Source organism: Momordica charantia (assembly GCF_013281855.1).
Source record: "Momordica charantia cultivar OHB3-1 chromosome 11 unlocalized genomic scaffold, Mcharantia_2.0 BLBB01000011.1, whole genome shotgun sequence".
NCBI lineage: Eukaryota > Viridiplantae > Streptophyta > Magnoliopsida > Cucurbitales > Cucurbitaceae > Momordica > Momordica charantia.
Genome location: NW_028275159.1, coordinates 6,282,092 through 6,333,284, shown reverse-complemented (window position 1 = coordinate 6,333,284; position 51,193 = coordinate 6,282,092). Strand labels below are relative to the sequence as shown.

The following is a 51,193-nucleotide window of genomic DNA, read 5'->3' as shown; positions in this document are numbered from 1 at the left end:
TCTAATATTTAATTTTTAGAAAATAAAAAACGATAAATAATTACCAAACATATTTCTACTCTTTTTAATAAGAAAATAATAATTGACAATTAACCTATTTATTACCAAAAAAGAGTAAACAAAGAACCATACAAATAAACGAAAAATAAAAAATGAAAAAATATTACGAAATTAGCCATTGAATTTTTAGCCCAAAACCAATCATCAAGCCTCCAAAAGGAAATAAAGAAAGAAAAAAAAAACCAACATGTAGGACATGATCGAACTTACAACTTTTTTATTTGAGATATATGTCAATTATCGTTGCTTTACGGCCAAAAAGACCCAAATTTGAATGGTCAAAATATAATTTAAAGTGGAATAAAAAATGACATATGCCTTAACATCTCATCAAGCTATCTGAATATATTTTAAAATTATATTAAATGACATAAAATAAATATGAATTTATAAAAATATCATTATTTTGTATTTAAAAAATTTCAACAAAAATAACTTTGGGTGGATTATATAAATTTTTAATTTACATCATTTTTCTAAAATTTTAAATCTAATATTATATATAAATACATATTTTTTTGCTATTTTTTGTAATTCTCTCTTTAATATCTATTTCAGAACTTATACAAACTAATTGCATGTATTTCGCATGGATGGATCCAACCACGCGATGATGTGTCACAATTAGGTTAAAATGTAATTTTAGTTCATAAATTTGATGTTTATGTCCATTTAGTCGTTAAACTTTGATAAATTTTAATGACATATTTGCATTTTGAGGTGTGATTCTATATACATTGTCACTAATACTGTTAACTAAACAATAATATATCGTCTCTATTAAATAAATGTATCATCGTTTAACATTATATGACAAATAAATGAAAGAATGTAGTAGACAACTAAACAAAATAAGACAATACATATATTACTTTAAAATTAGGATATTACTTTTTCAGTTGGACGAGGACGACTTGCCCTAAACGGAGGGCAATGAAAATCGTTTTGGCTCTTCGCATGGCGGGGTGGAAGACATATTGTCCCTTATCCTCAAAATTTTTCTTTCCTCCCTCTCGGCTCTTATTCTCACACCTGTCTCTTGCTCTCAAACTATGACTTTCCAATAAATTTAACAATTTTCCTTTTCAAACGAAGATTCTTCTCGAGGGATTCTTTGGGATAATTTAAGGATTGGGAATGGCTCGCAAAAAATTAGTCGTTATCCAAAAGTCTATGAAAATTGGATGACTTAAAAAGAAGATATATATATATATATATATATATATATATATATATATATTTTATATTGTGTCGTGCCCTTTACATAATTTTCAAAACAATTATTTAATTTTTTTAGTACCATTGGAGCATAACTCAACACAATAATGGGATCTCGATGTTTTTAATAAATAAAGTGTGATTATGTCACACCTTTTTTTTTTTCAAATGACCCAAGTAAGACAGTATTTGATATGTCGTGTAACTGAATCAGATTAAATTTAGTTAAATACTTCAAGTTATTTTCTTCTATTAATTTGAATATACAAATGAAAATGGGCATGGTTTATTTTATTTTATTTTTTGTGCCCTTTTAATTGTATGTATCCGAATATTATATTAAAAAACACAAAATACACCGAGAACGTGGAAGTAAACAGGCGAATAATAGAAACAACTTATAAAAATATTTACTCTAAACGGCACACAACTAAAGTTGACCGACATTTTCCAAAAATGATTCAATTTCGATGTTATTCTAAAAAAAACAAAATCAATCTTATTCTAACATTATTGGTATTTCAATAAGTTATTTTTAGAAAATATTTAAAAATCCAACAATCACAAAAATAACTAAGGATGTATTGGCGTAGTAGTAGCAATTAATTATTAATTAGTATAATAATTATTATTATTATTATTTTGTACCATAGGTGAGGTGGTGTGGAAATTCAAAATGACCTTATGATCGAGAATATATACTTTTAATTGTTGAAGTAAGTATAAATTAATAATATTATTAATTATTTATGTGCATCAATACCAATTTAAAATCCTTTTAGGAAAATTTTACTTCAATTGATTGGGGTGAATTTTAATTTTAAACTTTAAATGTGATCACAATTATAATAAATGGTAAAATTGTTTTTTTTTTGTTTAAATAGATGTGGAGTTAATTATGGACATGTTTGCCCTTAATAAAATTTTCTCCCTAAGATGAAACTATTTATTTATTTTAAAAAAACAGGATGAGGCTATCATTTAGTTTAAATAGTAAAAAAAAAACGACTATTTGATCATCATATATTGGGATATGCTCATGTTTACTTGATTTAAAATTAAAAGACTTAAACATGATTTTTGTTTAGTCTAATAAGTGGGAGTTGTGATTCAAACTCACATCCTTTTGGTCGGCGTAAATTTTCCACAAAGATCTATGGACCAAATTGGAACAATATTTGATATTCGACCAAGAACAACCACTTAAACTCAAAGATGAGCTTCATTTTTATTTAATTGGAAAAAAATATGAAGCAGTAGTTATAGAACTTCGAGATCCTATAAAAAACTATTAACATAGAAGACCAGAGGAAAATCACTCTACGACAAAATAGATATAAAATCTAACCAATAGAACTATGCATCTAAAAATATTTGATGCTAAATTAAAATTTGAAAAAACGATCAGATTAGCTTAAGAATAATTGTGATATGTAATATGTCATTTACCTTTTTGTTGAACTGAAAAAAGGAAAAAGAAATTGCAAAATTAGTAAAATGCCAACATGAATGTTACAAAATTTCCCCTCGAAATTGTTTTAATATTCCTCCTCCAATCCAACCAAATGTCTGTCCTTCAAAAACTTTAGCAGATGGCTCTTTTGCCGCCCGAATCAGTACCTAACAAGATTTTGTCCATAATCATCATCAATTTCTTTCTTTATCGAAAACTATTTACAGTTTCAGTTCTAGCTTCAAATTTCTGTCCGCTCCTCTTTGTCGCTTCGTGTTCGTCCTTCTCCCTCGCTCTCGCTATCTCATTCTGTAATTTAATCTGAATATTCTGTATATATGATCATGAAGGCTCGATCGTTTGACTGCGAGAGCCCATTTCGCTCGTATTGTTCAAAATTTGATCCGTTTTGTCACTGTGTTGCTCTTGATCGAGGCGGCTGTAGCAGAGATGAAGAGGTGCAGGAACGGCGAGCTCTGGGATTTTGAGCACGAGATTCTTGGCGGAGATGATGTTATACTTGGAATTGACGGCGGCACCACCTCCACTGTTTGTGTCTCTATCGCTCTCTCTGGTCCTCGAGCTGTTTCTCCTTCAATGTCTTGTCCTATACTCGCTCGTGTCGTTGGTGGCTGCTCAAACCATAACAGTGTTGGCGGTACGTTACTATATTTTTCGGACCAAGAATTGACTTTACTTTTCCGAAATGATCGTCCCCAGTGTCACAAAGAAGTAAAATTTCAAGACGATGGAAGAGTTTATTAGAATTTTGTACTGGGTTTTGTTATTTGTTCGGGCATTGTTGTTTGTTTTTTTTTTTTTTTTTTCCTTTTTCCTAGGGTATATGCAAAAATATTGACGATTCTCTGCAAGGTTTTGTATTTTTCCCCATCAAATTTCAGATTCTATTCTATTACATTTTTTATATGTTTGTTTGTTTGCACATGTTCTCCCATCTCCTTCTGAATTTCCATCTTTAAGTGTTGGTTGCATTTCCTCATTATTTCTTTTCATGTAGTATAAATTCGGTAGAAAAATGGTCACTTCATGGAAATATTAAACTTAGCTGTCTAGTGTATGTTTTGGACTTTATTGTAAGCATGCCTAATTCCTACACCATGGATTTGTATGTTAAAAATATGATACCTTCTGTCATCTTTAGAAACCGCAGCGAGGGAAACATTGGAGCAAGTTATGGCAGAGGCACTTTCAAAGTCTGGTTCAATTCGATCCTCAGTTCGAGCTGTCTGCCTTGCTGTTTCTGGAGTCAACCATCCCACGGATCAACAAAGAATTTTGAATTGGCTTAGGTATTTATTCCTCTGTTGTCTATGTAATTTTGTAGAAGTTTTAGAATGCCTTTTTCTTTCCTTTTGTCTTTGGTCTGCACTTTTCTCTTTATACCTCATGCAAATAGTTCTTCCCTGAGGATGTGATCATGACTTGGGTGCATTTATACTAATGAGTTGCCTGGCTGCACTGAAGTTTTGTGTTCGTAAAGAGTGTTTAGAAACACACAAGAGTGCTAGTTGCATATTCCCGTATCTAACTTAGGTAATTTTTTCTGAACCGATTTATGATGATAGGGATATTTTCCCCTGCCATGTATACCTATATGTTCAAAATGATGCTGTGGCGGCTCTTGCAAGTGGCACTATGGGAAAGCTTCATGGATGCGTTTTAATTGCTGGAACTGGAACCATTGCTTATGGATTCACAGAGGATGGTCGAGAAGCTCGAGCTGCTGGTGCAGGACCAACCTTAGGTGATTGGGGAAGGTGGATTTTTGCTTTTCTCATGTATTAATTTTCACACGCAAACGAAAGTAAGAAATCTGTTGAAATTCTAGGAAAGGTTGGTGTAAACAAATTTTAAATTTAGGCATTATTATTGAGTGTGATATAGGAGACCCTTCTGCGTTTTCAAGATTTTATGATAATCCTTTGGTAGTAAGAGTCTTAGAAGAAGTTTAAACGTGATCCTTTCCTCTAGCATCTGGATACTCTGAAACAATTTATTTCGGCAGAATATTAGTGGTCGGATGAACAGTCCCAATATATTTTAATTCTTGAACTGTCACACTTCTGTTTGGCAGTTATGTTTAAACTGATGATTTTGTTCTTTCAGTGGATATGGGATAGCTGCACAGGCATTAACTGCAATAATAAGGGCTCATGATGGACGTGGTCCTCTTACAAAGCTCACGTATAGCATTTTAAAGACACTTGGACTTTCTTCACCAGATGAACTCATAGGGTATGTATTTAGAATATTAAGATTACAGTTGTTGTATGAAGTCTCAAGTTTTTGTGGTCACTGTTTTACACGGTGTGAAACTGAATGAACTTGGTTAATATTCCTGTTAAGATGCAAGTAGGCACATTTTTGTTTCCACGCCCACTTGGGGGGTGGGGGACTTTGAATGAGATTTTACTACAATGAATTTTCCTTTATATGTAGTGGTCCCTGTAAGGTTTCTAATTCAGCAGGAAACAAGTTATTAAATATATATAACTGTCTGCAAATAGTTCTTCTCTCATTGCACCCATTTCGCTATGTGAGCAAATGAAAGAAGAAAACTCGCTTCATGAAAATAGATTATATATTTTTCATCTTTATGGGAACAAGATGTAAGCTTTCAGTCTATCTTTCCTTGTATTTAATTAAAATATATATATACATTCAAAATATTCTAAGCAGTTGGGTATGAGGTTGTGCCTTACAGCTGTAACTATGGAGCTTTCTTGTAAAGGAATAAGTATTTGAGGATTAGCTTCAGTTTGCATCTCTTGGGTCATATTGGCTTGAGTTAGATTTGAAGTTCGAATCTTTGGGTGAGTTTAATATAAAAATCTTTGACCCCTCAGACATAAGGGACAAAGGTCCGAGTCCCAGGTTATCAAAAAAAGAAGAAAGTATTTGAGGATTTGGTCAGTTTTTATGTCACGGTCATGGCACTGTAATATGATTTTGCAGATAAAAGTAATTAACAATATTAATATTAGGTGGACATATGCGGATCCATCCTGGTCTCGAATTGCTGCTCTTGTTCCAGTTGTTGTAGCATGTGCTGAGACAGGTGATGAGGTTGCTAACAACATCCTCCTTGAATCAGTTGAAGAGTTGGCTTTGAGTGTGAAAGCTGTTATCCAAAGACTTGGCCTGGCTGGTGAAGGTATGGAATTGAAAAATGCTTTAAGTACTTGGAGAGGGTGTATGATGTGTAGTAATTGTATTTACCCATTGGATGCAAATCCTGAAATCCATGTAAAGTTTATTTCTCTTCAGAATCTTGAAGATGCTGCATCAAAGTTATGTAGTGGCAGGCATGCATAATTATCAGTACTTAGTTTTTTCATTGAAGTGTCTGGAAATTTTTGCTTTGAATAGTTGCACTTCTTTTGCGGTCTGCTTCATCTGTTTGAATCACAATCATATTTGCAGATGGACAAGAGGCTTTTCCGCTTGTTATGGTTGGTGGTGTACTTGAAGCAAAAAAGAGGTGGGATATAGCAAAAAAAGTCATAAATTCCATATCCAAAGAATATCCTGGGGTACTTCCTGTTTGGCCTAAGGTGCCTATTTTACACTCTTCACTGTGTCTTACTGCTAATTCGGTCTGCTTCTTGTTACTTTTCCCAGTCATGGTGAATTCATTTACTAATTAATAGAGACTACTAGTGATATCAGAATAAGAGAATGAGAACAATCTTCTTTATGCCCCTTGTTTACTTGAGCTCACAATTGAATAGATGCAACATATGCTAAATTCAAGTTTAGTTATGATTCAGGGAAGGCGATATAATTATCCTTCATCAGTTACCTAAAACGATAATCAGAAAGTGAAAGTGATCTCTATGTTTCTTACCATTCGAAGTCCTCATTTTTATCAACAGGTGGAACCCGCCCTCGGTGCAGCTTTGCTAGCCTGGAACTTTTTGAGCAAAGATTATCAGCAGGAAGGACTATATAGGTGCCCACTAAGCTGAAAGCTGATGAAATGTACAGTTTCGATGTCAGACCAAACTTAGTTAGCAATGTTGGAAAGCTAAAAGGCAGACTTGAAGCAGTCTAGTCTTACGTTAACGTCTTAACGACCCTCGTCGATTTTCATCATTAGTGTAGCTCTTCATGTGTTAAGGTAATATATTTTTTTTGTTTGTAGCAATATGGAGCATGCATTGTGCTTTTATTACCATGTAATTCTATTTAAGTTATGGTCAAGCTCTGTGGAGTAGAGTGATTCTGTCTCATGGTTGTGTTGTAGTCTGGATATGGAGGGAAAGTCCAATTGAATCTGAATGCAATCATCTTGGATTCTCAAAGCATTGTGCTAGTCCAAAGTTAAAATGTTTTTTTTTAAATGCTTTTCTATAAACTTCACATTATGAATTAGACCTAATTCGATCTATTAGTAGTTCTTAATGCTTAGGAAGGACATGAATGCATCAAAGAAATATGGTGAAAAAAGTTATTTAGAAAATGTGGTTTGGAAATCTATTCCATGACATGTCAAAAATCACAAGACAACCTTGATCTAAATCCAGTGATTGAAAATTTGTAAGATGTTTGATATTGTAGATGGGTAATGATAATATTCATAATGAAATGAAAATTTAAACGAAGAAAATAAAATAAAAACTAGAGTAAGTGAGGTGAGAAATGAATGAGGGTGTGTTTGGGAGTGATTTTGTCATGGCTGTCAAAATCACTTCATTTTCCATTGATTAAGCAAATTAAAAAAAAATGATTTTAGGAAAGTTTAAGGGTGTATTGAGTGGTGGTAGAATGAGTGGTAATAGCTTAAAAATAAAATTTAAATGATTTTATGTTTTACTGAAATCAAATTTTTGACCAACATGATCAATGAAAATATAAGAGATTTTGACAATAACAAAAATGATTTTGCTAGATGATAATTTTAGAAAATCAATTATACTTAAATCTCTTTTTGCACTTATATTGAAGTAACAATTTAATCACTGTACTCTCAAATTTATAACAATTGAATCCCTGAACTTGGATATGATACGTAACCATTAAGGTTTCGAATTTGTAAGAATTTTGTCTCTATCATGAGAATGTTATTAAGATTTAATAAGATTTTTTTAATATGAAATCAACTTGACAAAATGTATTAATAAACTACAAAGATCAAGTCATTATATAATAAAAATTGATACATAATTTTGATAAAAAATTTTACGGCTAAGACTAAATCATTACAAATTTTAAACTATAGAACTAAATTGTTACCCATATGAAAATACAAGGACCAAATTAATACATACTACAATTCAACGACTAAAAGTGGCTTTTTACAGCGACTATATTACAACAAAAATGCACATCATAGTTCCATTTTGTGTACCAGCTAACATGTGATGAGAGGAAAGGAACTTGGTGCTTAGATTTCTCCAGCTAAGTGATTTTTGTATTACAATATACCAACATAGAAGGATAAACAAAATGAAAACTACAATAATATATAACATTAGCAGAACTTAGCACATAAACCCTCCAAGTTTTGTTGGTGAATATCATTTAAAATAATTTTCTCATCTCTTTGGTTAAGGTGAGGAATTACCTCATCTGCATAATCCAATTCTTCATCATCATCGTCTTCTTCCTCTTCCTCAACAACAGACCTGGAAAACTTAGTAGCTCTTTCAGGATTGCTACTTTGATTCATATATCCTACAAGTTGATTAGCTTCATCGAGCTCTTCTGCTGTTTTCGCCAAAGATAACAAGATATTTTTTGCTTTCTGATCAGGTAGGAGGCCACAAGATTCAATTTCCTTGAACCAAATAACAGCACTGCCAAAATCCTTGTTCTTTCCATACGCGTCCATGATCGTCGTCAAGATCGTCTGATTTGCTCTAATGCCATTGACCTTCATTTCTTCATATTTTGTAATCATCTTCTCAAGATTATTTATTTTAGCATACCCTTTGATTAGTGTACCATAAGTAACGACATTGGGTCTAAAACCGTCCTGTTTCAGTCGTCTGAAAAAATTTTCGGCTCCCTCCATGTCAGATGCATTAACATAAGCTGATAACATGGTTGTATAAGAGCAGATATCTGGGCTGCATCTGCATTCAACAAATGAAGATGGCAAACAATCGTCTTAAGCTCAAGAAATACATGTCAAAATAACTGAAGGCATAGCAATGAAAATGGAACTGAAAAAAGCTGTAAACTTCAAACAAAACTACAGTTCTACAGGACGTTGAAATTCGAAACACTGAACGCAACTATAAACTAGATGATAATACCTGTCCCTTCTCATGCTCTTGAGCACTATCTTAGCTTGTTCGACCATTCCAGAGATTGCAAATGCATCAAGCAAAATATTATAAGCTTTGTGAGTTGGTCTGAAAAATTCCAGGCAGCATAAGTTTATCAGTGCACGTGCATCGAGGAACGCTAAATTTTACTATTCATCACATGCCTGGTACTGAATCAAGAATAGAACCACCAAGCTACTACATGTGGGCGGGGGAATTTATATTTTATATTATGGGAGGATATAGATTTCATCCAGATATCGTGTACGTTGGCCGTTGGGTTAAAAGAAAGAAATGCAGAGGGCAAGTACCTGATACCAGCATCAAGCATCTCTTCAAAAACTGCTAGAGCTTCTTCTTCTCTTCTAGCTTTACCGTAAGCACTGATGAGTAAAGCATAGCTCACAACATCAGGTCGAATTCCAGCTCTTTGCATCTACAATTGGAGAGTTTGACTTCAGATTTGACGAATCTTGCTAAGCAAGAATAGGAGAGGAAGAAACAAAAAAAAAAAACTAGAATCTTAATTGGCCAAATGAAGCAAGAGCATGGCCTCCAAAAAAATTAACTACAACACGGACTCTAATATTCTTGTAATGCAATGGAATGAACAAATATTTGAGATTCCGCATCCTTAAAATCTATATTTTCTACATCATTCAATCTGTCTTCAATGAACACAACCCAGTAAATGCTACAGTTAACACGCTTGCCTATTGAATGTCACTTGGTTAATGTCTCAAAAGATTAAAATGAAAAAGAAGACCCCCAACAAGGCTTTGAGTAGCAATAACATTAAAATCCCATAAATTAGAATGAAATCCAGAATATGCTCCTAAAAGCAGTGGCCTAAAAACTGCTGCTCAACTGGAAACCTAAACAGCCCCATTCCTAAGAGAAATTTATTCAATGACTTGCCTAACAAACCTATAGGACAATTTGCCCATTCAATTTTCGTCTATCAGAAATACCTGAAACTTTTGCTCACGTGAAAACAAGATCAGCAAGTAACACAGCAATGTCCAACTCATACAGGTTTACCTGATCATAAATCTTTGAGACCTCCTTGTAGTTAGTTTCGAAAGACATCAAGCTATTATAAGTAACTGTAGTCTGTGGAACTCTTCGTGCTGCCATTTCAGCAAATACTTTACGAGCCTTCTCGTAATTCCCAGCCTTCTTGAACATATAAATCATCATGTGGAACATCTTTTGATCTGGCTTCAACACTGCCCTTTCATTGTTCAAGAGGGAGTCGAAAAGCTCTTCAGCTTCCTTGAACTTACATCCCTACAGTATTACCTCATCATTTTGTGAACCACGACAAACTAACCAAGAAAAGCACACATTTGAAGATCATTGAAAGGAGAAAACCAGTTTGTGAACGAAAGTTTGCAACGCGTTTGGTTCTTCATTTAGGACCTTATGAAAAAATAACTTTGTATTGCGATCTGCTTTGGGTTTGGGTTAACATCTTGATAGGGAGAGCTTGTATTTCAACTTAATTACTCAGCATTGAACATAACATACAAAAGCACATACAACCAGAAATGCCACAAATTAGACATAAACATTACTGATTTTCAAGAGGATCAAAACTGAAGGATTAGGCTGCTAAAAACATAACCAAATCAATATAATGGAAAGCTTTACATAAGATTAAGTTTGAACTTAATACCTCAACAAAAGTTTTTAGCATTATTTGATATGTCAATGCAGAAGGTTCAGGACCACCAGATTGCATCCTTCTAAATATTGCTTCGGCATTATTATACCTTCGACCTCTTCCATATGCTTCCATAAGAGCAGTATGAGATACCACATTTGGTGCATAACCCTTCTTATTCATCAAGTTCAGAACTTTTTCTGCACGATTGAAGTCCCCTAGCTTTCCATAAGCTGTAATAAGCATCAAGAAATCCATTTCACTAAAGCTCCACCAGCTCTGGGTCCGAAGCCATTCAAGAATCTATAAGACAGTTGGAAAGCATGAAATTGGACAATCAGCACATCTGAAGCTCGAAAGTTGTAAAACAAAGGTCTTAGGATTAAGGTAGAGGTTAAAGCCCTTCAATCCAGTTATAAGTTATAACCAAATTAAGTGGCTAGATAATTCTGGACACTATAATCGCCATGCAAGAACGACGTTCTGAAAATATTTGGTAATCATGTTGGAGTACTTCAAACACATTGTGATGAACAAGTCTCACACGAACATAGTGTTTAAGTAGACCTTCTGATCACAAGAAGAAATAAACAATTTAGAGATAGCGTCTGAATTGTTTCGCACACTTTAGAGGCAGATAAAAGATTAAACGGTGCACTGCATTTTCTTGCATAAGATTGCTCTTTTATACTCCTATTCTACTTTAAGACAATCAGCCCTTTGATTCTTTTCCCTCCCTCATATTTAGAAAAAAAATTGCTGAACAAAAGACACTATCATATCATACAAATGTCCATGCTTTGTACCTCACCAACGAGATTCCATTTCTTTAGCTGTTTAAATCTAACCAAGGTGCCCAACACCAAGTCCTTCGGAATAGCCTCATTTTTTATCCTTTCACTTCTCAGCACAGAAACAGCAGAGCCTGTCTCCTCTATTTCCTTCATCAGTCTCCTCCAATTCTTCTGTTCTGCCTCGTCGGCTGCATCCTTAAATACTTCCAACTTCTTCCTTTTCTGTAAGAACTTTCTCGGTGTTAACATTCCCATACATGTAACCTCCAATCTTCCTCGTACATTAACGTTCGTAGACGTCTGTACAGATGCACTAGTAGAATGTGTATGTATTTGCAATTTACTGAAATAAAAACAACAGATCACATTGTTACACCCAATAAAACATTAAAGTAGTTCAATTTCTGTATATACGTCTGTACAGATGCTCGTCTATATGCATATGTAAACAAAATTCTATTCTTATCCTTTTTTTTTCCTTCCTTTTGGTAAGGAATCAGAACTTTGCATAGATTTATAATTCCAATTAATACATGCTAGTGCTGATTGAACCCTAAAGAACGTTGAAAATCCACATTCCCCCACAGTACTAGTAACCCCTGAGAAATCAAGCAAATGTTCAACATTTCAAAAACACGCAACTTCCGAATTCCCTAAATCCAAACAGAACGATAACAACCAAGAGGAACCGTTCTCCAACAAGATAGTAGAGGACAACAAAACAGCAGGAGCAATAAAACGACCCAAGTAGACCTCGACAGTATTCAGATACCAAAAATGCCTGGAATTTTCATGTTAGCTGCTTGAATTTAGAGAGAACCCCATTAAACAGAGAGCATACTGCAGTGCAACACAAAACGAAAGTATAAAGTAATTGAAAACCAAAAGCTCGAACTCCATGGAATTGCAATTGCCTGCCGATAAAACAAATGGAAACAACTATGCAAATAAATGACGAGTGAACGGGTTTTCTTTGGGTTTAAGGGGAGAAGAAGAAATTAAGGAAAACCTCCAGTTGGTTAGAGGAGCTGAAACAACGGGCTTCAGAATTAGAGTTTGAGGCATCGGAGAAAGCTCTACTTTCGGCCAAAAATGGCTCTGGTACGGGCGAAGCTTTGTCGTCCCCCTGTCCTTCCGGCGTTCTGATTTTTTCAAGTCATGCAGAAACTCATTTAATATCTTATCCATTTATATTATTTCTGTTTTTCATTTTAACAAATGAGAATACATTTCCTAATAATAAAAATAAGAATAAAAATAAAATAATGAGAAAATAAACGATATGAACCTTCCTTTTTTGTTTAAATCACGATATGAACCTTCCGAGTTCCTAATCTAAAAGTAAAAATAAAATAATATTAATCTTAAAAATTTAATTACTGTGTTGGGTCTAAACCTTTTAGGCTTAGTTTTTTTTTGTTTATATTTCCGATAAAGTGAAAATGCTCATTTAGTTTTAAATATATATATTTTTTAAATGATAGTTTTAAATAACTTTATAACTAGTACCTAGAGGACAAAATAAAACTTGATTTTGATTAGTTTATTATCAACAAATACAATTTATTTATCTGTAAAGTTAAATTTCCATACCCACATTTGTTAACCAGTAAAATTGTGTTTATTTAGCCCTATAAACAAGTAATAATTTGGAATGTCGTTGATATCATAAGTAACAAAAAGAAAAAAGAATGTTGATAAGTAACAATTTGGCACGACATTATGATATAGGAGGTCAATTAAATAAAATAATACCGATTAATCAAAATTTTGATTTAAACTGTGTTCACCCTGAATGGTGCTCAGTTCTCCACCAAAACGGGTCTGTTTAAAATTGACAATTGGGCCAAAATTATGTAGGCCCCTTGATGGCCCAGTTACCAACTAAAACTATCCTTATGAACTTTACAATTGGGCTACAAATTATAAGGCCCATTAGATTCCGCGGTTCTCCAGCTAAGAGGCGCATTGGGTGTCCCAGTTTTCCAACTATAGCGAAATGGGCCAAGATAACGTAGGCTCAGTCTTCCAACTAAACCTGCATCTTTCTGAACTTGAAAACTGGGCCTAATTAGTCAGGCCCATTACGTGGCCCAGTTCACGTAACACGGGCTTTATAATTATAGAACACGCACCACGTGTTCAATGTCAACGTAAAATTCAAATTAAATGCCCTCTCTTAAAAAGAAGAAAAAAAAGGAAGGAAAAAAAAGGAAAAAAAGTTAATGGTGTCGACGCCAAAAATTAAATTGCAAAACAAAATATAGATCTCGTTTGCTCGCCCATGGTTCTCCCAGACAAACGCTGCGAGCCTCAATTTCCTCCAAGATGTTGTAATTGATCCGCCACCGTACTCGTCGGTTTCCGGCCAAATTGTCGACCTCGAATCCCAAGTTTTCAGCTTCTTCTCCGTCGCCAATGATCCCCTCCAAGCCAGCATCCGTTGATGTTACTTCAATTTCTGAGGTAAGATTCGCTTATTGTTCGTATTCGGCTGGTCCTGGAAATTCGAGCTAGAAAACGAAAGATTTGAGGCGGAATTTGGGCAGAAAAAAGTTGATGACAATTTACGATGCTTCTGCTATGATCCTTCCATTGAATCTCTTTCCTGTATTTTCCTGGCACCCAGATGAAAAAAATTAGCGTACATTACCATATCTTCTATTTCTTAATAGTTTTAGATCCGAGTATTTACGTGCGAAGCATATGATGCATTTGAATGCACTGTTTCATTGCTGAAAAGATATCAAAAAGGAAAAGAATCAGACGTATTTGTGCTTCTTATCCTAGTACAGAAAGTTGGAATCTTAGGCTTTGTAGTTTTATCTTCGGTTATGGGTTTTCCTTTCCCAGCCAAGGGGTGGGCAATAAAGAAAAGGGCTCGAATCAACTGTATTCCAGCGTAAAGATGACCTATTCACACTTTTTTTTTTCTTTTAGCAAAATTTATATTAGTCTCTGAATGTGTATCTTTCCTGTTATGGTGCTTTAGAAAAGTTTTGTGTTTTTATTTTTTGATTTATATGGTTTCTGAGATCTTTATCCCAAATTTTTATGGCGGATAGATGAAGTAAATTAATGAAGGAAATTGAAGAAAGCAGAACTTATGACGCAAGGTCTTGATGAAGATGATAGGGAGCCAGCCATGGAGTCTGGAGAATCTGATGAAGGAGGAGTGGGTGTCCGGGAAGTCTGGGCAAATGGGGTCTGCATAAAAACAACAGAAGTAGAAGCCAAGCTCGATGAGGGAAATATTCAAGAGGCAGAATCTTCATTGCGGGAAGGGTTGTCTCTCAATTTTGAGGTTTGTTTATTTACCACTATGACGATACTATCATTGAAATAAACTTGAATTTCTGGTGCTTTCTTCGGGCCAGTAGCAACTATAAACGGGGAGTAGTATACAATTGAAGCCTATTTCAAATCTGAAGGAAAAAGGAAAAAAAAATGGAGAATTATTCTTTCCTTGGACATCATCACATGTTCAAATTTGCAATAACACTGAATCGATCTGACTCTCAGCCATGGATGAACAAATTTGATTCTTATGTCTGTAATCATAGAGGTGAAATGTGTTGCAGAGAGAAATCTAGCACGATGCCAGTATTATTGTACTCGGTTTTCGTCAAATTTGATTTTCATGAATTTATTGCTTAAAAAAATGACTGCAGGAAGCCAGAGCCCTTCTTGGAAAGTTGGAGTATCAGAGAGGAAATGTCGAAGGTGCTCTACGTGTGTTTGATGGTATTGATCTCCAAGCCGCCATTCAACGTTTACAGCCTTTCGCCGAGAAAACGCCTCCAAAAAAAGGACGTGCACGCCCTGAATCTCAACATGCAGTTTCACAGCATGCTGCAAACCTGGTGCTTGAAGCCATATATTTAAAAGTGAAGTCTCTTCAGAAGCTAGGGAGAGTAACTGGTAAATACATGGACCAGTCTGGTGTTAATGGGATATAGATATGTTACTTCTCTTTTTCTTTTTAAATGTGCATCTCAAATTCTTATCATATGGGATTTTTCAGAGGCTGCTGATGAGTGTACAAGTGTACTTGATGCCGTAGAGAAGATATTCCAGCAAGGAATTCCCGATGCGCAAGTGGAAAGTAGGCTGCAAGAGACCGTTAGTCAGGCTGTAGAACTCCTCCCTGAGCTATGGAAGCAGGCTGGCTGTTTCCAGGATGCAATATCTGCCTATAGGCGTGCCCTCTTAAGCCAATGGAACCTCAGTAATGAATGCTGTGCTAGGATCCAGAAAGGATTTGCTGTGTTTTTGCTTTACAGTGGAGTAGTGGCTGGCCCTCCTAGTTTATTTCTTCAACTTGAAGGTTCATATTGTCCGAAAAATAATTTGGAAGAAGCAATTCTACTTTTGATGGTTCTTGTGAAGAAATGTTGCCTGGGTAAGATAAAATGGGATCCATCAGTGATGGAGCACCTAATATTTGCTCTATCTTTATGCAGCCAGACTTCTGTTTTAGCAAAACAACTTGAAGAGGTCATGCCTGGAGTGTATCACCGTGTAGATCGTTGGAAGTCTTTAGCTCTATGTTATTGTGCAGCAGGGCAGAATAAAGTTGCCTTGAATCTTCTGAGAAAGTGTCTTCACAAACACGAGCAGCCAGATGATGTGGCAGCCTTGTTACTGGCAGCCAAGATTTGTAGTGAGGATCCTTATCTTGCTGCTGAAGGTGTTGGATATGCCCAGTGGGCAATGAACAATTCAGTAGGAAATGAAGAGCATTTAAAGGGTGTGGGTCTTCGCTTGTTGGGTCTTTGTTTGGGAAAAGAAGCCAAAATGTCTTCCTCTGACTTCGAGAGGTCCCGTCTTCAATCAGAGGCATTGAAATCTCTTGAGGCAGCAAGTTCTCTGGAGAGCAATAACTTAGATTTGATTCTTGAGTTAGGAGTACAATATTCAGAGTATCGGAATTTGAATGCTGCTTTGCAATATGCAAAGAAGTACATTGATGAAACCGGTGGCTCTGTCTTAAAAGGCTGGCAGTTGCTTGCTCTTGTTTTGTCTGCCCAAAAGCGATTTTCAGAGGCTGAAGTAGTCACTGATGCTGCAATGGATGAGACCACAAAATGGGAACAAGCACCACTTCTCAGACTCAAGGCAAAGCTGAAGATCTCTCAATCACTACATATGGATGCTATTGAAACTTACCGTTATCTCCTTGCATTAGTTCAAGCACAAAAGAAATCCTTTGGGCCACTCAGAATTATACCTCAGGTTAGAACAACTTGCATACTCTCTAGAAAAGTAGCTTCTGTTTTAAGTATAAATCTCTCTAGTTCCTACCTTTTTTTACCAGAAGAAAATATTTAGTTCAAATATGTTGTAATTCTTAAAATAAAATTTCACTCACTTGTTGCTATAACTGTAGAATATGAGTCGCAAGCATGTTAACATCTGATTTTTTAAAATTTTTTTAATTTTAAAAAATCATCTACCTTACCATTCACGTGAAAACTTGTTATTGGGCATCGTGATCTGAACATGAATGCCCCACCGTAGTGTTATAAAAAAATGACCGATCAAATTCTACTGACTTATTTATAGAAGTTGTATCATAGAATAGCTAGAAGTCAGCAACATTAAAGGTGTCATTGGAACTCCTATTCACCAAATTGTATTTTTTGGTACCTCTTTCTCTGATTTTGCCATTTTTCTCAATCTAAATAGAATATAACTTAATGATAAATTATATTTTGTATACATATATGAGCCACTTTCTTCCTTGATGATAGGTTGAAGATGATAAAGTGAATGAGTTTGAAGTTTGGAACGGTCTGGCAAATTTATACTCCAGCCTTTCACATTGGAAAGATGCAGAGATATGTCTAGGAAAAGCTAAAGAGCTGAAAGAGTTCTCCCCAGAAGTACTACATACTGAAGGCAAGATGCTTTGTTTTAGACGTGAACTAATATTCATTTATTATTTTCTTAACCGTTCAAAATCAATTTAGTCTACCTTGACAACACTCTTACACTGATTTCCTGCTATTGAAATATAAGTTATGTCTTTAATTCTTTTTGATAAGAAAGTTACGTCTTTAATTGTTATCAAAGAAATGAAAGTTCATCAGGGAAGGATTTCTCTTTGATAAGTTGCCTTTCACTGCCCATCTTTATCCTTCAAGTTTGTCCATCAACCATTCTGTCTAGATCTTGCTCAGGAAAATCAGTAATTGCTACAAATATGCCTACTTTCTATGATCTCCCGTTTAGTTAAGGGTCTTACGAGAACTTACTGCAAAAAAATGGATACTTTTTTGTTGCTCTGCCGAACTCGTTCTCTCCTTTCAGGCTTCTTTGCTGCAAAGTAATATGAGTCATGGCTTTGTGCATGTTACTCCTCACAATACTTGCTAGGATTTTTATGATTTTTTGGAGTAATAACTTTATGTTAGCAAAAATTAGTTTTTGTAGATTTGTCCGTAAATGAATGTAAAATTTTCCCCTCCTCTCTCTTATAGAAGATTTACATCTATGGATAGTGTTCTCTGATGTCAAGTAGTATGTTAAGGATTTCAAGAAGACAAAAAAAGTCATCATACAAAAAGTGGTAGTGAAACTAGGAAAGAAAAACAGGAGTCAGGGAAGAATGTTACAAAGATTTAGCTCTCAATTAAGCAAGGAATAATTAATTTCTCATAAGTTCCAAGTACTGGCTGCATATTTATATTTGATAGTGTGTATCATATGCGTAAATGTCTCGTCTCTTCATATGATCTATGTGGGATAGATGAGTTCTTCACTGCAGAATGTTCATCACGTCTGTTGTTCCATCAGGTCTAATGTGTGAAGGACGTGAGAAGGTCCGAGAAGCTCTAGCTGCTTATATCAATGCCCTCCTACTCGAACCAAGTTATGTTCCTTGCAAGGTTTTGATCGGTGCTATTTGGTCGAAAGCAGGCCCGGATGCATTGCCTATAGCGAGAAGCTTACTTTCAGACGCGTTGAGATTAGATCATACCAACCGCAAGGCATGGTTTTACTTGGGGACGATTCATAGGGACGAAGGACGAATGGCTGATGCTATAGACTGCTTCCAGGCAGCTGCCATGCTTGAAGAATCAGATCCCATTGAAAGCTTCAGCAGTGTTCTCTAGTCATCCATCCATTCAAGGTTTCCATTTTCATCATTCTTTTTCCTCTGTAAACGAAGTTATTCTAGATTAGTCAAGTTCTACAACTTACTTTTTCTACATATCATGAAAGAATATATTGTTTTTCGTCAATACAGGAGGATCACTTCGAATTGGATCGGCAATGGGTTTTAGCATGCACTCAATAGATGCATATGTTTCACTTTCTCGAGGACCGTAAAGAAGGTATCGGTGAAGCGTGAAGAAGAACTATGTTGTAAGTTGTAACTGAAAGAACTTAATATATAAATTTAATAAGATAAAAAACTGTTTCAAAGCTATATAATTTGAAGTTAGGAAGTATGAATTGTAGAGAGATGAGGTGGTGGATACTTTTCAACAATTTGATTTTGTTTTTACCATTCTTGCTCACCAATGTATATTTATTCTTGTAACTGAGCAAATATTAGAGGAATTATACTTTTTTTTATGTTTATTTGTTGTGATGTATGAAATCCATTTACTTTCTTCCAATCCAACCCCTCTAAGACTCTTGGGAAACTCATATTTCTCTTAAAACTTGCAGTAATTTCGATGTAATTTTTCACCTGATTATATATATCCCTTGAATTAATTAACGATTCATTTTCAGGGATAGTAGGACGTTGTTCACTCATTTTTATTTTTATTTGTGATTTAAATAGATGAAAAAATAATTTGTGAATGTAATGTCTTATGGCTGAATGGATGAAAATGGAATAGTCTGAAGATCAAAATTTTCATTTTTCAAGGCCAGTCTTTTGTGCCTACAAAATTAAGTTGGGATTTAAATAAGTAAAATAGGCAAAGTGTAATTTCTTACTTATAATTTTTAATGTATTAATATATACAAATAATTTGAAATAAATAAATAATTTCAATGAACGTTAGACTTTTTTTAAAATAATCTCAATGAATATTAGACTTCTTTTTTAATATTCGGAGATCGATGTTCGTATTTCGATATTATGAAGATAGTAAATGAAACCTAAAATTATCCAGAAATTGAGATGATTGACATTCATTCCATGATTAATATTGTTTTGTGTTATCGAAGAATCTAGGTCATCATTGTAAAACTCTCAAGTCAATGAAACGTGTGCATATATATACTTACATATAAATCCCCTTTAAACATGTAAATGTTTATGCCAATTTTAGCGGTATACATCTAAAAGCCATAAAGGGGTACCGTTGATCTAATCTGTCGAAATACCATCCTTCGTCGCTTTTGTCACTAGAGTGTGAACCACACGATTTTGGTCTTTGCAAGTTATCATCGAACTACACGATTTTGGTCTTTCCTAATATGATTAAATGAAACAACTCCCTGTACAAGAACAAGAGGTTCCTTAGGACAAATGATTTCAATAAGGTTTTAATCTTGCCTCTTAGGAAGGTGTATTGATGGACGGACCATTTGAACGGGATAATGGAGCGATCAAATGATGTGGAGGTGTCCCAATATTTTGGGAAAGGAGGAACAAAATTTTGTTCAAAGGCGAAAAGAACAACTTTGTCATTCCATAGAAAAATATTTTCATGAAGCCAGGGATCCTGTCACGCAAAAATACCACAAGAAGACTCGCCCGAAGCAGAAGGCATACCATAGCAGTGGTCGATGATAGAGTCCAGGCCCGGCCTGGGTCCCCCTCCTACTAATTTCTGGAAGATCAACATGGACACGACTTGAAATGATGTTAGGAATATTAGTGGTTTGGGCTGGATCTTTAGAAATTGGAAAGACGGCTAAAGCATCTATTTCTAATACGTCGTGAGTTTGAATTTCAACTTCAATATTAAAAAAGAAATCTCAACGTTATATTAAAATTTATATGAAATAATATTTTTATAAAAAGTTCGGTCAACTTCTATAAACTATGCAAATTTTAATTAAAAATTATATATAAAATAAGAACAATCAAATTTTCAAATTTTTATGATTTATTGAGAAAAAAAATATATCGGTACACTAATTTATTCGGTACAATAAATTATTTTAATTTAAAATATATTATAAGTTGAATGCTAAGACGCTTTTCTATGATACTGAGAATAACCATTGGGACAACTATGGTAGCTTAGCTCTTCACACAACTAAAATGCTTTCTTTTATTACAGAGGAAAGATAGAAAGACTATAAGAGATTGTCTTTTAGTTTGAAAACAATAAGAAAATATAACATTGTTTCATGTAATTTAAAATCATAAGGCATCCAAATGAAATTAGAAAAGACATCGTAAATTTTTGTAAGAACAAGTTCATAGTGCTGTCTAGAAATTTTCTTTCAACTACCATAATTTTTGTAAGAACAAATTAATCCATCCGAATATAAACCAAGGAATTAGTCGGAGTTCTTTTCTATGTACATGTAGGAAGCCTCGTGAATCAAACATATGATCAGTTGTAGATGATGCAACTCAAGAAAATGAGTATCATCTTGTAGTTTTTGGACGTTTATTGAGGCACCAAATCCTATTGGAACCAACTAGAAATTTTACTTTAAAATTTTTCTAAACATGAGGGGTCGTAGTAGTAGGAGTAACAAGAAATTTAAGGAAACAGAAAGGAAAAGAATAGGCAGTCTCAATTTCTTGAAACATAGATGGAACAAAAAAAGGGGAAAAAGAAAGGAAGAAAGTGTACCATTGAAATAACTACGAAGAAAAAACCTTCGCCTAGTGCGTATGCGATTCTCTATCTTGTTTGCTCTGGGATCTACGCTTGTATTGGTTCTTGAAACACACGAAACTTGATCTCTTTGTGGTCTTCATCTTAATGTTCGATTAGGCTTTGGCCATTTTTCCCTTGAACGAGAGGATAAGTTGCATTGTCCAATCGGACGTGTTGTGTCCTCCTTTGAAAGCGTGTCCATGGCAGTATTGAATCACTGTCAGTATTGATCCCTGGGAGGGGAGGGTGTAATTCCGTAGTGATATTGATCATTTTTCATCTAATTTTTCAATAAGTATATACATGTATTGACCTTTTTATTTTGATAATTTTTTAATTGATCCTTACATGACCTTCTAATTTTGATAATTATTTTCTGAAAAAATCAATTTTTTTACTACATATTATATATAAAATGGTGATCTACTCAGAAGATATTTATGAGTGAAATCAAAATGAGTGAAATCAAAGGATAAGAAAAAAGTACCAGATAAACCTAAACCGTCTATTTTCAAGTATCCTGCTTAGAGAGAGGAAAACATCACGTCATCAATCACTAGGTTTTTACTTATTCTTGTTGAAATTAATTCCTTAAAATATGGTAACAATTTTGATAAATTATATAGAGTAGAATAAATGATCTAATTAGAGCCCATAAATAGTGGTGTGACCCGTTAGGCTGGTACTGGATTATTGATTTTAGAAGATTATGAAAAACGCTAAAATTACTTATAAATACATGGAGATCAATCCACTATGTTTTTGTCTCAATTCAAGAATTTTATAGGGCAAGCACGTGTTTGCCTTAGAATTTTTTTTTTCTAATTTTCTTGTAATTCTTTTTTTTTTCAATGTAAGTTTTTCTTTTCCTTGTGTTTCGGTTAGAAATTTTTCTTTCTTTTTTTTTAATCGAGATGAGGCTATGTTATTTTCTTGTAGTTGTTTTTTTCCCGTGAATCCATAAGAAACTTTGCTGTTTATTTTTATTTTTATTTATTTTCATCTAGGAGAGGTTCTATTTATTTTCTTGTAATTCTTGAATTTAGAAGAAATGAACTACGGATGATTTGTAATCACAGCACTCACTCAGCCAAGGAAAATCATTATCCGACAATTTCATGATCAATCCATTGAAATTCAGTAAGATTAAAGTCAATACTGAATTATAAAATTTGACGCCCAAATTTTCGTGAATAACAGTATTGCCGACTAAAATAATTTTGTCAAAACGAGTAAAAATTTAACAATTGACATATATTTCCTCCTCCCATCTAAAACTTTGAAATGAAATAGGTACACACTTACAAATAAATCCTTTTTAAATATGTCTTGAAATAAACCATTTTGTATACAATTTTGTTAACTTATTTTTTCTGAGTTCTCTCGTAGAAGCTACTTAAAATAAACGACAACCGAAAGATATAAAAATATCCAATTATAATATCTCACAGTTTCTATATCCTTGAGAAATAATTCACTAATTTCCTCGAATAAAATTTGAGTAATAATTTGGATATATATGACATAGTTGGGCAACTACAACTACTACCTTTACCCCATCCACGAAAAAAAGTTCCCCAAAGAATATAAGAGGAAAATTTCAGTCCTATTGTAGTAGGAATATTTTTTTCCCTTTTTCATATTACCTCCCCTCGTCGTTAGCCATAAAGCAACAATTAAGAATAGTGTGTCCATTAAATAAATATTATATATGACTTAGTGATGTGTCAAAATGTGAACCGAAATGAGTAGGTACTACAGTAGTAGTAGAAAATTTTTCGATATAGATACAGGTACTCCTCCCATTCAATACATGCAAGATCAACATCCTATTAAAAAATATAACTACCAAAGGAAAAGGATGACAGGCTTTTACTTAAGCAGCCCAGTCATATGGCAACAGCCAACCTGGACAACAGTTATTGTGACAGCCTTTTCCAAAACATATGTCACAGTCACACCACATGCTAAAACAGGACAATCAAAATGTAGATCAAGAGAGACCTCCAGTTTTTTCTTTCACATGTTGGAAGAATATTGCCAGCATTTTCTTCCACACATTACATGTTGGTAAAAACGGATACTTTCAATTGTTCCTATCAGATTATTACCTCATACCACATAATAGGAGAGAGACAAAAAAGTGCATGTCCATACACAAAAAACAGAGACAAAGGACAAATTTTATTGATATCTAGTAAGTAAATATTAGGCAGTTGAAATGTTATTTCATATCAAGGAGACAAGCTAGACCAGAGCAATATCCCTGACCACGACCGCCCGACTATCAAGCGTGCAACTTCTTAAGAAACCTTTCAACTTACATATGACCAAAGTACTTGATTTGAATGATCCATGCAAAAGCAGTGATTTTCTATACTACAGCCCAGCCAAACCCATCAACAGTGAACCAACATGTTTAAGAAACCTTTCAACTTACAGGCGGGAGATCAGTAGCGGTACTGATACCGGCTCCTCAGCTAGGACTGGCTGGAATATATCTAGTTCCCCATACCGCTCGAGGACGCGCATCCTACAGTCCTCAGCAGCCAATACACCGGTTGCAAACGCACCGTGCACAGACCCTGGGAAGCTGGTGCTTGTTGCCTCCCCGGCAAAGAATATGTTATCAATGGGGATTCTCAACTTCTCATACAGATCATGGGGCTTGCCAACAATGTCGTAACTGTATGATCCAAGTGTGTCGATATCTGTACCCCATCGAGAAACTAGGAAATTGATCTGCAAAATTGAAACTTGAGATGAGTTTTTAAATCCAAATCGTTTTTTTTTTCTAATTTGTTCACAATCGAAGTCCAACTGCAAGTGAATATTTGAAAAATGAAATCTTACCGGGTCAGAAGCATCCGGAAGAATTTTCTTGAGTTGTGTAAAAGCAAAATTAGCAGCTGCTTCATTGGACAATTTCTCAATGTCTTCGGCCAGCTGCCCAGCAGGCATGTAAACGAGAACGGCATGACCGGTGGCCTTGTGAAGATTGAGAAAGTAGCTGCATTCATATGTTGTTTCTGCAACCACTCCTAAAAACTCCACATTAGGCCAAAAAACGTGTTCAAAATGCAGTATAATTTTATTCTCTACCCCTACTCCAAGGTCAGATATGGCGGCTTCCTTCCAGTCTGGGAGCTTAGGCTCGAACTTTATGGTATTAGCTTTTAGCACCCCAAGAGGGACAGTAACAATAGCAGCATCAGCAACAAATGTTGTCCCATCTTCTACTGTGACCTTAATTTCGTGATATCGCCTCATGACTTTTGTAACCCTGAGGACCAATGGGTGAAGATTCCAAACCATAAGCGGAGGTCTGAGGCGAAACATAAATCATGAAAAAAAATGTAGAGAACATACCTGTGACCCAAACGGATGTCAAGACCCTTTGCAAGAGTGTTGATAACAGGAAGGTATCCCCTTACCATTAGTCCATGACCTCCAGGCAGCAACTCTTCCTGAAATTATCAGAATGACATTTTAAGAAACTAGAAAGAGATTATAGAAAATAGAGCATGAAAGAACAAACATTCTTAAGAGTACTAATCCTGAAGGTTTTAAGTTGTTGGAATTGATTTCATCTGTTAGATTATCCTCTCTGGCTCCTCTTCAGTTTGAGATTCTTGACCATTTTACTCCCAAGTTCCCAACAAGTCACTAATACTAGTACTTAGTGGAAAGGTGCAACATAGAAATTTGAATTCGATTGCTTACTGAAACTAAGCATCAAGCCCCAACAGCCGCTAAGCCCATAAAGACTATTGCAGCACAATAGAAACAGTAATAAATCTAACAAAAGGTGCAGCTCTTATCCATAATCACATGGGTTTACCCTCTCTCGTCTGATCTGTTTCCAGTCTAATCAAGTACTATCCATTCTGGTGTGATGCCCACAACCACAAGCCATAGAAAATAAAAGCATAACCATAATGCTACAAATTCAAGTAGTCAAAGGCTATTGAAACTGAATATGGTACAAGTTTTGAACCTGTTGTTGTCGATTTAGTATAACAATTTATAATATTTTAACTGCCTAACTCTGAACCAAGCATAGGTAGATATTTATTTCATTGTGATCAACAAGACATTCACAAGTAATGATTGCAGCTCTACGTCCATCTGTCCGTTGGGAGGAGGAGATTAATAACTAAAGAAGCAGTTCCAAGTTCCAACTCATACTTCATAAAAGGCCAAAAAGAAAATCTAATGCAATAGGCAAAAAACTTTCTTATCTTTTTTATATTTCATGAGATAGAATGACCTAATTGTATAATTTCCTGATTTACTTGAATCACTACATAGGGTGGCACTTGAGACATTTTTGTTAATTTTTATGATTGTATACAAAAATAGAGATCAAGCGACATTCAACCTATACTACTATGGCCAATATCATTTGAACATGTAAGAATAACAAAGTTAACTTTTAGTTTCCATAAGTTAATAACAATAGATAGCAGAATAAAATCTTCATTGCTACTGCCTACTATATAGTCCTGCAACATAGGAATGCAGAGAAACCATTGGACATTATTATAAAGACTCTTATCAATGAATACCTGATCCCAGCATTTCAGTGAGATAGTATTGGCATCTGCAGCAAACCATCCTTCCATCCTACAGATATACCATTGAAGAACCTTGTGGGCAAGCCCATCCATCCTGCGTTTAAGGATGTTTATCAATTAATGTTGAAAATGAAAGCAAAAGAAAGACGAGTTGGAAAACCCCGCATCGGGAAAGAACATACGTCAATTCTGGTCTCCTTTCAAAAACAATTGAGAATGCACGTGCTATAGTCATGTCCTCAGTATATTCATCTCTTATTTTATCAGCCTGTATAAAGCATAGGATACCAACTCAGAGAAGTTGACACAACCAAAAAGCATAAAGACTTAAAGTGAAATAAACTCAGAAGTTGACACAACCAAAAAGGAAAAAGACTTAAAGTGAAATAAACTCAAGTAAATCAGGAACTTCAGAATTCTAAAATGATTTCTAAAGATAACCTACCTCTTCTAAGATGGCCTCAAATACTTGTCCAACTTTTGTCACTAATTCTTGAGGGACTTGTTTCCCTTCCATATCAAAGAGTGCATAACTGAAAAACACATTAGATTTATAACTATCCACACAAAATAATAATAATATAATAAAAACAACAACAATGAAATGGATTCAATAAATCATATAAAAAGGAAGAAATTGACTCAATAAAAATTTTAAGGTACAAACAGAAAAGCCAGACCCACCAAAATTAAAGTCATGAATAAATGTTTCACAAATATAATATTAACCTTTCTAAGTCATGGTCATATAATACAGAGTTGTCCTCACTGGTACGGTACAGAGGTAATCCCAATTTTCCAATTAAGGGGGCCAACGGATTTTCTTTGCATACCCCATGTAACCTAAAAGTCAACAGTAAAGTAATATTAGTCACATCAATGTGTGCAATGAGTGTTGGTTTCTTAGGAAAAATGACATTAGAATAACAAACTTACCATGAAGCACCAAGGTCAATAGGAAAACCAAATGAATAATTAGTATATATGCGCCCACCAAGTCTCTCCCGTGCTTCTAACAAGATAACCTGATCAACAAAAATTAAAATTTTATCTACTTGAACTGTAAAACTTGAAAAAAAAAAATGCACAACATCATAAGCAAGTAATCTAATTCCTCCAGTTTCCAAAAAACCAGTCTAAATTGGTTTCCTATGCTTCTTCCTTCATCAAGCATGGTTGAGGGCATTAGCACAGACCTTCGATGTCCAGCTTTTGCCACCAGTTTACTATTTGTTTTCAAAGATATCGATGAAGCAAAATTATAATATTTGCAAACTTGTCTTTCCTGACTTCAGGGATATCCTATTTAGAAGTGGGAAAATGTCGCAGAGGTCTCCCAAATGACATCATGTTTCTATGTCACTTATTATTAAGGCTTTCCATATTCACTTTGACAGTTTGACATATGCTGGCAAAGATATATACCTTCCACAGATTATAGGTATTGGGGACAGCTGACGAGTTTCCTGGATAATCCTAAGCAATAGTAAAGGGATGCGGGGAGTTTTAGATTTTAGTTTCCTGGGTCCCCATTGATGTCATAAATGTTTTTGATATGTAACATGCGGGAGAAACAAAAAGCATATTTCATGAACGCAAAATTAGGATGTCAGATTTTCATCAGAGCTTGTAACGGATAATGATTTTTCTTTAGTTCTTTATAGTATATATACCTGAAAGGAGGCATCATGAAGAGCACGAGCAGCAGCTACTCCAGCAATGCCACCACCTATGACAATCACAGAAGGTGATCTCACCTGTCGTTTCTCAGAACTTGAATAGCAAACAGCTGCATCAACCAAAATGCTGGTATGAACATTCACACTTGTGTACATTTGCAGTCTACTTAACAGGAATAACAACATAGATCTTCATTCTGTAGATAATGGCACAGAAATATATAGGAACAATTCAAATTAGAATCTCGACCTGTTTCCAACGTGTGGGGACAATCTATACTCGCAAGCACTTCTAAACTTTGCATCCTATTTCAACTTCTTTTGAAAAATAACTACATTATATATCTATATATATTGCCGACGCTATTGCACAACGATGAACACCATTTTCCTTCAGAGATTTCTTAAATCCACATAACAGCATCTCGATAAAATTGTATCAATTATGTACCAGAAACAGAGTAGAAACCACTAATACTCACTAAATCGAGCACAATAACGAGCAAACAATTATGATATACCCCAAAAAACAATCGATCCAAACATAATTTTCCCATTTTTCAAATTGATTGATGATGATAACTTTGTTTCGTTCTGGTTCCTCAGGAACTAAATAAAGCCACATTTGGCCCTTTCAGCGGATCATACATTTTCGGAAGCTCTACAGCAAGAACTGCTCAACCAGACATAAACAAGAGCAATAACCAAATGTAAATGGGAAATAAGAATAGAGAAGAAAGGGGGAGGCACCGGACCTTTACGAAGTTGGGAATTACTCCTGGAACCAGACTCCATTCTTCGACGATGAGCAGCGATCAAATTTAAGTAGTCGGGTTATTATTAAGAAAACGATTGGAATTTGGATTCGAAATCAGTAATAAGGGATCTATGGATTTATTGTCCAAATTAAACAAAGAAGGAGTCAATTGAGGCGAATAATGGAGGAGAAAAAGTAAGAGACACGTAATGAAGTGATTAGAATTAGAACTCAAATTTAAACCCAGCTTTCCCAACCAGTTCATGCGCCTCGCTTTTCCAAAATCTCAAACCAAACTCGTCCTTCAGGCCACTCCAATCGATCAAACCCCAAGAAATCCACGATTACGATCAAACGTCCGCTCAAGTTTACACGATTCAGAAAGCGATCGCGATCCACCTCCGATTGCAAAAAGAAAAAAAAAAATCTCCCCCGATCCGTCAAAAGAACGGAACAGATCGAAACAAAATCAATCAAAATCCCCGACGAGAGAGAGAGAGAGAGAACGGAGGCAATCGAATTCTCGTGACAGCGAAACACTTTCCGTGCTACTGAGGGGATGCTACGTACCAATATTACGGAGCCTTCTTCGATTTATAGAGATAGAGAGAGAGAATCGGTTCTTCTGTTTGCAACACCTGCTATTCAAAAGCCCTACTCGCACGCTTTTGACGTAGAAATTTATGCTACATATTCTGCCACGTGTCAACATATGATTGGAACGAGAAGGTCGGCGGGACGAGTAATGTGAACCGCCACAAATTGGCGCGTCAGACTGTAGAAAAAGCCTTGGCTTCTTTCTTGGAAGGCGGGGCTGTAAATAGGGGTAATTAGGGATATTGCACGAATAAATTTATGCATTTTTTTTTTATTGACAGTGAAAAATGACATATTTCCGTTTTATATAATTTTAAATATATCTCTGAAGTTTTTTTTTTTTTTGGCAATATATATTCTAAAGTTTATACTTTATTTATTCTATAGCTTTTATTAAAATTAAAACAAAATTTATGTCGTAGAATAAAAATAAATTAAGTTAAATTGAAAATGTTAATAAACTTGAATGAAGAAAAAAGATTTTAAAAATCTATAATTTGTTTTTCAATTTGACTGGTATTTAAAAATTAACCGTAAAATTACTATTAGGTTAAATTTTAAATTATAAAAAACATTAACGTGAAAGTTTTCAAGTATGTTTTAATATATAAATATAATTTGAGATTATAAAATATAAAATATAAAATTTATTATATTTTATATTTAATTTAGATTATTTAAATATGAGTAGCTAACCATAAGTATTAACTAGTTAAAACATATATTATTTTGTGAGTTCGAATTATTGTCACACGTGTTATTTTTTCGTGTTGTTGTACTAAGAAAAATTAGCAATTAATAGTTTTATAATAACAAAACCTAATTAAAAGATATATATGTATATATAACATCATTTTTTTCAGAAATAATGTATAACATCCAGGGTAGATAGTTGGTACCAAAAAAATATAGATAATAATTTGAGATCATAAGTTCGAATTTTCAACCTCCACTTGTACCTGAAAAAATAAAAATATTCTTACAAATAAAGTAAATATGAGTTTTTTTTTTTCATTCTGGTATGGGTGTGTATATACATATGGAGTTTTACTTTTTAATAGGGAATCTCACGTTTAATATGGTAATCTTCTATAACAGGTTGGACTAATTCACATACCACGATTAAAATATCTAAATGAGATCATATTTAAATTTTAAATAAAATATTTTATGTGTTAAATAAATACTAATTAAAATAAATTTTTTCTAGACAAATAAACATATATATTTCACTTCAAACCTTTGAACTAATGAAAGTAAAATTTATTTACATAGTAAATATTTTATCTTTATTTACGGAAAGAAAAAAAAACTATTTTTCTCCTCCTTTTTTTCCGCCGGGTTCAAACGACGGGGTTTCAAATCTCCTTTATAGGCTGATATACTTAAAAAAAAAAATAATAATAATAAGCATATAATGTTCAAGAGGAACAATTAAAAATAAATAAGGGTAGAGGAATTTATCCTCGTAGCTTTTTTGTTGTCTCTCTCTCTTTCTTTACAGCTTACTAGCTGTTATATATAGAATAAATTTCTAAAATTTATATATATTTTTGGAATTAGATAATTTTATCTTAAAATCTATTGCATACGAGAGAAATTAAAAGGTGGGATTTTTTTTTTTTTTTTTACTTTCAAACCACTTTATGAATTTCCTTTTTATTCTTTTTGGAATTCATTAATGTTCCATTCCTTGTTTTATTTTTATTTTTTAGTTCAAGAAACACGTGGGCGAAAATTTGAATATCCACCATTTTAATCAATTACATGTATCATAAATTATTTGAACTACTTAAATTTTCACAAATATTGATATTACTATTGAAAGTAAGAAATCATTATTTATCGAAAATATATATATTAATCAGTTGAGCTATGGTTAGATTATTATATTTCAAATTTTTTATTTGGTTAAATATAAAATTGAATTAAAAAAATAACACCAATCCCAGAAATTTGGCCTAATCCAAATGCACATAAGGGACAAAAAGTGTTTTTTTTCTATAATATATTTTCCTAATAAATACTTTTGAGAAAATATATTTGGAGGATGTGATGTCTCTAATATTTGTGGAATCAAAATTGGATCTGGTTTCTTTTCATTCTTCATTTGACACGAGTCAACTAAAAGTGATATCACATTCAGCCATTGTTACGGAATCCCAGGGCTATTGATTTTTGTCCATTCAAAAGGTAGCCAACTTTGAATAACAGCTTAGTTCAAAATAATTATTAATTAATTTTTACCCTAGACAAAGATTATCAATTATTACCTGCTTTTAGTTTTATTAAACTTTGAAGGGACTAGGATTAATTAAGAAGAAATATGTTCAAACTCCGTGATAGTCACCTACTTAGGAATTAGTAATTTCTATGTGTTTTCTAGCATCAAATTATAGGGTTAGGTGGTTGTCCCGTGAGATTAGAGATGTGCGTAAACTGGCTCGGACACTCACGGATATGAAAAAAATAGTTTTATTAAACTTTTACTTTAAACATGAATAAATAATATTGCGATATTTATCTTAAATCTGAATAAGTGTTACAATTTTTATAATTAAAAGTTTATGGTAAAAATTAATACAACTTATCGAGTAAAAATTTTAAATTTTTCTTTCAGACTAAAATATTGAGAACATATGTAAAATATTAAAATTTTCATAGCTCTCGCTAGTTCAAACTATTGAACTTGAGAGCTTATCCCTGCAGTTATGCACGCTTCGAATAGGAATCCAGAAAATAAATAAAGGTAGAAATATAATCCTTCATTATGTTCGATATAAAGTCCATCCATATAATATACATACAAGGGAAATAAAAATACTTAATAAAAAAGTAAGAAACTATTAACAAATCACTGACTATTAGTGATCAGTCGGTGGATAAAACTGATCATAATTTATAATAGGATTTTTTTTAAATAATTATTTTTTAAAAACAAATGACAAATCTAGCGTAGGTTTGAAAGTAATTACAAAACTAGGGTAGATAAATCGCAGGGATAGGCTGGCTGCGATTTGCCCAAAATCGCAGGCGATGGCTGCGATTTCACTAAAGTCGCAACCAATGGCTGGGACTTTTCCCTGACGTGGCACAAATAGAGCCACGTCTTTGCTGAGCCATTTGTTCTTTTTTTATTTTCTTTTATTTTGAATTGGAAGTCGCAGCTTTGTTTTTTTTGTTAAATTTGGGAGTGGCAGCACGGGCCACTTCCCCCGCTTCCTCTTTCATTTTTTATTTTTTAACTTTTTTATTTTTATATTTTGAATTTAAAAGTTGTAGTTCTGCAACTTCCCACCAATATCTTTTTGTTTTTTTTAATTTTATTTAAAAAAAAAATACTCTCATCTTAATTTTCTCCATATTTGGAAAATAGTTCTTAATTACCTACAACATGATGACATATTCCTATAATGTAATAATTTAAAACAAAATAATTGTAAAACAAATAAAACCCTATGTTTGCAAGCCGAAATTGCAGTCCATGATCGCGATTTTGTGAAAGTTGCAGTCATTGACTGCGACTTTCGTGTGACACGGCTTTTAAGAATGCCACGTGTTGGAATGGAAATCGCATGCATTTGATGCGAGTTATATATGATATATATATTATTTTGCCAATTTTTTTAAATGATAATAATTGTGCAGCATTGGTCATAATGATCGTTATTAACCCTCCATGCTCCAACATTTTTATTCCAATTTCTCTTTTAACCTTTTTTTTATTTCATTTTCGCTATTAACTTCTTTTTATTTTCAATTTTTACTCCTCCAACGTTTTTTAACTTTTTTTTCTTCAATTTCTCTTTTAACCTTCTTTTAAAAATTTAATGTTCTCTTTTTATTTTTTATTTTTTTTTACTTTTTTAAATTTCATTTTCTCTTTTAACTTCTTGTTATTTTCAATTGTAAGTTGCCGTTACGTACATGTGATTCTTTTTATATAAATTATTGTAACGTTTAGTATGATCTAAGATTTATTGAAAAAATATGTTCTAGACGTATACTTTTACTTATAATAAAATAAATTGTATTTTATAGGTAAAATAAATAAAAACTATATAGAAAATAGAAAATAAATAAAATACTAATAAAATAAAATATTTTATTCGTAAAATAAATAAAAAAACTACATAAATAAATATATAAATATTTTAAATGAAAATCGCGTTCTGTACGCGACTTTCCATAAATAGAAATTGCGTACAATGTAGGCGACTTCTATAAATGGAAAGTCGCCTACAATGTACACGATTTCCTTGCTGACTCATTCTTCGGGTTCACCTCATCTATGTCATGTTGGCATCGCATGGATTGTATGCAATTTTTGACTTTGAGTAGCACCTAACCTATTTTTGTCAATAGTTTGAATGTATGACTTAATTTTGTAATTTTTTTATTTATACTACATTTATTTTGTTATTACTTTTAAATATACATTATTTTTGTAATTTATTTTTTAAATTACATTATTCTTAAACTTTCTCCTATTTCCAAGCATAGGTCGAAAATGGGAAATTGCGTTTAATAAAATAGGAAATTGTCAACATTGAGTTTCCAATTGCGACAATTTGGCAATGTGGTGGAATGGAATGGAATTATGATTGGACACGCAGCTAAGCCTTGGCCAGAGAGCAAGAGCAATGAAACTTATTCCAATTTTGAAAGTGGAAATGGCTCTCCAAGGATCCATAATTCTTTTACCAATTTTTATTGAATGCGTTTTCTTTTTCTGTTTGTTTTTTTTTAATTAGAACATATGAAGATTTAGATTTATAAACTATAGATTGAAGATATTTTAAACAGTTGAACTATGTTTAGATTGATAATATGTATTTTTATTTAATAATATTATATTTTCCTTCTAATAAAAGTGTGGAAGGATATAATCTTACACTTTAATATCAAGGCTAAAAAATATTTATTGGAGTTGAAACCAGACTAATCAAAAGAGCGAAAAAAAACTCGTGTAATCCTTGAATGATGTTTTTAAGATCATTAATTATTATGGGAATCATCAAACTTTCAAATTTTAATTTCCCCTGCTATGTCATCTTGGTCATTGTCTCTTTGCTTCAACAACAAAATATCATATTCAATTACATCACTAAATATATAATTTTTCTAGACCTAAGAGAAAATATTTTCATGAGTAAACATATCATTATAGATATAGTAAAAATGTATTTGTTTTTATATTTATATAAAGTTTTTATTTTATAGGAATTCAAAACATAAGCTATATTGACCAAAGCGAACCTGACTCAACGATAATTGATATATATCTCCAACCAACAGGTTAAAATTTCGCCACACTAAAAAATCACATGCTTACTTTTACCGAAAGCTAGTGTTTGCAAACATACATGCTTTAGTGGTAGGACCGGACCGGACTGGACTGGAGGATGGTGGGTTTCTTCTTGGTGACGGTGGGTGATGCCTCAGTTCAGCAGACCGGATGAATTTATATTACTGCAATTTTTCTTTTTTTCTTTCCTTTAGGAGATCTTTTCGAAAGAGGCGTTTTTTTTTGCCGTGCATCTTTTTTTATTTCAATTAAGTTCGTAGAAAAGCAATATCTATTTTTGTTTTTTATTTAAATTAAACAATGGTCTTCATTATTCAATACTCCTCCACACATTTTAAACATATTTAATTTGATAGAATCCATAGATCCAACTTTCTAACTAATTTCTTAATTCAAATAGAATCTTATATTGTATTGTAAATTGTTTTTTTTTTGTTTTTGTTTAAAATAAATGTGTTATTTATTAAAATTGATTTCTCTTATAAAATAAAATAATTACAAATTTTTTTTAATAAAAAACTATAAAATAAATTATCTATCTCTTAAATAAAATAATTACTATTAAAATTTATATTCTATTGATTTTAATAAGCAATATCTATGTTAATTTTGTTCGAATTGAACCTATTTTAATTATTTTAAAAGAAAAAAATTACAACATAGATATTTTATTAAAAGATAAGAGAGATTTTAATAAATTGTAATTTCTGTTAAAGAACATTTAAAAAAATATTGTAGTTATTTTAATAGTGATTCTTTTATTTTAGGAGAAAAAAGATTTTTTTTTAAGTAATACTCTTTTATATTTGTTTAAAAGAGAAAAATATTACAATATAACATAGGAATTGAACGTAGATAAAGCTGGAAAATTGAATCTATAACCATTATACCAAATTAAATATATTAGAGTTTTTTTTTAATATTGTTCAAATGAAATTATTTTTAAAAATATTACAACATTCAAACTAATTCATAAAATAATGTTGATTTTTTTTAGATTTGGGGCATTGTCCAGTCCAGCCACCGCAAACTCCCTCCTCCTACCCAAGAACCCATTCTCCTCTCCCTCCCAAGCTCTCTCTTTATTAACTAACCAAAATAGTTAAATCTAATAACCTTTCATAAATCTTTTAATATAAAATTACTTCCGATTAAAATATAATTCTAAGAAATTTAAATTTAACTTTATCTAATGTTGTGATAAGTATATCAACAATTTACTTGGTAGATCCTACTTTATGACATTTAAATATATATATAGATCAATTTGTAAAATAGTTTAGAATATGGTGGTATTTTTAGTTTGTCAAGCTTTCTTCTCTAAGCCGCTTACTGGTCCAACAAAGAAGTGGCCCAATTTCAGCAAAAGCCCATATATAGCATGATTGTTTAGGCTTTTGAAGAAGGAAAGTTAGGCCCATTGCCTTTAATATTGGGCCTTTGGTAGAAGTCCAATTGGGTTAGAGGTTGCTGCAAAAGTCAAATTTCGGGAAATTTTTTCCAAAATAAATAATTGTAAAAAACAAATAGAACTGTTTGTTGAATTATTTGTTATGTTTAAATGCTATTGTGGTAGTTGCACTATTCGTCTATTTTAGTTCCAAAAGTTTGTTTTGGTCGGTGTACTTTTGAAAAGTGATTATTTCGATCTTATATGCAACGTTTGATAAAAATTTTAAATTAAATAAAAATATTTAATATAAATTTATGATTACATTTTAAAAAAATTTAGTAAGTGAAGAAATATCATGTTAAAATTTTGATCCAAATAAATGACATCAAAATGTAAATGAATGAACCAAAATGATCACTTTTTAAAAGTTCAAGAATTAAAACAAACGATGAAAAAAATACAAAAACTAAAATGAATCAACGTTAAAAACATAGGAATAGACATTTTGAAACTAATGAATCAAAATGAGCTAAAACCAAAAGTGTAATGATGAAAATAGCATTTAAACGTGATTATAAGCTTGATTGATATAATTCTTTGTTTTCTATTTTTTTTAAAAAAGAATTATAAAATCTAGGCAAATTTTGCTTTCAACATTTGTTTTTCTCGGCATTCTCCTGACCTATTATAGCCTACAATTTCATTTTTTTATTTTTAAATAACTATAGCCTACATTTACTTGACCATAGTTGATTGATGAATTCTACCATGCCAAAATTTGTAGCCTTTTCCCCCTTTTTGTGTTGTCTTCTAGCTTATAGTATATTTTTCTTTTTTTACTTTATATAGTATAGATGGGGTATAATCAAACCTCAAATCCATTACATCACACACATATATTTTTTCAATTGTTTTTAATAAAAATATTCAATACATTATTTATGTGCCCGTATGTGAGATGTTGTCAATTTCTATTATCATAAAATAAAATCACACTTCCTCATTTGGTATGAAGACATGTTTTTATAAAATAGGTCAATCTAAATGTGGTTAAGCTATTTCTTTCCAACTAAAAGGTAGTAAGTTCAAATATCCCCACATATTAAAAAAAAAAGAATCCGGTAAATACACAACCATTTAGTCAATAGAAATCCGTTTTAGCTCATAAATTCGTGAAACATATGTCTTTGGGGTGTGTTAAAGAGCGAACATCAAGAATCTAAGTTTATGATGTAGATCGAGATAAACAAACTCATATGCCAACAACCCGAGGCTCAGCACGTACAAACTCGAGGCCATACAAGTGAAGTGAGAAGGAAGGAAGGGAATAAAATTCGGTGGGCATACTTTGAAATCTCACCAAGGAAGGAATTCAGCCACAAAAAATAAACATATATTAAAGGAAAGAAAAAGGGAAAATTGATGAGTTATCTATCTATATTCTATTGTTCTGTACGGAATGTCAGCAGAAAACCAGTGGCAGTGAGTCATGGTAAGTAATGATTGGGCTTTAGATTCATATTCAGCAACCTCTCTGCCTTTTGTATTCAATTATCAGCCACTGATGTCTATTCTCACTCTAGCAAACAACAACAACAACAACAATCTTTCTTTTTCTTCACTTTTTCCTACTGACAGTTGCAAATTTTCTCTCATTTTCTCTCCATCCAAACAGGGAAAAGAAAGAAGCAGCAGCAGCAGCAGCACTCAACTCATCATCTCCAGTGATCAATTAATGAGTGTTTAGATAAGCAAAGACAGAGATTTGGGTTGAGTTTAGTAAGTCAAATCCAAGAATAAGATGCAAAAGTAAAGGCAATGATTGAGAAATTAAAAGGAAGCTCAAAAGTAATGGAGTTTCACCAAATTGTGATTCCAAGTTGGTTGGTCATTTTCTTTTCTTGTCAAGTGGGGCATTGGAGAAAAAGACTAGCAATTTGGAGGGGGGGAAGTTAAGAACTTTGGGTGTGAGTGGGGACATGAATGGCCATGAAAGAAGAAGACATACCATCAAGCAAGTTGGCAAAAAATGGGACCAAATTTGTGGAAAAATCAATCTCTTTCCAATCTCTTTCAAACTCCCAACAATCAAGAAAAAGATAGGGATAAGATGTTAAAGCTACATAAATAGCAGCTGTCAATATGCTTAACCAACGGCCCTTGTTTGTTTATCTGCTCATATGACTAAATCTTCTTCAGGGTCCCATTTCATAATTCTCTCTCCCACCCACTCTCTCACTCTAGGCCATCCCAACCCTACATATATATTCAAAACAGGAGAATAGTTTTTTTCCTTTTCCCTTTTTTCCCCTCCTTTTTTACTTTTTCTTTTTCCCGGTTCCCGATGGATGTAGATTAACAAAAAAACTGTCAATCTGAGTAAAGCTTAGTAGATGAGGTACCTATTAGAGTCTAAAGTTGGAGATTTCATTCTTGTCCACAAACAAGGTCTTGAGAGGTAATATCAGTGTTAAGATAACAGCGTAACATCCAAATCTAACTTATTTTGAATTCATAAACAGTGTTAAGATAACAGATATTACATAAAAAGGAGCTTAAGCTGCTTCTCAACTCATCATTTTGGCAGAACAAACTAGCTGATCTTATTTTGTAACCTTCTTTTTTTTTTCTTTGACAAAAATTTTTTTGTTAAATACCTGGAATTGCAAGATCTAGAATCTTGAGTTTTTTAGCTGTCTCTACAGTATACAGATTAATGAAGCTTACATTGCTGCTTTGAACAATAATTTTTAATATGGTAATGGAGTCGGAAGGCATATAAGCTGTACTTGGAGGCAAGAATCTGTATCAGATATACACAGAGAGAACAACAATCATGCTTCCACCATATCTGGCAATGATGCTCTACAACAAACTGAGGAGGGACCGTTGCTAACAGATAAACATGCATAATCACTTTGTCAACCTGTTAACATCAGCAAAAGCAAAGACTGTCAACGAAAGCTACGTGACCGAGACACAGTTGCAGTATCGGATTCAGAAAGAGGAAGGGAAATTTTGCTTTAATTCCTTAGGTATTTGTCTTCCCATTTGGCCACCGTGCATTTACACTCTGGGACTACGACTCATAAGGAAAGACATTAGAATGACATATTGGCCGACAACTAGGTGAAGATTTTTGAAAGGGTAAGGATTTAGATAACTTGCTACCCTTTCTTTGTAGAGGGAAAAAAAGGTAGGTGTCTAGTGAGAAGATAAGGCATCATCATATGAACTCACTCAGTTGTTTCTTACAACCATTCATTATGTCCAAGACTGGTAGAATCCACAAAGTAAAGTTTCCAAACTTTCAACATGATTCATGCACTTGCTTTCTCTCTCTCTCTTTTCCCCAAAGAAGAAAACACAGGCTTTTCTTTTAAGATATTAGATTTAGACAATAAGTGAATTACTTTACTACCAACACATATAAACAACAGTGACAGAAAAGAAGTCGTATACAAGTCACATTAACACTAATCACTCGCTAATGATGCAGAAAGCATGATTGGAAGAAGACTTACCCAAATTGCAATCTACAATATCATTAGTTACAGATCCTCCAGCATTAGGTCCACTAACAGGGCCCGGTGCTGCTACTGTTTGACTCTGCAAGACTGCTGGGGGACAAAATCTGAAGACATTTATGGGCTGCAAAAGAAAGCCAGATATGATTAGTGTAAAATGTTATAATTTTTTAGCAAAACATCCAAAATACAGACTCTAAACACAATCCGATCGTGGAAAAATAAGATGTTGTTCGATAGGAGGAAGACGACAAACCTGTGAGGCAGGTTGCATATGGTGTAAGCCCATTAGACGAGCATACTGCTCTTGGAAAGCAGGATTCTGCATCTGATTTTGATAATTTATGGGGTTGAAAATTGGAGGCTGGCACATCATAGGCTGGTTTGGCGTTGGAGCCACTGAAACTGATTGATCAACCATTGGGACCCGAGGTAATTGCATGGAGTTGTGAATTGAAGGCATTGAAGGTTGGGCCATACCCATACCCATACCCATGGCCATTCGAGACATGTAATGTTGAATGCCCGGAAACATCATTGGTGCCATCCCACTTCCCATCCACATTACCTATTGAACATTACACCATTACAAAAAATTGTGCTTTGTGTTGTATGAAGCAAAATCAGATTGATTTTGTAGAAATCTTAGTTAAACTCATACCTGTAGTTGTAATTGAAGTGACTTCAAATATTCAATGGCTTCATCCAGCATCGAAGCTTTATCGGTCTGCAGCAGAAGGACTACTTAATAAAGAATACAAGATTCAGGCTGATAGAAAAAACTTAAAGTCAACCCTAGTTAAATTAATATATTTCAGTCATTGTTAGGTCCAGCATGAAGATAACATAAGCTTGTGTTTAACCAAAAAGAAAAGGAAAAAAGTTCTTGAATGTTTTTGTTTGCTGTTTCGTCAAATTATCAAACGGATCAGACAACTATTATGAAGGATAAACCAGCAAAGTTCTAGTTGGACTTTTCCATTATCACTAATAAAGTTGCAGGAAGCAGTCACTAAGATCACATAAAAGATAACCAGGATTGCAACAGAATATAACCATCAAGAAACGAGACAGAATCGAAAAGGGAGACTAGATGTTGTGTGCAAGTACCTTATTACAGTGTGGTATGAGCTCTTGCAGTGCTTTCATCTTTTCATTTATCCTCTCTCTTCTCCTCTGCATCACAATTAAGCTCTTCTCAAAAAAATCAAAATATAAGAAACTTTGATCAATGGGGAACTTTAGATGTCCTACCCTTTCTGAAAGGTTATGCACTTCCGCAGCACGAGTCCTGCGAGAAGATCCGGACCGTGGAGCTGCTTTGTTTCCCTCAGCAGATTCCAGTTCAGCAGTCTACAGAATGTTTAACAAACTGAAGTTCACACCAAGAAAGAAGAATTAAGGGGCTTTATGATAGAACAAAGGCAATAGGCATAATAGTTTTACCTCGCTCTGGCACTCGGATTCCTCTCCATCCCTGCCTTTTCGTTTGTTTCTATTACCTCCATTAGATTGTCCAATTGTCCTACTTCTATCCATACTACTTCCCGAACCGCCAGAGGATGAAGTGGAAGTTGGATCCATGGTCTCAGTTTTGCCCCTCTCACCTTGTGGAACCATCTTTCTATGATCTTCCTTGGAGAGACCAGCAGATAAACCAGCATTTCCAAAGCCACTGGTCGAAACCCGGCTTGCATCGGGATCATTCGAATTAGGAACTTGGTTGCTTCCACAGTGGCTCGAACCAACTGTCATTGCTGAACAATCTCTACCCTCTCCCTGTATCAAGTTTCCAGACTCTCTCCCTCCATTTGATGATCCCAAGTCACCCTTCAAGGGCACAGGAACTTGAGAAAAGTTTACTATTTTCCCCAAATCTCCAAAATCCTTGGTCTGCTGTGTCGAATTGGGAAGCTGAAATCTTGGAGGAGGCATTGTGTTTGTAGGAAACTCAGCAAGAGCTGCTGCAGGGTGCTTCGAACTCGGTCTTTGAGAATTCCCAAAACTTACATGAGTTGTATTGTCAAAGGCACCAAATCTAGTATGCTTCTCATCTTGGAAATGTTTGATAGGCTGCTTAACAATCTCAATAGGATCAGCATGCGGCAATTCAGAGAAGAAATTGGAACAAAATTCTTTTTCAAATGAGTCCTCAATCGGGTCTTGTATCCAGGAGACCGTCTCATCATCTTGAATCAAATTGCTTGAATTTCCACAAGACACATTGCTCCTATAAAGTAGCTGATTCTGTTTCTGAAATTGTCTTACATCACTAGGAACTAGACTTGGTTTTCTACCCTTTTGGCTATTTAACACCACCTGCCCATTTCTCCATAAAAGCTCCACAAGATCATCATGTTCAGGTCTGCAAAATCCCCATCCAAGCTTAAACACAAATTAACAAAATACCAACCTTGAGATTTTTCCCCCTCCTGAAACTTGAAACAACTAGAAAGGGAAAGAAAGTGAGAGAAAAGAGAGAAAGCCAACCCCATTGATTTCTTATGGTTGGCTGTAGGAAGGTCACCCTCAAAATTCCAATCAGGAAAACAATAACTCATGGCTGCTTACACACAGAAGCTCTGTCAAAAAGCAAATAAACAACAGGGTTTAAATTCAAAATTATAATAATATGCTGATTAGTGATCACAGCACCGAGCTCTATTCAGTACTATAACGCTTTAAAAGGCAGAAAACAAGAAATCCCCGCAAATTATTCCACTAAACCCACACAATCTAGTTCAGCAATTGACTAACAAAAAAGAAATAATTAATAAAAATCTCTTGTCCCCATTTATCAACACCACTCGGATTAAGCAAAAGACTGGGAAGAAAGTCCAACTAAAACAATATTTAATGGCACTTTAATTTAAATAATGTACACAATTGACCAAGCCAACAAGCAAATGATTAAAAAACACCATAATCATACCTTTAAAACAGAGAAGAGGAAAGAGAATCTTCAAGAATTCAGGAGAAGAAACAGAGGAGGGAAAAAAAAATAGGAGTATAAAATAACAAACAAAGAAAAGGCTGTATGTCTGTCTGTCTAAATTTGGTAAAATCAAATTCAGAAATTCTCTTCCCACGAACCGATTCGATTATTTTACATTATCAGGATAGCTTTAAAAGAAAATTATAAAAAGAAAAACACCCAAAAGGGGATTCATAAAAAAAAAAAAAAAACTCAACTACCCACGAAAAAAAACGAGGAGAATTAGAAGAAATTCGTCTAAAAGGGGGAAAAAGGGCAAACAGATAAGAGATTGAAAAAAATGAGAGGCACCCATAAGCAGAAAACGAAGAAGGGAAACAAAAACCTGAAGAAATCCGAATTTTCAGTAGACAAGCCTGGAAATGGAAGTGACCTTTCTTTCTCTCTCTGCTCTTTTCTTTGTTTCTCTCTCTAAGTTGAGAGCACACTCCACAGCAGAAATGGCGATGGACAAAAAAAAAAGGCATTTAAAACCAGTTGTGAGGGAAAAGGACGTCACACACAGAGGTCAGAGCAAAAGATTCGGTACTGTAACTATACAAATGAGCTCCTAGGGAGTCCACGTGGCGGACGACAAATGAGTCTGTGATTTTGGTGTGGGACCAGCGGGGGGAGGTTAGTTTTGTTCATCAAATTCCATGGAGGAAGAAGCTGATTTTATTATTATTTTTTTAAGGAAGAAATTTGCAGAGCAAAAAAATCTACATCTTCAACGCCATGGGAGGTGCAATCTGAAATTGGACAAAGGGCAGTGCCATGTGTGCAGTGGGAGAAAAAGCTGTTTTTTTTTGTGTTTTTTTAATTTTTTTTAATATTTATCAATGATGAGAGAGAGAGAGAGAGAGAGAGAGGATAGAGAGAGGGGACAGATCTGGTCAGAAGAATAGTGGTGACAACTCACCTACTGATTCAGCCTATTGGGTAAGTTATATTTTTTCTTATTGGATTTAATGGTGGAAAGGAAACTTATTCTTTTTATATATATATATATATATATATATTTATTGGTGTCCTATTTTCTCTTCATTTTTCTCATGTTTGATGGCAAATCTGATTTTTTTTTTCTTGATTCACATTTAAATAATGTTATATGGGGAGTTTCAAATCATGGCATTGATGTTAGTGAAAGAAAAGTCCAACCCTTTTTAGAAATATGTGAGTACAATATTTATATCATGTTTGTTTATTTGGTTTCAAAGGGGAGTAGATTAAAGATTTAAATATTGTTTCTATTCTTGTTAATTTTGGTTCATGCTTCTTTAAGATGTCAGTTTTGATTCATGTACTTTCAAAACTACTTTTAAAAAAGTAATTATTTCAATTCCTGTCAGTAAGATATTAACACAAATTTTATACATGTTGAAAATTCTTTAATATAAATTTACGGTTACATTTAAAAGGATTTTGTGAGTGAAGTGTTATGTTAAAATTTTGATTGAAATAAATGAGATAAACATGAAAATGAAGGATCAAAATGGCTACCGTTTAAAAGTATATGGATTAAAACGAACATTTCAAAAGTATATAAATTAAAAGAAACAAAAAAAATGAAATTCGAAAGATCAAAATGAACGTTTTGATTATTTTGAAAACATGAAGATTAAAATAAATTAAAACTAAAGTAGAAATTAAATTAATATATATTTTTTAGTATAACAACTAAATTAGTAGTCAAATCTAGATTAAAATATATGGTGTGATGTGACCATGTAGCAATTTGTGCTGTGGTAATAAATTTTGATTTGACTTTAGATTTGGGCTGCGGAATTCTTATGTCTATAGGTTGTATCTAGAGAGGAGGAATTGTCAAAAGTCATAAAAAGAGTAATGGAAAAAAATGAATTTTTGGGGCAACTATTGGAAATATAATAAGTTTAAATTATCAACTTTTGGGGGAAAAGGAGAAGAAAATCTTCATGGAAAGTGGAGAAAGCAAAATAAATATATGCCAACCATACAAAATTTCTCTTTTTCCTAACCATGGAATTTTGTGTGATCCTATTGGATTAAATAGTTGTTTAATACAAAACCTCCCACTGTTGGTCAATGTAATCATCTCAAAAATCATAGAGAAATAGAGAAGTATAGACTTCGGGTTTTTACAATAATGATATATTTTTTCTTATCGATAAATACTTATCAATACAGTTTAAGTGTGATGGTACAATCAATTGTTGTAACGGATGCAGTTACTACTTACCATTAAAGACAATTTGATTATGACTTTGCAAGTCGAAATTTCAAGGTTTCGTATCGAGATCGACTCCTGATGGATTTTCTCCTGCTGCAATCAAATAACAATGAGGGATCGGAAGTGAGTTTGATGTGCAAAGAGATTCAAGTTATGTCTAGTCGGATATGAGGAATTATCTTTGACTATTGTAAACGAGGGAGTAATGGAGCAGTCCATTTGACAGTGAAGATGGCAGTCGATACAGAGGTTGAAGGTGTTTGGCTAGAAGAGGCCACCGAAGGTCGCCTGCGTGGCTGTGAGGTGTGATTCTAAGGCTTCTGCAATGGAAGACATGCATGTTAATTTAATGTTCTTTTAACCGTTCCTGTTTCTTTGCTTCTTTGCTTAAAAAATAAATAAGTAATAAATATAAATTTTTATGTTAAAGAATATTATTTTCTTTTATGACGTTTTAATTTTTAGACATACTTTGTATGTAATTTAGAAGAAAACATATATAGAAGTTAACTTGAACTCAAACCAAACCAATAACTATGGACCACACGTTTTGATCAATAATGCTAAAAATGGTAAAACTACCATATTTTTCATTAGGATTTGATGTATACAAAACTAGACAAAACCTGTCCATCGAAACACTAACCAATTAGCTAAGACATCTATTTTCGACAAAAAAGTCGTGAGTTCAAATTCTCACATTCACATGTTAGATAAAAGAAAAAAAAGACTAGACAAGTGGACGTAACTATGTTTGGACTCGAATGTATGGATTTAAATACAAAGAGTTTGAGATTTATAACCAATCAATCAATTTATATACACTTGTTTCAATGTGAATCAAGACTTTTTTTTAAAAAAATTTATTTATTTACTTTTGAAGTGTAATTTAACAACAGAAGTCTCCAACCAAGAAGTTATGAATTCAAATCTCTCATTCCCTTATTGTGCTAAAAAAACAACAGAAAAAAATGGGACAGTTGCAAATATGACAAAATTTTTTAGTAAAATTTTCAAAATAGCAATCAAATTTAGTTTTTTCAAATATAGCACTTCAAAAGAAAAAAACAGAGGTCCAATTTTTAAAATGACAACTTTATCCAAATGATATATATGGAATGTATCTGACTACTGATATATATGTATATGTATGTAATATACATCTGATATACTACTGATATGAGTGTCTGATATACTTGCAATATGTATGTGATATACATCTGATATACTACTGATATGAATGTTTGTGCAATATGTATGTGATATACATCTAACATACTATTGATATGTGTCTGATATATTATTGATATAAGTATATGATATACTACTGATATAAGTGAAATTTTTTGTTATATTTGAAAATTTGACAAGTAACATATTTTGAAATACATTAAAGATTTTTATTACCATTTCTAAAAAAAATAAAATCCTTTTGAACCATTTGATCAGTGCCATTATTATGCAATTTTAATTTATTAATTTACTTCAAACACAGCAAGTAATTTGCTTGAAAGTTAACTGTGTTCATTTAATTAAAGTATTAGTAACCTGTACTTTTACATTTTTATATTAAATATATATATATATATATATATATATATATAATATTGATTAATAGAAACAATAATTCTAAAAAATTGTAAATTTCAATTATGATTACGCCCTTGATTTGAATGGTCACATTTTTGTGAGCGTCTGTTTGTCTTTGCTTCTGTGTTGTTCGCTTCTTCTTATTTTTTTAAATAAAGATAAAATTATATTTAGTGATAATTTTCTATTTGTCGTTGTATTATTTTTTATTAAGATAAAATAGAATTACATTCTATAATTATTTCATAAAAAATTTCTTTTATTTTCAAAATGAATGTTCACTAAAACTGTTCATATACTAAAATGATATAATAATTTTGAATATATCTTATTTTAAAAATACTTTCAGGTAAAACTTGCAGTTATTTAATTTAAACTTTTTGACAAGACACTATAAATAATTTTTTTCAAATAGATATTAGAAATAGTTACTAAATAATTTTTTTTTTTAATTTTTCCACTAAAAATAACAATAATAATAATAACGAATTACCAAATATATTTTATTTTTTCCTATTACAAGGTGTAGGTTTAAATCCCCACTCACTTAATTTGCAGTTTTACAAACAAATAATCAAGCTATAAAATTTTGTGTCAACATAAGCTCAACCGTTTAAGTATATTGTTCATTCCTTATAGATCGGAAAAAAAGCTATAAAATTTTATATTTGAGTTTCATTTACAATTTCAAGAATATTTATAAAAATGAGAAATGAGAAGCGTTAATAACCTGCATATTTTTCAAAAAAAACAAAAAACGATGAACGAAGAAAGAAAATCAATATTTGATATTACAGTTCCAAATCCAAAACTTTCTTATCTATTCAAATTTTCAAACATATTTTATTTCATAAACATGTGTTACATGAGAACAAGAACATCAAATTTTCTAATTAGAAAAATCTAGCCATGAAATATAGAAACATATAGTTTATCAATATAATGGCTTTGATATATGATATTAATAATACAACTCCTCGAAAGAAATTTCTCATCACAAAACTTATCTTTCTCGTCTGATTCCCATTTTTAAGATTTAGATGGAAAAACAATCACAATTCACAGGCAAGAAAAAGAAAAGAAAAAAAAAAAGACAAGTCATTAAATTGCAATATAAGATATTTTCTCCAATGAAAATGAAAGCTAGACAAACCATTCATAAGTGATCGATACTTATATTTTACTGACCATCTTTAATTTACCATACGAGAAAAGCGAAAAACAGATATTTTTTATTTTTTTAAAGTGGTCAACAGGAAGATGTGTAAAGTAAATATCCTGTATGAAAAGTGGGAAATTATATACTAGTACACATTTTTATATCAATGGATTAAGAATTTAGAGCTTCTCAACGGGGAAACCAATAACAGGTTTAATTTCTGAAGCCAAGGAGCGAAGTTCATCGACTTCTTCATCGGAGATTCTCCAACCCAATGCACCTGCAAATTCTATAGCCTGTTCTGCATTTTTCGCTCCCGGGATCGGCACGACGTTTTCCTGTGCTATTAACCAGTTCAGCACTACCTGAAGAGAAAGAACGTTCCGATTCTCACCAAAATTCAGCATTTGTTATGAAAAAGGCGAGACAAAGATGACAAATAAAGGAAGAAAATCACAAGAACACAAACTTTGCAAAAAGATCTATAGGTAGAGGAGGAGAAGGACATGTTTCGCTGTGAAGATCAATTTTTCGTTGATATGACCAAAAATCACTTTTGTCATTGTCAAGATCAATCCAATTAAAATATTAATGTTTTACAATATGTATAAGTGATTTTAGAAAATGAAAAAAGCCACTTGTACATTGTTGTAAGACATTACTATTTTGTGTCTGATAGGTTCGTCAACTTAAAATCACTTCTATCTAATAGTTTTGTGAATTAAAAAAAAAAAAAAGTTAAATAAGTCAGAGATTTATTAGACACGAAATTGAAAGTTAAAAGACCTATTAACCACAAAATTAAAAGTTCAGAAACCTATTAAATACAAAATTAAAAGTTTAGAAATCTATTAGACATTACCCTCTTGAAAATTCGGGAAGGGAACTTGTAATTTAACCTCAGTTTTGAATTGAAAAAGAAAGTGAAGAAACTAACCTGTGTGGGTGATTTATTGTAGTTCGCTCCTATTTCCCGAATCCGGTTCAACAGAGGTTGGAGCTGCATTTAAAACAAATACTTTAGAAATAAAGCAAAACACGTTAAGGACAGATTTTCTCAAACTTTTAAGAGTCTCTCAACCTCTGCTAGAAACTCCGGAGTATAGATTCGAGCTCGAGGGCCGGTCGGAGGATTTTCTGGAGTGTACTTTCCCGTCAGAACACCTGTTGCATAAATTTACATACAAAACACCCTCTTAACTGGTTTTGAAGTTTCAGTCCTTGCATTTGAAGAAGTCATAGGATATCCCAGAACACAAAAATTGCATAAAGGAAACTGTATGCAATATGGAAAATTGTTTCATTTCAGGCTGATATCTGAACTAACATGATAACTGAACCGACCTGGATCGACTTACCTTGAGCGATTGGCGAATAAGCAATTAAGGTGATTCCAAGTTCATCACAGGTAGCCTTCACGCCATTCTCTTCTGGTGTTCTGTATATGAGGCTATAATTCACCTGGTTTGAAGCTAGTGGAATGCCTCTTTTCTTAAGCTTCTTGTAAGCATCTCGAAGTCGTTTTTCTAGATTGAGAAACCATACAAAGTTTTCGATTTCAGCCATAAGGGAAAGCCACTGAGAAAGACAGAATTAGAACATACCACTGTAATTTGAAACACCAACAGCCTTCACAAGTCCCTGCTCAACAGCATCGCCAAGCCCATCAATATACCCTGAAAAAGGATTTCTTTAATGAACTAAGCTTCTTCTTAATCTGAATGATGGCATAAAAACATATGAGATGACCCCCACAATCTTTATGGAGTCAAATGTTGAGAAAATTCAAGCTTTTCTTTTCAGTTGTGGACAGAACAACCTTCATTTCCCCATATTCCAGGCCTGAAAAGTGAACAATAGGAAACAGTGGATTAGGAACTATCTAGTCAAAGTTTATAGTAAAGGAGTCTATAAGCACAGACCAATGAAGTTGATAAAGGTCGACCGATGCAAGACCGAGGCGACCGAGGGAGTCCTTAAGGGCTTTTATGACACTTTGACGGCCAAACCTCCATGGCAAAGCCGCAAATTTTGTAGCAACTGCAACCTCAACTCCAGGATCCTTCTCCTTCTTTTCTTTAATAAATCTGCAACAACGTAGATATGGATAAGTCTCTAATAGTCAAGATGTATGCAAAGACTAATAACTGTGTTTGGGGTGATTTTTGAAAAAAATGCTTCTTAAATAAAAACTTTTTCTATAAGCACTTTTGGAAGAATTACTAATTTAGAGTGTGTTTAGTATCGCTTCTAAGTGATTTTAGAGGACTAAAAAGTGTTTTTTTTTTAAATACCTTTAAACTTTTTTTAAAAAAAATTGAATTAGTTTCTTTTTTTAAGAGATGATTATCCAAAAAGTGACTTTAAAGTGATTGACACTCAAGTTAGTTTAAGCACGCGGGAGATGATTAGTAAAAGGAAAGTGCTTAAACTAAAAGGCATTGCCAAACTCACCCTAAGAGCGGAAAAAAGGTATGTCACATGGAAGTTAGTTAGAAGAGAGAATGCATATTTATATTCCTTTATAGAAAAGTAATCGGTAGAGACAGAGGTGACTTTTCAGGATGTGATTAGTGAGGAGAGCGAGGCCCCCTCGAATGGCCAAGGGCAAAGCGTTAACTTGGTAGCCTATTTCATTTAAATACAATTCTGTTTCTAATACATTAAATTAGTATTCAAATGTACCTTCCTAGAAGAGTTTCTGAACTTATGGCACCTAACGCATACTGCCAAAGAATAAGATTATTGCAATTCAATTAGCTAAGATCTTTCACGGATCACAACGATAACAAGTGAAGATAACAGCATATTATATCCCACCGAGGAGCCATAAACTTCAGCGGTATCGATGAAGGTAATGCCACGGTCAATGCTGGCATCAAAAGCAGCCTTAGCATCCTTCATCTTCCTATCTGAATCGCTCCAAAAAGAAAGAGAGATCTCAAACATGAAAACACACTCTACCACTATTGAAAACATCAATTCAATCGAAATATATTTCAGTCACCAATGTCCTAAATCAAAATCAGGACACAATAAACTTCTTATGAGCTTGTTCCATGGTGATCTGAAGAACTTAACAGAAAAGATTTACTACTCATTCTTACAAGAAGTTCCTATAGTTTCAACTTCTTCCATTAACATCAAATATCAATAGATACCAATAAATAAGTGTTTCCTCTCAAATTTAATGCTTCAGAAGTCAGACCAAAAGCACATTTCACCGTTCAAAAACCATACCAAACTCATTTCTAGTCTCATCCTACAAGTTTTAGTCAACAATCAGCTAAAGTGTTCATATATCTTCTATCATCTACAGCTCTATTTTCTGCCACCAGAAGCACACAAAAATGAAAATATTATGAATCAATCTACAAAAGGGGTTTCCTATATTCCAATTTTTGGGCATAATTTGACCGAGATTCTGGAACTTACCATCCCATTCAAAGTTATTCCAATAGCTGTTATCTCCCCAAGACCAAGAGCCAACTCCAAGCGTGGTCACCTTCAGCTCAGAACCGCCCAATTTCACCTTCTCTTCCGGCGAGGTCAATGTGCCATAATCCTCCGAAGCCACGCCTCTCACTCTGTAAATTCTACTCTGATTTCTTGGAGAAATTGCAAAACAGGCGTAGCTCAAGTGCACCGCCATGGCTCCCTACGGCGGCGCGCGGTTTATAGAAAGCTCAATCGAAAGAACAAGTTAATGGCTTCAAATCTTTTGGCCAAAATGAATCAGACGATTCGAAGAAAAGGAAATTTCGGCCTGAAGAATGATAATATTCGGATTTTTTTTTTTATAATGAAAATCTTTTGAAAGATCAAATCGGGGCAAGTGGAAATCCAAATGTCAGGGAGGGAGAATGGTTGGCCCGAAAACACACAAGTCTCTTGTTTTTAAGGAGAATTAGAACACAAGGTTTCAGTTAAATTAAAAAAAAAATTATTTTATTTGTAGTACTGAAGGGCTATATTTGTCCTTTCACGTTTGATTAGATGACATGGTTCTTGTTTTATGGCTTCAATTCATTCGTACTGTCATTCAATTCAATTGTACTGTCGTTCGTTCGTTTCGTATAAAAAGAGAGGTCCAACTAAAATAATAATTTTCTTTTCTTAAAAAAAAAAAT

General features: G+C 33.3%; 6 protein-coding genes across 8 annotated transcripts; 2 read left to right on the top strand and 4 right to left on the bottom strand.

Annotated features, from left to right (window-relative positions):
* The first annotated feature begins 2,832 nt into the window (after window positions 1-2,832).
* Window positions 2,833-7,056, top strand: LOC111019379 (uncharacterized). Its single transcript, XM_022295788.2, has 7 exons — window positions 2,833-3,389; window positions 3,894-4,041; window positions 4,318-4,509; window positions 4,859-4,987; window positions 5,737-5,906; window positions 6,176-6,306; window positions 6,628-7,056. Exons 1-7 carry the CDS (start codon window positions 3,182-3,184, stop codon window positions 6,718-6,720), a joined length of 1,071 nt encoding a protein of 356 aa, XP_022151480.1. The 5' UTR covers window positions 2,833-3,181; the 3' UTR covers window positions 6,721-7,056.
* A 971-nt stretch (window positions 7,057-8,027) lies between these two features.
* On the bottom strand, window positions 8,028-12,652 carry LOC111010723 (Tetratricopeptide repeat (TPR)-like superfamily protein). Its single transcript, XM_022284242.2, has 7 exons — window positions 12,494-12,652; window positions 11,497-11,827; window positions 10,703-10,993; window positions 10,066-10,314; window positions 9,336-9,460; window positions 9,013-9,111; window positions 8,028-8,829 (listed from the first exon to the last, which is right to left on the bottom strand). Exons 1-7 carry the CDS (start codon window positions 12,547-12,549, stop codon window positions 8,226-8,228), a joined length of 1,755 nt encoding a protein of 584 aa, XP_022139934.1. The 5' UTR covers window positions 12,550-12,652; the 3' UTR covers window positions 8,028-8,225.
* Window positions 12,653-13,687: 1,035 nt separating this feature from the next.
* NPG1 (tetratricopeptide repeat (TPR)-containing protein) lies at window positions 13,688-19,117 on the top strand. Its single transcript, XM_022278652.2, has 7 exons — window positions 13,688-13,950; window positions 14,550-14,788; window positions 15,156-15,405; window positions 15,509-16,719; window positions 17,238-17,385; window positions 18,283-18,619; window positions 18,737-19,117. Exons 2-6 carry the CDS (start codon window positions 14,591-14,593, stop codon window positions 18,600-18,602), a joined length of 2,127 nt encoding a protein of 708 aa, XP_022134344.1. The 5' UTR covers window positions 13,688-13,950; window positions 14,550-14,590; the 3' UTR covers window positions 18,603-18,619; window positions 18,737-19,117.
* A 4,340-nt stretch (window positions 19,118-23,457) lies between these two features.
* Window positions 23,458-28,930, bottom strand: LOC111005782 (polyamine oxidase 2). 2 transcript variants are annotated; one of them, XM_022277415.2, is made up of 10 exons: window positions 28,302-28,923; window positions 27,541-27,656; window positions 26,804-26,892; window positions 26,597-26,710; window positions 26,313-26,400; window positions 26,050-26,135; window positions 25,859-25,961; window positions 24,660-24,757; window positions 24,144-24,573; window positions 23,458-24,032 (listed from the first exon to the last, which is right to left on the bottom strand). In XM_022277415.2, exons 1-10 carry the CDS (start codon window positions 28,339-28,341, stop codon window positions 23,727-23,729), a joined length of 1,470 nt encoding a protein of 489 aa, XP_022133107.1. In that variant the 5' UTR covers window positions 28,342-28,923; the 3' UTR covers window positions 23,458-23,726. The 2 variants fall into 2 exon arrangements, with proteins under 2 accessions (XP_022133107.1, XP_087975912.1); XM_088119786.1 differs by having other exon boundaries at window positions 23,458-24,573; window positions 28,302-28,930.
* Window positions 28,931-38,085: 9,155 nt separating this feature from the next.
* On the bottom strand, window positions 38,086-42,607 carry LOC111012049 (transcription factor PIF4). Of its 2 annotated transcripts, XM_022286080.2 has the most exons (9): window positions 42,449-42,607; window positions 41,619-41,710; window positions 40,575-41,493; window positions 40,383-40,481; window positions 40,239-40,304; window positions 39,790-39,855; window positions 39,385-39,696; window positions 39,126-39,252; window positions 38,086-38,527 (listed from the first exon to the last, which is right to left on the bottom strand). In XM_022286080.2, the coding sequence occupies exons 2-9, from the start codon at window positions 41,687-41,689 to the stop codon at window positions 38,523-38,525; spliced, it is 1,665 nt and encodes a 554-aa protein (XP_022141772.1). In that variant the 5' UTR covers window positions 41,690-41,710; window positions 42,449-42,607; the 3' UTR covers window positions 38,086-38,522. The 2 variants fall into 2 exon arrangements, with proteins under 2 accessions (XP_022141772.1, XP_087976138.1); XM_088120012.1 differs by having other exon boundaries at window positions 40,239-40,481.
* A 4,508-nt stretch (window positions 42,608-47,115) lies between these two features.
* On the bottom strand, window positions 47,116-50,962 carry LOC111012897 (NAD(P)-linked oxidoreductase superfamily protein). Its single transcript, XM_022287204.2, has 10 exons — window positions 50,499-50,962; window positions 49,884-49,975; window positions 49,749-49,789; window positions 48,986-49,150; window positions 48,883-48,905; window positions 48,668-48,739; window positions 48,422-48,589; window positions 48,145-48,227; window positions 48,001-48,063; window positions 47,116-47,428 (listed from the first exon to the last, which is right to left on the bottom strand). Exons 1-10 carry the CDS (start codon window positions 50,713-50,715, stop codon window positions 47,243-47,245), a joined length of 1,110 nt encoding a protein of 369 aa, XP_022142896.1. The 5' UTR covers window positions 50,716-50,962; the 3' UTR covers window positions 47,116-47,242.
* Between the last annotated feature and the right edge of the window lie 231 nt (window positions 50,963-51,193).

Bases quoted from the DNA above. Each gene is read 5' to 3' on its own strand.
- LOC111019379 (XM_022295788.2), top strand. From the start codon at position 3,182: ATGAAGAGGTGCAGGAACGGCGAGCTCTGGGATTTTGAGCACGAGATT. The intron at 4,042-4,317 runs GTATTTATTCCT...TTATGATGATAG, and splicing joins AGAATTTTGAATTGGCTTAG to GGATATTTTCCCCTGCCATG. The intron at 5,907-6,175 runs GTATGGAATTGA...TCATATTTGCAG, and splicing joins ACTTGGCCTGGCTGGTGAAG to ATGGACAAGAGGCTTTTCCG.
- LOC111010723 (XM_022284242.2), bottom strand. From the start codon at position 12,549: ATGCCTCAAACTCTAATTCTGAAGCCCGTTGTTTCAGCTCCTCTAACC. The intron at 9,112-9,335 runs GTACTTGCCCTC...GGAATTTTTCAG, and splicing joins ATGCTTGATGCTGGTATCAG to ACCAACTCACAAAGCTTATA. The intron at 8,830-9,012 runs GTATTATCATCT...TGTTGAATGCAG, and splicing joins AAGAGCATGAGAAGGGACAG to ATGCAGCCCAGATATCTGCT.
- NPG1 (XM_022278652.2), top strand. From the start codon at position 14,591: ATGACGCAAGGTCTTGATGAAGATGATAGGGAGCCAGCCATGGAGTCT. The intron at 15,406-15,508 runs GTAAATACATGG...GGGATTTTTCAG, and splicing joins GAAGCTAGGGAGAGTAACTG to AGGCTGCTGATGAGTGTACA. The intron at 17,386-18,282 runs GCAAGATGCTTT...TTGTTCCATCAG, and splicing joins AGAAGTACTACATACTGAAG to GTCTAATGTGTGAAGGACGT.
- LOC111005782 (XM_088119786.1), bottom strand. From the start codon at position 28,341: ATGGAGTCTGGTTCCAGGAGTAATTCCCAACTTCGTAAAG. The intron at 26,401-26,596 runs GTTAATATTATA...TGTGTTTTTCAG, and splicing joins TATGACCATGACTTAGAAAG to TTATGCACTCTTTGATATGG. The intron at 26,136-26,312 runs GTAGGTTATCTT...TGCTTTATACAG, and splicing joins TTGAGGCCATCTTAGAAGAG to GCTGATAAAATAAGAGATGA.
- LOC111012049 (XM_088120012.1), bottom strand. From the start codon at position 41,689: ATGAGTTATTGTTTTCCTGATTGGAATTTTGAGGGTGACCTTCCTACA. The intron at 40,482-40,574 runs GTAAAACTATTA...AACATTCTGTAG, and splicing joins AATCCGAGTGCCAGAGCGAG to ACTGCTGAACTGGAATCTGC. The intron at 39,697-39,789 runs GTATGAGTTTAA...AATGTTCAATAG, and splicing joins CACTTCAATTACAACTACAG to GTAATGTGGATGGGAAGTGG.
- LOC111012897 (XM_022287204.2), bottom strand. From the start codon at position 50,715: ATGGCGGTGCACTTGAGCTACGCCTGTTTTGCAATTTCTCCAAGAAAT. The intron at 48,590-48,667 runs GTATGTTCTAAT...TTCTCAATCTAG, and splicing joins TGGTGTTTCAAATTACAGTG to AAAAACGACTTCGAGATGCT. The intron at 47,429-48,000 runs GTTAGTTTCTTC...CTTTCTCTTCAG, and splicing joins ACAATAAATCACCCACACAG to GTAGTGCTGAACTGGTTAAT.